The sequence below is a fragment of the Lepisosteus platostomus genome, chromosome 1 (assembly GCF_059453375.1).
Source record: "Lepisosteus platostomus isolate fLepPlt1 chromosome 1, fLepPlt1.hap1, whole genome shotgun sequence".
NCBI classification, from domain to species: domain Eukaryota; kingdom Metazoa; phylum Chordata; class Actinopteri; order Semionotiformes; family Lepisosteidae; genus Lepisosteus; species Lepisosteus platostomus.
In genome coordinates this window covers 170,284-242,372 of record NC_142611.1, presented here as the reverse complement: position 1 = coordinate 242,372, position 72,089 = coordinate 170,284, and the positions used below count along the sequence as shown (strand labels likewise).

At 38.9% G+C, this 72,089-nt stretch overlaps 1 protein-coding gene across 3 annotated transcripts; it reads right to left on the bottom strand.

Moving 5' to 3' along the window:
* Positions 1-13,577: 13,577 nt before the first annotated feature.
* kdr (kinase insert domain receptor (a type III receptor tyrosine kinase)) lies at positions 13,578-36,419 on the bottom strand. Of its 3 annotated transcripts, none has more exons than XM_088627151.1 (30): positions 36,095-36,419; positions 34,441-34,537; positions 33,016-33,230; positions 31,926-32,047; positions 31,441-31,609; positions 30,616-30,755; positions 30,037-30,205; positions 29,731-29,848; positions 29,450-29,622; positions 28,481-28,637; positions 26,930-27,041; positions 25,609-25,717; positions 24,294-24,635; positions 22,861-23,007; positions 22,636-22,767; positions 22,089-22,195; positions 20,962-21,097; positions 20,397-20,501; positions 20,200-20,313; positions 19,870-19,958; positions 19,261-19,417; positions 18,781-18,878; positions 18,194-18,316; positions 17,095-17,206; positions 16,901-17,000; positions 16,449-16,554; positions 16,166-16,308; positions 15,408-15,492; positions 14,874-14,959; positions 13,578-14,706 (listed from the first exon to the last, which is right to left on the bottom strand). In XM_088627151.1, the coding sequence occupies exons 1-30, from the start codon at positions 36,156-36,158 to the stop codon at positions 14,490-14,492; spliced, it is 4,044 nt and encodes a 1,347-aa protein (XP_088483277.1). In that variant the 5' UTR covers positions 36,159-36,419; the 3' UTR covers positions 13,578-14,489. The 3 variants fall into 3 exon arrangements, with proteins under 3 accessions (XP_088483277.1, XP_088483320.1, XP_088483363.1); XM_088627194.1 differs by having other exon boundaries at positions 15,459-15,492; XM_088627237.1 differs by lacking the exon at positions 34,441-34,537.
* Positions 36,420-72,089: the final 35,670 nt, after the last annotated feature.

Genomic DNA, 72,089 nt, shown 5'->3' with positions numbered 1-72,089 from the left:
TATAATGTGTTGTTATTGTCACAAAATATTTTGTCCTTTACACTCATTCAGTAAGCAAGCAGCCATATCACTCTGCAACTCACAACTGTCAGCCCACTGAAGCTAAGCAGGTGTGAGCCTGGTCAGTACCTGGATGAGAGAGCTCCTGGGAAAAACTGAGGTTGCTGCTGGAAGAGGTGTTAGTGGGGCCAACAGGGGGTGCACACCCTGCAGTCTGTGTGGGTCCTAATGCCCCAGTATAGTGACGGGGACACTATACTGTAAATGGGATCCGTCCTTTGAATGAGACATAAAACTGACGTCCTGACTCTCTGTGGTCATTAAAAATCCCAGGACGTTTCTCGAAAAGAGTAGGAGTGTAACCCTGGTGTCCTGGCCAAATTTCCCATTGGCCTTTACCAATCATGGCCTCCTAAAAATCACCATCTATGAACTAGCTTCATTACCCTGCTCTCCTCCCCACTGATATCTGATGTGTGGTGAGCGTTCTGGCGCACTATGGCTGCCGTCGCATCACCCAGGTGGGGGTACACATTGGTGGTGGTGGAGGGGAGTCCCCATTACCTGTAAAGAGCTTTACAGGTATTATTAGGTTAAGGTTATGCAGCCACAATAAGGACTTATCTTTTTGTAAATTATAAAATGATATCTTTAGAAATTCAGAAATTCAAAAAGAAATATTAATCTTAATTTTAATTTCAAAAGTTACTAAGAGATAGCTCTTATTCATTTTCAGTATTTTAACTCACATGTAATGAAAAGATCATTTCTTGAATACAATGGCTCTGCCAACAAAACAATGATGATTTTCACTTCACACAAACTGACACGCTTCCTTCCCCTCCACTGAACCAAAGACCAACAGAAAAGTGTTCTCTTCCTACTAGACAATAGATTGTCGGTTAAACATTTTAACTTTTTTTCATAACCCTGCTGTCAATCAAGATTTTTTTAAACCACATTTATTGAATTTGCATTGATATTCCTTTACAATACTGTTCAGCTATCAGATGATTTTTGTGTAAGAAACTAATTTGATTTTTGCTATTTGGAAGTATGGAAGTAATAGCTTTTCTAAAGTTTTAACCGCTATCACATTTAAGAGCCATAATGTCTCCTTGGTGAACAGTGCGAGTGTGTTTTTATGTGGAAGGTAAGATGCTATCAATTTCAGAATGTGATATTAGCAGGCGTCTGAATATCTGAAAGGCCAAAAATGAGAGGAGATCATCTGGTCCATCGTGTTAATTTGGATTTATTTCTCTCAAATGCTGTGATTAGTACTGTTTATATTGGGAATAACCCCTCTCCCCTTCCCAGAAATGGAATCCCTTCGAAAACACCTCATAGGACACCAAGGTGTGAGAGACAGGAGTTCTAACCCTAACCCTAGCATGTTATATGTAAGGCTCTGCAGTGGCATTAATGTCTTGAAGTTAAGAAAACCTTTCATTAATTATTTCCATTGTGAGTGTAGTGTTATTTTATATAAAAAGAATGGTTGATTATATCCTGATGGAACATATTTCAGAATACACGCTTGAACATTAAAATCCAAGGATCACTATAGAAATCTTAAGAAATTCTGATGTGATAAAGTATCTGAGAACATGTGACTATGATGGAATTCTATGATGTAGACTAATGGCAAACTGTTTTCCTAACCAGAGCAGTACAGCATTTACTGTTATGAATGTTTAACACAATATGTTGCTTGAGTATTGTCACAGCATTTACCATGCATATTCTGAACTTTTATTCCATATTTTATAGTTGCCTGTAGTTTTCATCATGCGTCACCAGGTTTCTGTGCACAACAGAGACTTGAAGCTGAGGCCTCAGTCTTGTAGCTGAACCCACTCACCACAGGATTGTTTAACCACTGCTCTGAGAAAGTTGCACACAGTCAAAATGGAAGTGCTAGACCTCAAAGAAACTTTACATTTTAAGCAAAACATTATTTGTATGGGTGTGCTTTTATTCAACAAAAGATTAAAAAATAAAGCAAATTTAACTGCATCAAAATCTAAACCAAAGATTTCAGCTTTCCTGTTCCTGTTCATACTTGGAGCAGCCAGATCAGCAAATATCCATTGTCTTAGCTCTCAAGTGTCCAGCTGCTTCTTACTCAGCTTTAATCTACTGCCAGTTTCACATCCGTAGACTGAGATGATGCAGGGTTCTTCACAATGGGAACGGTTTTCCAGAACTGAAGACATTTATCAATACAGTTGGATACAATTTCCAAATGTAGAGTTTGTTTTATACTTTTCAATTGTATTATCAAATAGTTTTGCCCAACAATTTATTCTCTGTTTCCATTTTTAAAACATTTTACATTTACTGTATTAACATTATTAAAAGATGTGGGGAGACATACAAAAGCAAACCTTTAAGGAACTGATGGAGTTGATAAACAATTTGTTGTACTAGGAATGTTAGACAACATATTGTATGTAATATCAAAAAAATAAGCACATTGAGGCAAAAGATGAGTAGAGAAAAGCATTCGGAACAAAACAAAAAATTTGACTTCAAATAAAATTTTAACCTGTTACTAAAACATGGTTGTTAGTGATTTTAGAATTAAAGTTATTTTTTTCTAAAACTTAAATTGTAATTTTATATATTTAGAGTAATTCAGTGCAGGATACATGCATCCATAGAATTCCCCATAAAAATGATTGACTCCCAGAAATTAAGGTAAAGTGAATAACAGCTATAAAGAAAAATACATATTTTAAAATCTTAATTAAAAGCATTGAGGCAACTCTGGGGGTCCAATACCTTTATAAGTGTACTTCCATGATCTGTTGAAAAAGTCCCTTAAGTGCTATAAATACTACATATAAATTCATCCTTAATACCAAAATTCACTTTCATGAATCTGTTCAAATTCATGTGGACATAGATGAACTCTCACCAACATTTGAAACTGACCAAATCATAAAATTGCTTATTTAGAAAAAAGTAGGACATGACCCTAAAGGCCTTTGCTTGTTTATATACTGTCTATAAAGCCACCTTGCTTTGTCAGCTTCAAATTATTTTTGTCCTACGAGCAGGCATAGCCCAAGAGAAATTCCTTCCCTGGTCTCGAGTGTTACACTGCACTTCCATCGACTTCCAGTTTCACATACTGTACAACCCTTCAATAAATGGTTCTGTTGAGGCGCCGAATGAGACATCCTGAAGGCAGGCATCTCCCACAAACAAACACATTCATAGAAAGTGTAAAGAAGAATTGTCAGCTTGGATTGTAAAAGGCATTGCCACTGTGGTTTTCATAGCTGGTGAACTGAACAACAATGGGTTTGTCTGTGTACCAGGGAATAAACAAGATAAGATCACTTTATTAGCCATACACAATTTCTTGCATTAGGAATTTGTCCTTTCTCATACCCCAGCTTGCTCTTCATTAGACACACAGACAGGGAGAAAAGCTTGGGGACAGAGCACAGGGTCAACAATTTATACAGCACCCCTGGAGCAGCTGGGATTAAGGGCCATGCTCAGGGGCCCAATGGGGTATGATTCCTCTGCCAGCCATGGGATTTGAACTGGCAACCTCCTAGCCACAGGTGCAGATCGTTAGGCACAGAGCCACTGTTCCACCCATGCAGAGAGGCACAAGAGGGACATTGAAGGTAGATTCACCAAGGCTGACAGACTTTAAAGGTTGTTGTAGATGCAATGGAAGAGAAATTTTATACTTCTATATTTTCTATATATAAGTTTCTCATTTTACATTTCTATAATGCTTCAAAACCAAAGAACATTTCTCTGTTTCTATAGGATGGATACAGAGGCCAAACATCAGGTGAGTGGTCAAAAGTGGAGATTCTTAAATTTCACCATGTTTTAGGCAACAATAAATGCAAGGAGTCATGGCGCAATTCGCTGAAGATTTGAAAGCATGTTTGTTTAGTAACGATATCAGATTGACAGTGATTCTTTCCCTGTCTGATCTGCTTACCACTGGCCATCTTTGAAACATCTCCTCCTTGCACCCAAGTTGGTATATGGAGAATCACATACTGTAATTCAGGACCAGTATACTTAAAGTTAACCTTTTGATCCTTCACATATATTATATATAAACTTTATATACAGATTTCTATATATGTGATTCATCTGTGTACTGTCAGTTCTTTTGTGAATACAAAAGGGAAGAAAGGTTACAAATAAAAGGAGGTCATTCTGCCCATTTAGCTCATTGGGTTTTCCAGTAGGTAATTGATCCAAATATCTTATCCAAACATTTTCCAAAAGAAGCCAGGATATCCTCTTTGAGGATGTCTGTACAAAGGGTTTACTGCACCTCATGCTCTTGGTTCTAAATGCATTATTCTTTAAGATCCATTGTTTCATATTTCAGTGTTGAGTCCAATACTGTAGGTTACCTTTGTCATTATCTTTGAGGATTTTGAATATCTGAATCAAGTGCAATCACTCCTGATGTACTTTACTTTCTTAAACACTATAAATAGTGCATGTGATCCCCTTCTATCCCTCGCAAACATCTTTTTGCATCCCTCCTCTTACCCATGTCCACCTCTGCATCACTCTGCATGGGGGTCCCAGTCTCCTCGTCCTCTGACCATGGGTCGGCCCTCAGTCTTTCAGTACACTTCATTCTTGGGTATTGTTATTCATAGTAAAGTCTAGACTAAATTCCTGTCTCTACCCTCTGTAAAAAGCCAAGTGATTTCTTAAAATACTTGGCAGAAAAGAGCACTGTATCATCATATACTGTCAGTTGAAAGTACCTGACAGAATGATTATCTAGCCTAGAACACGCTAAATGTACAACCCCACCTTCCCGGTCAGCACAATGTCCATTGGATACCTAGCTCAACTGACCTGTGCTTAATACCAAAAGATCAATCACTAAATTTTGTATTTTAGAGGCAGATAAAGACTTGTTTTAAAATTACAGACTCGGCTAACCTTCTGTACAGAATTAACAATGATATTAAAATTCTCTTTAACTAATTTCATTAACCAGAATGTTTACTTTGCCAATAAAGTATGTTTCTGTGTGACATTATAACTGAGAGGAAAAGATATAATTCAGCTCTCTTGGTTGATGAACACATAGAATTTTCCACTTAGAAGTTATAAGATTGAAAATGTGAAGCTTGCAGTAGCACCTTGATTTAGAAGAACTTAGTTAATGGTAGGAAGGGTCCACCTAGTGGAGAAGACCAGTACTAACAAACACATTGAGAGAGATAAACAGAAAAGGAATAACAAGTTATCTAGTTACTCATGAACATCAAACTGCACTGATTTTTGATGCATTACATATTTAAATGAAAAATGAATAACCATGTACTGAAACAAAAGAACAATTCCTAGTATTTTTCATCATCAAATAGCAAATAGCTGTGAAGCCACTACACCACCCATGAAGCAGAGCCCCTTATTGGTTTGGTACCATTTACAGCACACCTGATCACCATATTTGAAATTCTGCTCCATGAGAAGAGTGCCACTTACTTGTCACTAATATTAATTTCAGCATTTTATTAACTACTCATTTCCTACTAATTTCAAAGAAAACAAAATCAAAATTTCAACTTAGGTTGTGATAGGTATTAAATATCTAGTCTGAAGTTTTCTGTGCACTGAAATCTTGAATTTTATTGCAAAACACTGTTGCAGCCATATTTCTGCAAATAAAACTAGAGTTGTTTGAAAGGCATATTTGTTGAGTCCCTTTTTCTAAAATAAAAATGTATATTAGCAGTGAGGTGGTTGTTCACGCTTTTAACATATATAATCATTGTTTGTTGCTATCATCAAGTAACTACTATTATTACTATTGTAATTACTATTACTATTTTATTTATGTAGTTCAGGTGGGTAGATACGTCAGCATGGGAAGGCTGCAAAGGAACAAGTAATAGTTTTATTCCATACTGAAAAGAAAGGAAATAACATTTCGGCTGTGGAGCCTTCTTCAGGTGTGAAGTACCTGAAGAAGGCTTCACGGCCGAAACCTGTTTTCTTTCTTCTCTTTTCAGCATGGAATAAACCTATTACTTGTTCCTATTTTATTTATGAATCCTTAGAACTGCAATATACTACTGTACATATTTCAGCTTTACAAAATAGTGTACATTTAACTTGAGTTGCACCATCATAAAAATGTCCAAAGTAGAAATTGAAAATGAATTGGAATCAGTTGTCTGCTCAAATTATATACTGTTACGCACCAAAGCAACTTCCCCATTATTCATTTTAAAATTTCTCATAATGGCTACAATGCAACTTCTGCAATGCAAAATGTCATAATTGTTGCTACTCACCCACTTGTGAAAGTGGGTGAGTAGCAAGATGTGGCTGCATGTGCTTAGTGGCTGCATGTGGTTAGTGAGCATACCGCCTGTCCTGAACTGCACATGAAGCTGTTTGCAGTGTGGCTGACTTAGGAATGAAAGCTGAATCTTACACCGCCTTTTGAAAAGGTGATCACAAAAATATTTTTTCATAGATCTCAATGCACATATCCTGGCATGTTGTACTTACATTAGAAAGCAGCTGATTTTTGTATAATAATTATGTTTATTTCTACTAGCAAACAGATGAGATTGATGGGATGAATAGCTTCCTCATTTACTGTATAAACTTTATGTTCTTTTGACAGAAACATATTGTAATGGGAGCCAGTCCAGGCCTGGACTCAGACGGTCAGGAAGCCGTGAGGAAGCCTATGCTGTCGGGTCCCTCCTGGATCCGCTGGTAGGCGTGTGTCCATCTCCCAAAGTGTCCATCTCCCAATTGCCAGGCTTAAATAATGAGGCACAAAACAGGTGGCAGGTGCACATAATTAACTAAAATACAAAAGGGTCGGAGCGCCCTGAGGAGGGATCTTGATCGTGACCCATTTACAGTATAAAGTATATTGTTTAAGAAAGTGTTACAAGATTTTACACAATACACACTGTAGCATTTAAATAACTTCTCATGTTCTCCACACCATTCTGCTATTCTTTTATAGTTTTATTTTGACTACTTGTCTTTATTATTTGCTATTCTAAATTTCTCAGAAAAAAACTTTTGAAAATATTTTAAAATATATTCAGAAAGGAGTCAGAGCAGCAAATTTGGGGGATTAACTTTTGACTTTTGCCAATGATATTCAGAGCAAGGCTTTCCATAGAACTCTAGAGGATTTTTTTAAATAGAAAACCTGTAGCATCTGAAAAGGTAAATAATAGGTTAGTAGGAGAAATAAAATACATTGATGATATGAAGAACTTCTAACTAAAATATTAGGTGGCCTCTGCATTTATAAACAAAAACATGGAGAGGTAGATTTGTAAAATTAATAAACTATACATTTATAGTGACAACTGTTGGTTGGCTAAGTACAGAGCATTATTATCTTCATTAACGAGTGACAAAAATCTAACTATATTGTAAATTAAGTCTTGTTAGTGCATTATACCATTTTAACATAAATTTACTTAAATTGTATGCTTTAACTATTGTTTGCATGTTTATTTCCTCTCCACTGCATTCCAGATGTGAATGTCAACATACTGTAACACCTTTTACAACGCTGGCCTCCTAGCTCTGCTTCTCATTTGGTGTTTAAAGTTTGTGTTTCCTGCTTGCATGCAACTTGTATATGTGTGTTTAGTCTTGATTTTTTCTTACATTTAAATTTCATTTTCTGCTTCTAGACTGTTTGCCAATACTCCTAAGGTACTTAGTTATCCTAGTACAGATTCCTAAAGTACTCCACCAATGTCACCTACTGTACCGTACATTTCTAGAAACCATCAATTCAGATATGCATGTTTCTGAATGCTTATTGCCTATAATTTCATAATCTCATTAGTAACTTTTTGTGATTAACTAATTTAAATGATGCATTACCAGCAGCCATATCACCCTGCAACTCACAACTGGCAATCCACTGAAGCTAAGCAGGTGTGAGCCTGGTCAGTACCTGGATGGGAGACCTCCTGGGAAAAACTAAGGTTGCTGCTGGAAGAGGTGTTAGTGGGGCCAGCAGGGAGCGCACACCCTGTGGTCCATGTGGGTCCTAATGCCCCAGTATAGTGATGGGGACACTATACTGTAAACAGGCGCCGTCCTTCGGATGAGACGTAAAACCGAGGTCCTGACTCTCTGTGGTCATTAAAAATCCCAGGGCGCTTCTCGAAAAGAGTAGGGGTGTAACCCCGGTGTCCTGGCCAAATTTCCAATTGGCCCTTACCAATCATGGCCTCCTAATAATCCCCCTCTATGAATTGGCTACATCACTCTGCTCTCCTCCCCACTGATAGCTGATGTGTGGTGAGCGTTCTGGCGCATTATGGCTGCCGTCGCATCATCCAGGTGGATGCTACACATTGGTGGTGGTGGAGGGGAGTCCCCATTACCTGTAAAGCGCTTTGAGTGGAGTGTCCAGAAAAGCGCTATATAAGTGTAAGCAATTATTATTATTATTATTATTATTATTATTATTATAAATGATGAACAATAAATGAACATTGAAACAACAAAAAAAGAATGGAACCCCCCAGTCCCCTCTGAAACCAAATGCCTTTCTAGCCTCTCCCAAAACCAATCCTGTCTTTATTGATGGGTGCAACATCAACAAAGACAGGGGCCCACTGAGCTGGGGAAAAGAGTGAGGCAACTGCTAAATCATTCCTTGTTTGTTTTAATCCGGTGGCTTCTAAAAATAAAATTCAGTGGAACACCTTCCCATCTTGTCTGGGTTTCCAAGACCAGTCTCTTGCTGCATAGTAATGATCTCCTGATTTGAATGAGTTATGGTTTGCATAATGCAGCATCAGTGTATATGTCATATTTCAGTTAACAAAATCCTCAGTTATACAACAGCAGTACTCTTTACAGCCATCTAAAATTACAGCTTTTGAATGATATTTCAAATTAAAAGGGACATTCTTTTAGTCCTGTAGAAGACTACCATTATATACTGTACTGTACCAAGTCAATATACGAAACTACAAATGTGATTTCCATTCAGGTGTCTACTAGTGTGACCATTTGCTTTTGTCGTTTCATAAAACCTTTTGTTTAGCAGCCACTAGGAAGTGATTTAGAACATAAGCCCAAGATGCACAGAACACATTTCTTTCAGACAAAAAAAAAACGTTAAAATGCAAGATGTTAATGTTTAAACACAATTTTAACAGTTGTTAAAATTCAACACACCATAAATGTGGTGGTTGTGTTTTAAAAAGAGACCATTTTCTGCTTTCAAAGTTACAATAGCAAAAGTACTGCATTTTTTTGCACTGCATTTAATGCGGATAGTGTTTTGAGAAAAGCCTGCACCATTCATTCATTTGAGAAAATCAGGATGGATGGATATTAAATTTTGAAGTACCTGTAAATTGAGACATGTCTTTCATTGAACATCAAACTTATATATTATTTGTCTGAGAGAAAATAGGATTGATAGAATCAACTGAAAGTTACAGTACAACATGAAACTATAAACAAAAAGTATAAGCTGACAAATTAAGTGCCACATCTGCGATAATTAAGCACTGAAAGGTATTCCTACTAAGATCCTACAAAGCAAGAGACTGCTTTTTTTTTCCCAAAGTGGAAGATACCCTACTGGAGTAACATGTACAGTAGGAGTCTTCAGACACAAACTTCACCCTAACAAAAAATAATTCAAGGTTAAACTAATAATCCTGGGTGTATCTTGAAGTCATTGACAACTACCAAAACCCATAAAAGCAAGTCTAAACAGCTCTCAGACTCCTTTATATACTATAAAAGGATTTCTAAATTACACCACAGTGACACACCCCTATATACACAAAGCCCACTAATTAATCCCATCTGGGAATACCACATTTCCAAAACAATTAGCTGAACAACACAGGTGAAACTAAAAATTCCTATTTGTAAATAGTCTATTTGACTAATAGTCTAATAGTCTTTGACTATTTACAAAGTCTTTTGAAGCTATTTTTGGAGGCCTCTAGTGATGACTTCATTGCTATTGCAGTCCTCTCTGCGGGCAGCTTTAACACAGCTTTACATCAAGGTTTCAAAAGCATCACCCCAGGTGGTGTATGGTGTAGCTAAGATCTGATCACTTATAAAGTGTTCAGTGAAAACTGTCATTACTAACATGTAACTTCATGGTGGCTTACAGTGGACTCACTGTCACTATCCTTCAGGCTTTATTTGTGAAATAATGCTGGTGAAACCTGATTACGGCTATACCATACAAATCAACCAACTAAATGACAACAGTGTCTCTGCAGTGGATGATAGTCTTAGAAAATGGTTGTAAATCAATATATAAATTTCAATATAATCAGAACGTATATTCTTATTTGAAGAATTAGAAGATTTTGTTCCCAAGCAATAATTAAACAAGCGTATAGTGTTTATACAGTATATTGTATGTCTTTCTGAAAACATTGTGAATACCTTTCTTGCTTTATTGGTGCTACATTTGGTTTCCTGTGTTACTTTACACAATGCTGCCCCGGGGCAGTAATACCAAAGGAAATTAATGTGAAACTGCTTTGTTTTCAGAGTTATTTAAGGATGTACTTTTATCTAAACATACAGCATGATTAAAATTCCCAACAAAAAGGAGTTCTCTGTGATCATTTTGAAAAACTCTTAAACTTGTCATATAAAAGAATTTCCAAAACAATACGTTTTTTTCAAAATGTGAAGCATTTAGCAATCTGGGTGACAGAATACAAGAGTGAAGAACAGTAGCTGGACAGAAGGGTATTTAAAAAGAGAATTCATTGATCTGAGTTGGAGAACTGGAACATTTGCAAGAATTAGGGATGTGGTATTTCTAAATTAAACAGAACAGTTTAGTGTAATGAGCAATTCTAAAGAAATGTCACTGCATGTTTTTAGAAAAATAAACTATACATATTTTACATAGTAACTAAATGGTTTCGAAGTTATGATGATTAACAGATAGCTAGAATAAAATGGTTAAAAATTAAGAAGAAATGTTAAGATTTTTTTTTTCAAATTTAATTTAGTTGAATTACTTTTCTAATTACTAAAATTTTCACAAAAAGAAGTTTGTAAGTCCTCACATACTGTAGTATTGTCCTAGGGAGGCAACTGCAAGAAATGGAATACAATAGTATCAACGAACAGGTTGTTGGGAACAAAATGCAAGTACTGTACATCACTATACTCACTGCTTAATAATTGTTTCCATATAACCTCCCCTACTTAGACACAGGAAACTCCATCCTGCCTTGTCTCTGTTCTGCCTATATTTAGTCAATGAATGTGCATGTGAAGAAGGGAAACACATAGATTTTTTAAAACCTCAGCCTGTTTCCTTCAGTGGTCTATAATTAAAAAGTGTTGTCCTTGATCAAAACCACAGTACAATATAGTATGGGAAACATTTTGCACTGGAATAAACAAGTATGTAAAATGTTGCAGTGACCTGTCAAATATAGGAATAAATATTTTTGAAAATCAGTTTTGAAAAAATAAGAGTGTGACTTAAAACTGATTTTTCATTTATCTGGGCTTTGGAAACAACTTCTTTCAAAAGTTACCCTTAAGAAAGTATAAAAACAAAGTAGAGGAACCCGGAGGAAATGGATGAGGCAAGAAAAAAGGACAATCTTTTAAATTCAAGAAGGACAATTTCAGCTCTTTTATTTTTTAAAATTCATGCAAGATGCATTCCTTTCTGTTTTTCAAATAAGACAGTGTGCTTCCTTTAATGAGAAGAAGGAGGATAAACAGATTTAATTGAGCTGTTCAGGCAGATGCCAAGGGCTTCTTGGTACTACTGTATGCAAGCTCTCACAGCATATATCAGTAATGCAATACTTATGGAGGAGATAAGGTTTTGAATAGTTTCAGTGTGGAAAGTGAACTTAAGGATGTCTTTACAACCAAACTGCAACTGAAGAATACGATATAAACAGAGCTCTATCAAAGAAGTAATTCAAACACACATAAAACAGTGTAATGTCTTTGCTTAGAACCAGTTTCAGAACTTCCCCCAGGAGGTATCAAAGTATTTTTGGTAGGAGAGCAGAGGAAGAATTTTCCACAATGTGATGTAAGTGTAATATTTTTATAACAGTGTATAAATCTCAGTTGGAGCAAATTTTACCTGACTACTTTCTTTATACACTGTTTTCATAAATAAAAAAAAACATATTTTGCAATTTCTTATGTAAGTTCCTTGCTGCTATGTTTTAGTGTGGTCAGACAGGGGACAAGAAAATGAAGATGTGTTTTCATATACTGTAATAAAACTGCTATTGTTCTTTTATATATTCCTTATTTTAAAGAGACCAATATGCCCTTACCCTAACCCTTCATGTCTATTTTAGATATAAATTGTTAAATGATAATAAAAGGCATATAAACAAATCCCAACCTGTCGTGTTTCCTTTTGATTCCAGATTTAGGAAGAATCAATTTCACAATGCTGTAGTTGTAATTGTTAACCTCAATTGACAACAGAGCTGTGTAGGGAAGCATCCCATTTAATGTTCTATGCTTCCTCATCAGAAGTTTAGCAAGGACTTGTCCACAGAAGTTCTAATGCAATGTATCAATTTAAATCATGTTCACGTTTTCTTTTAAAATGCATCTTTAAATAATGAGTGACAAGTAACAAGTAATGAGTAATGATTAACATTAAGAACACTTCTTATTGTTGTAGAATATAAATGTGTAAGCTTAAATGTGTTTAAACAGGGCAGACAGACTAGATTCAGTTTGTTATTCCACTCTGTTACACCCGTTATATACAGTTGGTATCATAGTGTGAAAACCTCATACAGACAATTGTATTCCTCACTGAAAGTGTGTGTATTTTAATATAAATATTTAGACGAATTCCCATTCAATGATGATTTGAAAGAGAAATATATACATTTAAAATTTCACAGTTGTAACAGATAAGAGTCCCAGAACAGTGTCAGGAACCTTGTCTGTCCTGCCATCATTCACTCTCCATGATACTTGGTACTTGCTGACACATGCTACCCCGCTGGAATTAAAAATGATCCTGTTCTAAAACTAGATAGGTTCAGTCACACTTAAAGTCTTGGTTCAATCTCTGAACATCAAAAGATTTGTTTGGACATTTATTACATTTCTTTTGTGCTTTGCAGATGTCAATATGTTTTTCAGGACTGCATTTGTCACGGACGTCCAAAGGGACTAACCGTGGAGAGGCAGGAGAGCGGAAAAAGACCCATATGCGTAGCGGCGAGATGGGAAAAAGGCCCAGGTTCGTTAGTGCAAAGAGTTCAGGAGTGCCGTATAGAAACCTATGCCCTCAGGGAGCGGACGTGGGGCGCCCTGGTGCTAGGCGGGTCTTAGGACATCCGAACGTCAATGCTGAGCGAGGGCAGAGTGCAAGACCCGGAACTATATAGCCCAAGGGAAAGAGAGGGACCGGAAGGACGACAGGCAGGAAACTAGGGACAGGACAGAGTAGGAGCACCCTCTGGCTGCAGAGGGCGTGACAGCATTGACATTTTCTGTAGACATAATATTAAGTGTACAACACCTAATACAATACCTTTGATTTGAACAAAAATGCATTTATTTTATAAAACTAATTTTTTTATCATAATTCAGAATACAAAAAAAACTAATTAATATAACATTTAGCCTTTCTTCTCCCGCAGTACTCTCAGCCCACTGTACAAATTAATGTCTTATTTAGGAACGCCTTACATGATATTTCAAAAAGTAAGGAGTAGAGCAGTGATGGCTTATACACCTTAAGATAAAATAAAAAATTGATACTGTTTTCTGAATGCATGCTTTGCGTGTGAATATTTTATCTGCTTGGTTCCTTCACAGTTTTTATTTATTGTGAAATACAAACACAAACATTATTGCATATCTTATCACTTGAAAAATAAAGTCCTCATAAAGCAAATTGCATATATTTATTTTCTGCTGCATAATATATTACATTTCTTTTTATGAAAAAAAATATGCCCCACTGGTCCCAAGGCCTTAAACTCAAGCACACTTCATATGATAAACCAATAATAAAAAAAGCTTTAAACAAAATAACCCTATTTAAAGTACATTTTCCCTGGATGAAAAAAGACACAGAAACAAAACTAACAGGGCTGCTCTGAACATAGTGAACTTAGTGTGGTCTAATGCTTTTTAAACCAGATTCCATGATTCAAGAATCTGAAATAAACTATTTATTCTGCAATGTCACTAAAGATTACCCATTTTTTATGGCAACATAGTGCTCACAGGAGGTCATGGGGAATGTGCAAAACAAAGGAATATTGATTTTGCATATTAGCTCTCAAGTACTTTGGTCTTGATGTTTCATCGTGAACTTAATGCAGAAAAATAAGCACAAACCTGCATGGAGACACAGGTGGGCTCCCAAAGAACACAAGTAGTAACATCTTGTCTCTATCTACTAGTGTCTCTGTTTTGTCCTTCACAAACTTGTGTTTCCAAGGGCTAGAAGTGACCCACTACACTGGTGGAGCACTATAACGTACGATAGGGCTGTATTTTCCAGGAGACCCACAGCAGATGTGAGGATCTTCTTGCTTCTGAAACAGCTCTGTTTCCTCCTTCATGTACAATGGGGTGTCTGTGTCATCAGAATGGTATCCGGACTGGTAGCCACTGGTCTGATTGGATGTTTCCGAAGCCACAGATTCTTTGCTTTTGCAGTGAACCATAGGGCTGTGGAAAACATTATTTCATCGTTAAAGATTTAAATAAAAGATTATGCTTTTATCTGAAAATATTTCTTTCAGTGTTTTTTTGTATCATAATTCATACTGTATTTTATTCAGAATAATCATTGTACTGTTAATCAGTTATTCGAAATTTCGACACTGAAAGCTCACCTAAAAGGGGATGACTGAGTGGGCTGGGGTGCCAGGCTTTTCAGTTCTTCTGAAGGAAGAATCATCCCACTGTCTGTCTGACTGTCCTGTAGGATGAAGTAGTTGGGAAAAATGTAAGTCCAGAGGAGATCAACCTTTTGTAAACAAATCACGTGTCCAAGCATCAAAAGCTTGGACAGTAAGTCAGTAAATCCAAAAGGAGTAAACCTGGGATCCATTGCTCTGGAACTCATTGCATTGAAAGTTTGAATTTTGTGTCTACAAGTAAGAAACATGAATACTAGCATACACAAAAAAAATAGTTCAGAAGGGTGGCTGCGTCAGCATGTGTAGTCTGCAAAGGAACAAGTAATAGGTTTATTCCATGTTGAAAAGAGAAGAGAGAAAACACAATGTTTTTCGGCTGTGAAGCCTAACACAAAATAGAATTCGGGTACACATGCCAAGCAACGTGTGACGCAGCAAAACAGTATCTTTTGCACTTTTCATGTGTTTAAGGTACAGTTAAACTGGTAGAAATTAAGACATCCTTACAGATACAGGGTTTTTTTCTACAGGAACATCCTCAAATGTTTTCACACTCACTGGTCGACTTCTTCTGTTACATTGCTGGGTATACCTGCAACCAGAGCAAAGAGCAAAAAATGTAGATTTGTTTCCATTGAACTTTTAATATTCACAAAAAATAAACCCCTTCTTGTTTAGTTTTTCTCAAAGATAGTGCCTTAAGCAGCTTGTGCAGATCTCATTGTTTCCATGAACAGTGATGGAGCAACAGCTGGTGCAGCTAGTGCCATTAGTGCAGTTGCACAGGGATCTACACATTTTCATGGGGCAAATCACAAATCTCCTTGTAAATCTTAAATTTCTGTGTTCTGCCCCATTTCAGGAAGGCAATAACTTTTGACCCAGAAACTGTGCACTGGAACTCATTTTACTGTTTGTTTGTGACTGGAATTCTGATTTTCAACTATTATTTAAGATAAGAGGAAGAAGAGCTCTCAGCTACAGTTATCAGCGACAATGAAGAGTGATTTCTGTTACAAGACGTACTGTATGGATGCAGAATAGCATCTCCTGGTATCATGAAATTCTAGGAAGCCTATTAACATCACCTATTGATTATATTTGTTGAGATATGTTAATCACTTAACCATATTTCATAGGATATACGCAGTGAGGCCATGGTCAAGATCTGCATTCTTGTTCTTTCTTAAAAAATATGACTTTTTCAGGCTTATGGCAGTGTACCATAATTTATGTTACCAGCTGTGTCCAGCTATAATATTGACCTGAACCCTGGAGCGTTGTCATAGTGGAACACAGGGTCACTGCTGTCTTCCTCTGCTGTGCAGGAAACAGGTGATCTAGGCAGTGAGATACCAAAATCCTCCTCTGTATGGACTGATGTGAGCGGAATGTAATCCTTACCATCCTAGAGTTTTTAAAAAAACAATATATGTCAATGATGATTTGTCAATGATTTCTGTGAAACAAGGTAATAGAAAAGCATATATAAGCCATATTAAAAGATTTGTTACTGAAAGAATACAGAGGAGGGAGCTTTTCTTGTACCTGTTGCGCATTTGCTTGAAGTAAGTTTCCTAAATGTTCCACTAATTCAGTGAACGTGGGTCTGTCCTTTGGATTGTCAAGCCAACAGTCCAACATAGTCTGATATCTGATAAAAAAACATCCAAACTTAGTCAATGGTGTACAGTATACAGTATAGTATTATGTTGTCGTTAAGCTTCTTTCCCCATTTATTATAGCTGTTCTGTCATTATTGAATATATTACAGTAGTAGTGTTCATTGTAAGTACAATTCAGTCTTTTCCAGAATGACCAGATGTTTATGTTAATACATACTAGACAAATTCCACTCCTTCTTACAGGTGCTTTAACAAAACCCTTTCAAACACAGGAATAAATGAAGCTCTGCACCCTGGCATTATTACCACATCATGCCACAAGTTGGGGCTTTTTTACCTTGACACTCACTGGGTTCTGAATTAGAAAACACTTACATCTCAGGAGTGGCATAGTCAGGTGCTCTCATTCTAGTACCCTCTTTTAACCTAATGCAGAAAGTTTCATCGATGCTCACTCCAGGATATGGGGATGCTCCTATCACAATAAAATAAAAACATAAAATGAGATTAGAATGTTGCACTGATCCAAAAAACGAAAATCTTTAACTTTATAATTATAAAGAGCTCACCTAAAGAAAAGATTTCCCATAGAAGCACACCAAATGACCAGACATCACTTTGTGTCGTATAGACTCGGTCAAAGATTGTTTCTGGGGCCATCCACTTGAGAGGAAGCCGAGCCTTTTGAGGTAAAGAAATAACTGTTAGTCCACCGCAGTCCACATTTCTCAGACCAGTTATTACTGTAAATCTAGGTAATAGAATAAACTTCATTGATGTTATAGAAAAAAATACAAATTCTGGATAAAGCACAAAATAGTGAACTTTGTGAAAGTACTGTAAGTCCCCATGTTGTCGCAAACTAGCAGTCGAGTTCCCACAAACTGTGACACGATTAGTCCCTTCCTGCTCACTAGTCACTGTCATGACTAATGTAATGTGATGTACAAGTGAATAAATACATGTTGTGCAGTAGACACAGTTATGCAGAGTTAACAAGTAACTTTAATTTAACAAGTAAAGAGTTAACAAGTAAGTTAAACAAGTCTTTGTTTACAATGTGATTAGACTGCAACCAGTCACTGGACGTTTTGCTGCCTCGTTCTGAATCACAGAACATGGTGCTGCACATAATTGAAATTTTGCCTATTTTGTGATGTAAATTGGATGTTTTACAAGTTACGGTGTACTATTTACTTTTATTGTGGTTTGAAATGAACTTCTATCTTTCATAAATCTTTCTAACCCCGAAACATGAAAAAAAAAATGTTGCATTTCCCCTTTAATTTGCTTTATTAACCCAAATACCTATGCTCATATATCAAGCTTTATACATTTAAGTAAATACCCAGTTGACAAACACATAAGAGTTGTTTTGCAGAATTAAACAAGGTCATTTTTGTCTTCAATATTGCTGAAAGGACTGCCTGAATAATTAGTGAATGAAATAGACCTTTGCATATACTGTATAAGTTCTGTGTTACTTTCATTTTTCTCTGTGATATGTCATGCCATTTACTAATGTATTGAGTGACTAGACCTTTATTTTTAAAAATAAAATACCAAAAGTAGAAAATGCTTTACTCACTAAGAGGTACTGCACTACAAAATGATAATACTGTACTAAATAATAATAAGATGACACATTATCCACTGACAGTCACTTACATCTCCTTTCCGTACATAGTCGGGGTCTTTGTAGACATCCCGAGCCAGGCCAAAGTCACAGATTTTCACCACATTGTTTTCGGACAGGAGGATATTGCGAGCTGCGAGGTCCCTATGGATGCACTGCAAACAGGGGACAGGGGACAGGGGACATTTTTCGACTGCATTATCAAATGCCTAGCCACTTAATACAGATGGTAGAAATATTAGCGTATGTAGAGAAACTGGACATCTCACTTCACTTCCAGAGCAATGAAATAGCAACATTGTCCTTTAAGCATGCAGAGGAGCTGTATTTCTATTCCTGACACTGAAACAAAAAAAACTTTTACTTGCATTTTAAGTGCAAGTAAAACTTTATCCAGCACCTTGCACTGAGAAGAGTTGCGACCGAAAAGGGAAATTAATGTATTTCAATTTTAAAATAGTGGAAGTCAAGACTTTAATCATTATGTTGATAAAAATATTAAAATATTTGAAAAATCGAGACAGGTTTAATTATTTGACAGATAATACAATTACCAAACGATGCCACATCTATATTCTGGATCAGAAAATTGCCTATGTGGTATGAAAGTGTTTCTTACCTTGCGAGAGGACAAGAACTCCATCCCCTTGGCCACCTGGAAACTATAGCTGATCAGGTCCTCCATAGTCAGGAATGTCTTGTCAGTCTTCTCAGTTGCTGTAGTGAGAAAATCATTGGATATGAGAATGATGTTTCATATTTAAAGGGAAAACACCTATAAAAAAATCTAAATTATTTTCCCCAGGTCTGTATCATGAGTTTTATACATATAAAAAAAGGGCTGGCTAAATGCCTTATGAAACACTTTGGCTTTTTACCAGTGTGTTGAATATAAAAAACACAACATTGATAGAATTATGTGATTAATATACAAGTTCAATTAAATTATACACAGTCTTCCTTATACTAGAAATTCTGTACATCTCACATTAGAAGTGGTAGTTCTGTGCAACATTTGGTTAATCTTGTGTAAGAAAACAGAGTAATGTTGACTTTGAAACATGCTGCCACAGATGATAATAACATAATAATACTACACCTTCATCCTCTTCTACTTCACCAAGGAATCTTTCTTCTGCAAGTCCACATCTGACAGATCTCCCTCTGCTGGTGACTGTGTCCACATGATGCTTCATCTCTGAATCCAGTTCAACCAAAGCCCTTTCTCTTGACTGCTTTGATTTCAAAGTCTTCTTCTGGTGAAGTAAGGTATCAGTATGAATAAATGCTGCACCATGTGTATAACTAAGTGATCAATACCTCTTTCCACAGTCCAATATCTGCATCAGAATAAAACTTTACAAAATCTTACAGGTTGTATGTATGTCTCCAATTTATACAACAGCAATAATAAGAAACAAATATATACTACAGGAAATTTAAAAGTTATGGACCAGGAAAGAAATTCAGAAATATGGAGTTACACATTTTAAATCAGTGAACATCTAAAAGAGTTCAGATATGTTCATCAAATCAAACATAAAAAACAACAGCATTTAAAGCATACATTTTCAAAGAAAAGTAGAGAAAAAACAGCACCTACAAATAAACTGCACAAATTTATGAGAAGATCAATAAATTATGAAGTACTCTACATCACTAAAATAACTGTCTCATTAGCTAGAAGAATGCAAAATGACTTATTAACCTTGCAAGGACTGTACTCTCCTCTTCGGCTTTTTAAGTAGCTGGAGAGGTTTCCATGCTTGCAGTATTCCACAATAACCATCAAAGGACCTGGAAAAAAACCTCTGGTGTAAGGAGATGTTTGCCACATTGACAATCACTTCTATGTCTTTTAACAGGTGTTTAATTAAATGTGAGTATGCTTTCTAGGTATATAAATATATACCTTCATTAAACAGCACAAAAACACATTCCCCAAAAATCTACAGTACATAGTAGGATCTTCTTTTAGAAAATTGTTTGATTTTACAGTGAGTGCCATGGGAGAGGGAAAGAAAGGGCAGATACTCACCACCTGGTTTGGTACAAGCCCCAAGTAAGTTAACTACATTGAGGTGATGGCCGATATGGATCAGAATCTTTAACTCTGACATTAAGGCCCTGTATTCACTAGAAGTAGCACCCTCTGTAAAAAAAGAAAGTTACATTATTGTAAATTTCAAATACAATAATAGGCATCTCCTTTATTGAGCTGCTAAACAATCTCACCTTTCAGCATCTTCACAGCAACTGTTGTGCAGGTGGTGGCTTTTTCAATGCCAAAGGCAGCCGCCTCCACTACTTGACCAAAAGCACCACGGCCCAGATGTACTCCTAACAGCGCAAGACAGCACAAGACAAATAGCCAACTTTATGTTCTCTAATAAATAGTGCAAGTTTCTGTTCCTGTGCACAACTATTAAAAATAATAATTTCATAATTATTTATGTGAAACTAGTAGGCCCCCACTTACTCACAAGGGGCAGTTTGTTCTCCCAATGGTTTAGTTGCAAAATGAATCTGAACAGCCAGTTCTATTAGAACTACATCACAGATCTATCTGCATAATTAAGATAATCCTAAAATTATCAGACATTAAAACAATTAAAACAATTACTCACATTCAATTTAATGTTCTTGTGAGAGAGAACCTTTAATTTCCCCAAGGGGCAATTTGTTTTATATCAGCAGACAAAATAAATAACACACATATATTATACATGCACAAAATAATAATTTGTTAAGCAAGGTTATAGCCACAGGTAAAAATGAGAATACGTAGTAATCAGCTCACCTAGTTTAAGCCTATCACGTGGGAATTCCCACTTGCTGGCGTCATAAGTTAATCTTTCACACTGCTCGTCCATTGGCACTTCATCTGGATCAACTATAATTGACAGGTAGCCTGCTTTTAGATCCCCTCTACTAGGCTGAAAAACAATTAAACATCCAGATATGTGAACTGTATGTTTTGGGATGTTGATAGAAGTGAGGGTCACTACAATTCAACAAGCTTTTCATTCCACGTCCCAGAATTAAACAAACTTTGCCATTGTCTCATTATTTTAAACATGCATGTGTGCATTGCACAATTACAGTATTTTATTTGTGTTTTTTAAAGAAAACTAAAGAAACATTAATTAATACCAGTTCCTTAAACTTCTATAGTGTAACTACTGTATATAAAAGTGTAACTTACACATTATTTGACACTCCACTCAAAGCGATTTACAGGTAATAGGAACTCCCCTCCACCCCCAGTGTGCAGCCCCACCTGGATGATATGCCAGCAGCCATAGTGCACCAGTCTGCTCAACACACATCAGCTCTCAGTGAGGAGGAGAGCAGAGGATGTAACCAAATCAGGGATGGGGATTATCAGGAGGCCATGACTGGTAAAGGCCAGGGGGAAATGTGGCCAGGACACCAGGGCTATCACCCCTGTTCTTTTTGAGAAGTGCCCGGGGATTTGTAAAGACCACGGAGAATCAGTTTTACATCTCATCTGAAGGATGGTGCCTTTTTACAGTATAGTGTCCCCGTCACTATAATGGGGCATTAGGACCCAACAGACCACAAAGGGGGGCGCCCCCTACTTGTCCCACTAACACCTCTTTCAGCAGCAACCTTGGCTTTTCCTAGGAGGTCTCCCATCCAGGTACTGAATACCTGGCTCAAACCTGCTGATCTTCAGTGGCTTCCCATTTGTGAGTTGCAGGTTGATACAGTTGCTGACAATAATTGGTAATGTCTTAAAGAGCGATTTAATTAAGAGTAAATTATATTGTTCTTAGAATGCAGGTTCTTTTAAAAAGAGAAATGTGTCTATTGGTTTAGACAAAGAAGAGTTTCAATACAAAAGAAGTCTGGTCAGTTTGCAAGGTACTCATGCAGTCTAGCAATAAAGGCAAAGTTTCATACCCTCTTTCTGGTTCTGAAGACGAAGACTAGAAGCAACCAGAAGAACATGGCAATCACCACAAAGCCAATAGTGACAATGAGTTCCACATTAGTCTTCTCTTCAGCTCCTGCTCAACCCAGAATAGCGACATATTAATGATCAAGGTTATACTTGTCATACATTTACTATAATAAATCATAAAAGTCTTGACCAATTTCATAGTGATTTCATAGTGAGTGCGACATATACTGGTATGTGATGGATGTTTCTGGGATTTTATTTGAGATTATCTCATAATTTTGCTACTCAGTAAATCTGTTTATGTAAATACATTTTCAGGACCACACTTTATTTTTTAATGGAGTGGAGAAACACAAAAACACATCATAGAAAATGACTGAAAAAAGAAAGTAATAAAAAATTAAATGACAATGTTGGACTTTGGAATCCACAATCCATGCTTCACAAACAACTTAAAATGGTAAAGCCGTTACCATTATTATGATACATCGAAAGAGTTTTGTGATTTTTGTCTCTGATATTTAGAAGATGTTAATCCACATTTACCTACTACAAAAAGAGAAGCCACTGTGGAGTCACACCCTTGGTCATTGCAAGCCATGCAGGTATAAATGCCACTATCTTCCTTCTTCACTCTCTGGATGGTGACAATGCTATTCTCCTGAGCAAGAACAATGCCTGGAAGAAATAATTTAAACTGTATGGGAGCAAGAAAAGGAATGGTACATCTTGCTTTAAACAAATTCAAAAAACAAAAAAAGTGTTCTTTACCAGAGCGCTCTTGTAGTTCCTTGTTGTCTTTAAACCATGACACGTTCGGCTTAGGTGATCCACTAACCAGACACTTCAGTTCAATAGTTTCACTGATATTCACAATATGGTCAGTCAAATTTGTTAAAATCTTTGGGGCCTGAAGAGCTGCAAGATAAGCAAGGAGTCAAACTTATTTGCTGCTTCATAAACTCCTGAATACAACAACATGTAATCTTAGATCAGTCTTCCAAGAGGAGAATAAAGTACTCCCTTGCCATAAATTCCATAAATGTAAATAAGAGTAACAGTCATCCAGATTCCACTGAAATCTGCTGTATTTAAACTTTAATGATGCAGGGCTTTTTTGTCACTATACATAAGAAAGCATCTATTTTTTCAGCGTGTTCTCCTAATTAACTATGGTAAATCCTAATTCCATATATTCTAGATTTTAATGTATTACTTATATCACTCTACTGTGTTTGCATTCACTCGATGGTGGGTTGTACATTCAAAAATACTTCACATTAAATCTTCATAGCAAGCAATAGGGCTTTATGTTTTGAACGTTGAGTCCTACTTAAACACATAAACACTGAAGACATATCTAAAGTGTAAACCAGAAGAAGAATAAGAGTGAAAGGCAGCATAGTTTATTTGGATAAAACTATGGATAATATGGATAAAATACTCCATATTATGCAAATAAAGGAAAGGAGTGGACTAACTCTTTGGCACAAACATGTTCTCACTTCCTTCCTTCCTAAATCATACAACTCTAACTGTATCCTGCAACTTAGTCTCATTTACAAAGAAAAATTCTAGCTGTTCATGTGCAGGATCTAGAAAATAGTTTGTCAATTCAGTGCACTCTAAAAAAAACATAAAGGCACACAACACTCTTATTCAAGTATGTAGGCTTGACAAAAGACCTGTACATTTTCAGGCCACACTATTACTTGTGCTCTATGGCAATACCCTTCTTGTGTGCATCAGTTCAACTTGTAAACCAGCAGCATCAGGGAAACCTAATTACCTGTACTTTTTCAGTTGAATGTCCTCAAGTAACTGGCTAGGCATTTAAAACAACAAACAGTATGAGTAAACATTGTGTTTATTTCATGTTAATGTTTGTTTTGTCATTTTTCAGTCAAACCCTAAGAGGCATAATTTGAATAATGAGGATAAATGGGGGAAATCAACAGACTGACACCCTGTCCATAGGATTGGGGCCATTTGGCCTGCTGTTTTTCAAAGAAGGATGAGACAGGGTGTCGTGTAAAACTACATATACTGTATTGCAATCTTAAAAAAAAGTTGTAAGCTTTAAGCATCACAATGTTGTGTTTAAGAAAGCAAGATAAAAACCTGCATATCCAAGTTGTATTAGTCTGAACGATATGTGATTCTACCTGCTGAAAATATCAAATATACTATATAAACAGTCTCACCTTTCAGGAAGAGGTGTTTAATGAGACAGGTCTTCTCCTTAGTTTTTGTGTTCTCCACCTGACATACATATAGTCCCTGATCCTTATGGGACACGTTGCGCAAGTCCAGCTCCAGAGTGACTTTCGCTCCGCCTGGCTCAGATAGAGTCCCTTTGAGATGGGATTGCTCAGAAAGGTTAAGGCGCTGGCAAGGTTGCATAGATGGACCTCTTTGGAAGTTGTTGCTTTTCATCTTGAACCACTTCAGGTTCCCATAGATCAGCCTGTCAGCTTTGCACTGCAGAGCCACATTGTCCCTCTCTATGGGCTCACTTGTAGGTAATAGGTTCAGCTCCAGTCCCCCTGCAAATGGACAATGAAATTGTTCTCAGGAAGGTGACTCTGGAATGGCTCTTGCGTGAGCTATCATATTCATACCTTACGAGTAAATAAAGTTAGGAAGTAAAAACCTTAGAATGGAAAACAAAGTCATCCAACGCCAAGGCATTTTTTATACACATGAAATTAACAATATATATTGTATAAAACCAGTATCTCAAAAACAGCTAGAATACATTTAAGCTTTAATACAGCACATAAGTATGAAACCAAGAAAGTATGGTGGCAGATAAAGTACTGATTTCTGCAGACCAGTACTTTTACAGTGTTCAATAGTATGCAGCAAAAGCCTGTGTGGAATAAATGTATTTTTATTCAGCACACTGTTATCTCAAGTCAAAATTGAGATGTGTATAATCAAAATCATTAACAAACAAAAATCTAGACATGATCAGTATGACTATAGACCAAAATTCTGTTACAAAATTAACCCTAACCCTAAACTTGAGGCAGAAACAGATATTAAATAACATGAATACAGATTAATAAGATCCAAAAGTACTCTAAACTTTCAGCATTTCTTTTGTTGTTGAATATCTTTGTTGCTTCATTAACCAGAAAGAGAAGTTTCTAGTATTGTATATATATAAAAACAACACTGAATCATTGAAGGTTAAAGATGCTTTACCTCCTTAGTGAGGTTAATTTTGGTAATGAATTTTGCTGATGAGAATAACCACCATTGGTAAAGATGGAGATGTTGGAACACCCCCTCCCTCCTTTAATGGGGAATGAGACAGGGAGCTGCTGCAAAGGTATTGCTGGCTGGTGGCAACAAAAATGGAGCCCACATAATTTTTGTATTTTCCAGTTTCTCTTTGCTAGTAATGGTTGTATAATTTTTAATACTTTGAACAAGGATTTAATCATTCATCAATCGTGTGCATTAAGAAGTGATTATTTTAATGAGATAATGCTGGGAAGATGGGGTACTCACTTGTTACATGAAAGACAATCACTCTCTCATCTTGACCAACTTTATTAGAGGCCCGACATCTGTACATGGCTGGAACATGTGCTGTCTGAATCTTGAGGGTGCTCACAGTCTGTGTGCAACAAACAGAACCAGACCTTAACCATATTGAGACTGTAAAGAAACCGTTCATATGCAATATGCATACAGAGATGTAATGTACCTCAACAGAAAGGGAATAGGGGATCACAGAGATTAAAAGCAGCATGACAGCAGCACCATCAAACACTGATGGAGTCAGTATCTTCTTTTTATCTTTTGATTTGAACTTCCAATTAAACTGTTAGAGCTAATTATTACCTCAGGCTGAGGGGTGATAGCAGAGCATGGAAATAAACATTGAATCGGTGCTCAGGGGCCCAGTGTCTCTGTCTGGTCTCAGTATTCTGTGGACAACCTGGAATGTGGTGACCTAGAGTGCAAACTGATTCCAGGTGCTTCGAGTCACCAGGTGACTATATTCTGTGGTGCCGGCAAAGGGAGAGAGATTGACAATTATGTCACTGGCTGCCTCCCCACACCAGGGCACGGTTGTCATCATTCAGTTCTATTTATTAATATATTTTTAAAAACTTGATCTGTCTTTAAACAGAAACATTTAGATGAAGAGTGTATATTTATCATCAGACCATAGACCACTTGGAGGTCATTGAAACCTGGCTTCTTGTAATGTGAATTCATAACTGAAAGCTAAACATTCAGTGTAAAGTGAGTGTTGCACTGAAGCATGGTAACTTCATAGGAGACATACAGTATATTTGTTTTTTTTATTTTCCAGATTACACTGCTTCATGCAAATGTGAGCAAAAATATGATTCAGTATGATTAGATAATATGGACTGGATCAGAATAATTCTTTAGATTATATTAAAACACAATTTTGCAAATTTGAAAAACTTCTACAATGTTATTTTGCATTTTATTAACTAGAAAAATGGTCATTTCATTACACTGGTTCCTCATTACACAGCTCTGCAGAGATGAAGACAGGCAGAAACTATGTGTTCAATAAATGTAATCTTGAAGGGTACCCACATGCAAAAAATACCTAAATTACAGTATATTGTAATTATTAAAGCATTATACAAAAATCTGCTCATCTACCTCTTCGTGGATATTTTTTTATGTTTGTCAGATTTTTTACTATTTTTGTCTAGTTGACAAATGCATGAACATTACACATATATCTTTAAATATATGTGCAATATGTCCTCAATAGTAAAGTATCATAGCAGACATTTTGAACAAAGTGATTAGTGTAGTTTCCCTTAAAAAACAAACTTGCCTTAATCACCCCATCAGTGTCAGTCTTTATGTCAATCCTGTCAATGGGATTCATGCCTGTGTTGTTGGTGATGTCTCTCCACTCTTTACATTCATGCAGCTTGTAATCGTGACTGTGAATCAAATAATAGAGTTATCAGAGTTATGTGCTTTATTTTACTTTAAAAAATAATTCAAAATCAAATTTCCTTGAGACAAACATGGTATCCTAATTTTAGATACATTTTATTCTCCCACTGTTATTTTTGGAATAGATCATATTTACAGTACTTGCAACTTAAAAATATTTCAATAAACATTGCTAAAGGAAGAATGAGAGACATCATTGACATCTCTATTTCTTAAAACTCTTTCCGAGGGAAACTGGGCGCACACTCCAGCTGAGAAAGAACAGGACAGGAAGAAACTAGCACTTGAAGTCAATAGATAAAAACAACAACAGGAAAGCAGAATGCTCTGGACTGTCACAAAGGAAGCCGCGCCAAGTGTTGGGCCAAGATAAGGCTCTCCTCATGGGCCTTCTGCAAAGGATCTGTCTTTCAATAAGTGCATTAATCAGAGCCTTTCCGCTGGGATGGCCACAGAGATAACCACTACACTGTGTAGTCAATCAGTGTGCAAGCAAAACAAAGAATATCGTCTGATGCTAACACAATATGATGAATATTTAAGCTTACATATATCATTTTTTCTTTTAATAATAATAATAATGTTTCTTTATTAGCCCTATACAATTTCTTGCATTAGGAATGCGTCTTTTCGCATACCCCAGCTTTTTTCTCCAGGGAGACACAGACACAGAGACAGGGAGAGAAGCTTGGGGTCAGAGTGCAGGGTCTGCCATTGTACGGCGCCCCTGGAGCAGTTGGGGTTAAGGGCCTTGCTCAGGGGCCCAACGGAGTAGGATTCCTCTGCCAGCCGCGGGATTTGAACCGGCAACCTTCCGGTCACTTTTTATTTAATGTGAAGGAAAACTACTGTTTTTTGGGGGGTTTATTTGACATTTACTCTTTTTCTTGCTAATATTTTTCTAATAATTACAGATTGTTTTGTATCACAGACAGAATAGGGTCATAGTGCAGTAATATTACAGTAAAAACAAAGAATGTATTACAACATGTTTTAGTTTGTTATTAGGATGGAGAGTACTTTTTTACTATTTTATTTCATTAATAATACAAAGAAATTATTAAAATTAGTAGTCTCCATGAAAACAATCATATTATTTTTTAGAAAAAATCTAGAATGGGGAATACACTTCCGAAACCAGTGCATTAATCAGAAATTATTATAATGCTTATTTAACCACAAAATTCAAACACTGCAAAGACAAAAAACAGTCTTTTGTAGACTCACATCACTTATACACTTTAGGGCAAAACTGACAATTATGTGTATGAAGTAATGTGACAGCACTGGGTGGTTTTGCTGCCAGGTTTGCCTGGGCAAACACTGCAATGTCTAGGGATCTCCTTGTGGCACATATCAGCTAAGAATACAGATTGAGACCGTGAGTGTTTTGTGACATGTGACTAGCTCATGCATTACTCACGTATAGTTTAAGGGACAGTCCCCCTGCAGTGCCCATTGCCACTGAATCTCTATGGGTGGGGGGTACCCACGGACTGTGCACCTAAGAGCTGGGCTGCTGCCATACATGTAGATGTCACTGCCGTGGGCCACCTCCTTCTCGTAAATCTGTGGAGGAACTGAGATGGACATGAGGTCAATGTTACTGTGTTATCATATCCTTTTCAGCCAAGGTGCTTCATGTAATCTTCAGGTTCACACAGTTTTTAGTTATATTGAGTCACTACGGGGTTGTCTTTTCTCTTTTATTGTACATTTTAAAGCAGTGATTGTTAGAGCAAACACAGAAAGACTTCTCATGATTGCTGATGACAGCTTTGGTAAGTTTATTAAATAGCACAGCCTCATTGTAAACTAAATGTTAACAAAAAAGCTCTTTGTTAATTTTAGGAAAAATGCTGTCCCCTTCCAACCCACTGCAATAAGACTGTCAGACTGTAGAGGTTAACAATAATTACATGTATTTGGAATTGGTCATAGATAAAAATTAAAATGTGCCAAATATGGTGAGAGCATTTATTAAAAAGGCCAGCAGAGATCTTTGTAAGGAAGCGGAACTTATAACAATTTCTACAAATTATCTATTGAAAGTATCTTAAGGTCTTATCTGTTGGTATGGTAACATCACTATTGCAACAGATTCAGGAACATAGTGAGAGGGGAGAGATAGTGAGGTGACAACTCCCTAGAGGATAAAGAATTTCACTCTCAACGTTCTTACCTAGTGGGTGTAAATCTCTCTTATGTTCATTTGTAAAAGAAGTAGTGTGTAGCTTTGTTTTGTATATCACATGAGATTATATTGTATTTAAATTTTTGGCTGCAGCACTAGAAATGTTATACACAAAAATGACAAATTAATCTCTCTCTCAAATTGTTCAATATCTTACCAATCATGTTCACCTACAAGGACACTGATCAGAGCACATACCATTCACCAGCAGCTGGTATATATGTCTCTGCTGCTCCTTCGTTGTTGGATTTCTCAGTACAACAGTGTAATTGCCAGCATCCCTTTCAGATACATCATGAATAGTCAGTGTGTTACCAGCTTTAATTCTGTATCGAGACTCATCTCTGTTAACTGGCACTCCATTCTTGAACCTAAGGCATAAAAAAGGACATTTTAAAAAAAGTATGCATAGAAATATGGAGAAGATATTTTATTTTTTTCTTAATTTTATATTGAAATTTTATATAATAGCTTCTTACCATTTCACTTCTGGTTGGGGATATGCTTGAAAGTTGACAGGAATATTAGTAAATCGATCTCCTAAATTTGCTTCGAAGACAGAACGTGAATTCTCATCAATGGAAATAAAAGGTTTTTCTAGAGTAAAAATAGCAAAACAAACAACTAAATATTATTGTTCCATATTTAGTATTTAATCATTGTTAATTTCACATTTTTAATCATTACGTTTTTTTTCTTGTGGGTTGTTGTATTTAGAATGCACACAAACCCCAACAGTTTACATGGGACAATAAGGTAAATTTGAATCGTTCTCTAATACTTACCATAAACAATCAGACTAACTCTTTCTGTTTTTTTCATAGCTCCACTGGAAGCTGTACAAATATATTCGCCTGTATCATTCAGTGTTACATGTTCAATAATCAAAGTACTTGAAAGTTCCAGGCAATCCCTGAGTTTTTTCTTGTAGGGCTTTATTTCTGAACGGTTTTCCTGTAATACAGAGTAGTTTATAGGATATAGGTTATCCATTCCTAAGATCCAGCAGAAAATACACAAACTTTTCATTTTTAATCTGGGAAAATCAGAAACATATACTGTATATTCAAATTATGGTTCAAACAGATCTCAGAATTAAGCAGAAGAAATGTTCAAGACACACCTCCATTGTGGTTACTTATTTTTTAAATTGGATATTTGATAATAACCAACAGACATTTCAGATGGTTTTGTTCCTTTAATATTTTTTCACTTTTTGTCTTGCACCAACACTCTTTTATTATATTGTTATATTGTTATTATATATTTTTATTATATTGTTATCCTAAAAACTTTGATCTGTTTGCATTTTGTTTCAGTTTTTTAAAATGTGCCTCAGTAAGATGTCAACATTCAGTACGTACCTTCCAAGCTGGGTATTTCCACTGAAAGTCAATCCCTACGTTTAGCTCTGTTGTAGCAGTGCAATTTAGCAAAAGCTTTTCTCCCACTGCTAGCTTTACTTGATACTTAGGGGTCAGAGAGAGCTCATGAATTCTGTATCCTGCAGGAAGGGAAGGGAGCACACAATAGGATACTTTGGCACACTATTTTCTTCAGTCCTTAAATAAATAATATTTGGAAGCTGTGACTATAGATTGCTCCTGTCTTGTCATTTGTAAAAGGTCATTTGGTACAATGTGATTTCCCAGTGTTTTTCCCAACTAAAACAGTTTAATTTAAAAATTAAACAAAACAATAAAGTAAGACATATATAATATGAAAAAAAGGAATATACCATACTTTATACAATTACGTAAAATATACAAATATATATTTGAAATCTTTAATAGAAAAATATGTATTATTTAAAATAACAACGAATTAAAATAGTCAGTTTGAGACTAATTAAATGCCATTAGTTAAAAATTATTTTTTTATTTGCAACTAACTGAAAACTTTAAAAAGCAGATATTCTTATTGAACAACTAGAGAAATATTGACTAGTATATATTTATTTGGTTATTTTGTTGGTGGGTTTAACTTTGTGGGTCCAAAGTTAGGAATTCACTAGTATGGGCTTTAATGGGAAAACAGCTGATCTCCAAATTATATTTGTAACAGTTTTCAGTTCATTCTAAAGCTCACTTTTCTTCCACAAAATGCCACCTTTGCACTAGAGAGAAGCCCAACGTTAATGTTGGTTCCAGCAGTCAAGGATTCATAAAAGTAAATAAGGCAAAACTTACCAACAACAGCAAATATATATAATGAGGACTGGAATGTTTCATTTTGAATGATTGTCTGGCAAAAAGCAACACCGGCAGAGCTAATAAATCGGCTGGGAATACTGAATCCTTGTCGACTATCCCAGTAAATAGTTTTCCCATCAGGAAAAAACTCTTTTCTTGGATAGTTCTAAAAAGAAAAAAATATGAGAAATTGCAGGTTTATAAAGCAAGGTTTCGGGATAACATTTAATGACATGTTTTTGTTTGCTGTTAGTGTTCTGTAAAAAATAATAATTAAATATTTCAGAACAGCTTTGTTGTAATTCAAACAAGGAGTTGTGAAGTTCTGCCCTCTTCCCATCATAATATCCAAATGTTATTTACTTTAATGTTGCTTTGCTTCAATTACATAATATAATATTTTAATATCAAACAAAAAATGTGGAGAATTTATTTAAGTGTTTTTTACTCAATGGGAAGAACACAATTAAAGAGATTCTTACTGTATAAAGAGTCACACTGAGATCCTCTATTGATCCTAAGCAGGGAATGACAACAGGTGAGGCCTCCCTTATAAACACAAATTCAAAATTGGGAGAAGAGCTGACAAATGGAGATCTGTAGTCTGCAATGAATATTTGAAAAAAAATCAGAAGAAAAACCTTATCTTTAATGTTCCTAAAACATGACAATATCTATGTCCCTGTGCCTTGAGAAGTGATTACTTACATATCAATTGAAGTAGTTTTATGGGATTCATGCTACAGTATTCATATGCAAAAGTAATATTTACTAAAATATTGAAATGGCTACTCTGCAAATAAATCAGGAAATTCTCATTTTTTCAATTTCCTTTTTCTAAAATAAAAGGAAGTGCTCCAGGCTTGGAAGGTTTTTGCTGTGTTCAGTTGGAAGGAAAAAAGGAGAGACTCTGCTGAGAATGAGCCCAGCATGATGTATCACTTTCATGTGGATGTCATGCTTTGCTGACCAGCTTAAGGTGTCAATTGATGTCTCCCTTAGGTCAGGCTAGATAATATTGTAATATATCAAATAAGACTCTATGGTCTTTGCAGATTATTTAACAATTTTTGAAAAATGGTTAAAACACTATATGGAACAAACTACATATGTTGTGTAATTTTGTTAACTAGCTGCCGATTGTTGTGCAAAAAGTTGGTTTGAATTTAAAATAATTTGCTTATTTTCTTTAGATAATGCATTACTCAAGGCAACAAAATCAGACCTTTATGGCTAAATTGACCAGGTATGGCTTATTCCTAGTATTTCTTTCCAAAAACACTTTTTTTCCAACATGGGAACTCAGTTTCAAAACAACAAATACACTTTTTTAAAGCAAAAATTTCTTTTTGGACATCAAACTGGGAAGGAAAAAGTGCTAACAATAACCAATTAGTTAACGTTTACATCTGAACGTTCCTTGTACAGGCCATTCATGACATTATCATGCAGTTAGGCATTTGGAAGAAAACCCCAAATAACACAGCTGAATTTAAAAAAATACAGTGTAGAACAGTACTACTGTTGGTACATGTCACAGTCACACACTACATTTAAAATGTAAAGTATTACCTTGTACAAAGACATAAATACTGGCAGATGTTTTTCCCTGATTGACAGGTAAGCTCCTGTAGGAGCACCTGTACTCTCCAGTGTCATTGGCAGTTGCCTTTACTAGCACCAGGGTCTTACAGAAAAGTCCAGAACCACTGCAATCCACCACTGATAGTCCCTGTTCTGTCCCACTCTCATTGCGAGGCCATGTCCATTCTAAATGGTGCTGTCCCCTTAAAAAGCAAAAAATACAACTCAGAACCCACATTCAGCTGAACAATCTGGTACTGAATGTTAACACTATACATGACCACATTCAGCATCGAAATTATAAAGACCAACTTTATTCAAAAATATGATAACTGGTGAATCATTTGTTTTCACTATCAACAGTGACAGTGGTATGTAAACTGCCAACTTAAAATTAACTTCATTATTTTAAAAAAATCACATTATTGTTTTCATAAAACCACAAAACCTAAAAAGGTAAAACCTAAGAAGAACTTTCATAAGCAATTGAAAAGGAACCCTAAAAGGTTCAACTTCATAACTGATGCCTGAAGCACATTTTCATGTTCAATTTGGATGATTAAATAATATTGATGGTAAATTATCCATCCACCCGAATTCTAACCTCTTTCTTGAATTTAGGGTTGCAGGGGAGCCAGAGCCCTTTTAAGAAAGCAACTGTGAAAGGTGGGGTACACACTGGACAGGATGCCAGTCCATCACAGTGCACACACTCACAACACAGCCAGTTTTCCCAGAAGCCAATTAACTTGCCAGGAAACTGGAGTACTCGGAGGAAACCCATGTGAACATGGAGAGAACATACATATTCCACACAGACAGCACCCCAGGTCTGGAATTGAACCCAGGGACACAGTGATGCAAAGCAGCAATGCTTCGATGAATTAATTGTAATTTATTTATTAATTTTCTCTGTTGATTAATTTAAACTCCAATAATAAGAACTGCATAACTATTTGATAATCAATATTGACATATCTGAAAAGTGTTTTTGGAGTCCAATGATGGATTATTTAATAACTAAGTAATTAAGGATAACCTGAAAAGCATAAAGGGAAATCAACACATGAGAAACAATTCTAAAACTTTAAGGAATTAGTTATTTATCAATGTACCATACGGCAGCATATCATAAAACATAAAATGTGCAGGTGGTTTTTGGATCAGTTAAGTACTCAAACACTAGGCTATCCAAGTCATCCTAACATCAGCAGGATTCAGTGAGTAGAATGTTGCTAGTAAATCTGCAGAGTTAATGGCCATTCTAGAACTTTCCAAGTATTTTGAAATGGATTGAAAAAGTTGATCACACATTTTAAATTAATCAATTTGTTAAATCCAAACATCATGAGAATAATGTATGATACATTTCTTTACATTAAATAGCCATTCTTGGTATAGTTTGTGTCTTACCTGCATGTTAGTTCCAAAGTGTCTGTAGCATTTATTTTGTATACCTTATCTGAGATGCTAAGTTTTGGTGGATCAGGCATATACTTCAAGGTACTTGCTGAAAACAAAAGTGATTATACAACAGGTGCTGTTAGGAATATGAAGAACATTTTAAATTATTTTGCACAGAAAGTGAATGCTACATACAGTAATGAAGCATTACAACATGCAATGTATATTTTAAAGACATTTACTTAAAAAATATACCATTGATAACATTCAACTTTATAAAATCTCACCGAGACTTAAAATTACAAATTTTGTATAATTTGTGTGAAGTTCAGTTCATTGTATTTTTTGTGTAACAGCAAGTCAGAATTCTGTCAAAACAGGAAAAGCAGGCAGATGGCCTCCAGTTAACTCAATGGCTTTATATTTTCTGAAATTAAGGTGGAGTTCCTGTTTCTGGTGTTGCTGTGAAACAGACCAGGGGAAAGGATATAGTGTATTGAGAAAGGAGACCTTCAACTGATGCTTTTATCCTTAAGGGAATACTTAACATTTCACTGAATACGTTTGCATGTTTTCTGCTGACCTAATATTTCTAGTGTCAGCTTTATTTAATAGTCTATATACTGTACTACCAATATCATACATTTATATACTATCTAAATAATTGGTATGTACTATCAATTGATATTAATACAAGAGTGCCTTGCAGTCCAGAAGTAGGATTCTAGACAGAAAAAGAAACACTTACTATAGATTTTCAGTTAACAGATAAAGTCATCTGTTTTCATATCAGCTGCTAATAAATTTGGATATTTAGTTTCTACCAAAGCCTGTAGCTGCAAGGTAGTTGCAGCTGAAGGATTAAGAATGTAATCCAAGTGTATTTTAATTTTAAAATTGATCACACATGGAATTTTCCACCAAAAGTAAGAATCAGGGCAGTTTGTCCTGCAAGCTGTTTACTATAAAATGTTTTTTTTCCCAGGCATAGTAATCACCAACTTCTAGCACAGATAAAACTAAAGAGAAACTCATAGTTACAAGCATACGTCAATGTCTAATACATTTTGCTATAGTTATTACTTTAAATTATTTTGTTTGTAATAATTACAGTTACAGTAAGCAACAATTATTAAGCAAGTGTGTATCAACCAAATATAACTTTTCATTCAGAAAATGATCAGGACAATAGAGTAAACATAATATATTTTCTGTTGCTGTGTTTTTTATTATAAAAAAATAGGGTTGCCCATTCAGTACGTGACGGTAAGAAAATTGTCTCAAATTCAGTTATTTTGCAGTATTTTCTTTTTTTCCCCTCCATTTATAATAAGCATTTGAACTGTCCAAACTCTACAAGCGAATTTCATTCATAACAATAAGATGTAATAACACATGTAAGAATGTGTTATATATTTGCTGGGTCTTTATAAACCTTCAGTACTTTGTTGTCGTTCTATGCATATATGAACTTCTGCAAAAGGAATTTGACCGTCATTTATTATTTCTATAATTCGTTTTATGACTACAGTACATGTGTTTTCACCAAAGCCCACTTCAGAAAGTTAGCGTGCAATCTAGTATTTGGCTTATGAAGATGACGTAATATTTAATGATTAAACTGTTACTTCACTATATTTAGCAGAAACGAAGGATTTCTTACCTGTCAACCAGTTTGCTTGAAAAACAAATCCCATAAATGTAATGACAATACATGAATATGACATTTCCGAGCACAAATGAGGTGAAATCCCGGCATTAAGATGCAATTACCTTCTGCAAGCAATCATTACACGCATATATTCCAATAATTAACCTGTTTCAGAAATGTAAAACCTTGTCTTTAGTATTGATAAAAAAGGATAAAAAGTATAATATTTTAAGTGTTTCCCGGAATGAGCGTCAGTTCATCCTTTCGAATCTGTGTATTTTCTCTCCCGATTCAGTAATACAGTACATTCAGGACAAGCTGGTGGGCACTGTTAGGGTGGAAATTCCTTTAGGAGGGAGGAGGAGTTTCCTACATTCGCTTGACAACACCCAAATGAGCTCTAACTTCAAATATCCGACTATACTGTAGTATCCGTCACTTTGATGATGAATGGACGGCAGGGTATTCTATCGTGTAAGATGTGTAAAGATGTAAAAAAGGTAGATTCAGAGGGATTTCTCCGAGATAGCTGTCGTTAGTATTGTCCAGCCAGAGGATGTTCAGAAGTGGAAAATGATCTAGAGATTCATTTATCGTTAAACGCCTGATTATTTTTGATACCCGAAGTTTCAGATGTCAATAACATTGCGATTACAACATACAGAGCCTTCAAGCCACCAGCATAAAGATCTCGAATTGTCAATTTTTTACAACTTTTTGTTTTACAACTAATACCTTCTGTAATTGCATTCTGTTAGTTTATGCAATTGCGCACCGCGTAAAGTTAGCTTGAAGTTCGAAAATGATTTTGGCATGCCTGTAGCGTTTTCACGAAACGTAGTTACGAAAACACTTGCTGTGTGTACAAAGTACATTGTGAATTTTTTTCACATTTTCACAGCCTTCACTATGTCGTTTTTACGCCATTTTTTTTTATCACGCACGAATACTCTTACGTCCATATCTTCGCAAGGGAAACACAGAAAGCCTTCAAACCAAACGCATTTTGAAGATCTCTACTTGTGAAACTTTTCACAGCCCCTACATAAAACAATCAGTGAGTTTATTCCTTCTCATAGTTTTTTTTAATCATTTAATAATGGGTGCTCCTACAGTTGAGAGATCTGCATAAAGGACCCAAAGAATCTAAAAGCTTCACAGCTCAAGGGCAAAGTATCCAATCAAAAGGCTTTTTTATTCCTTTTTAGGAACATATTTGTAGCAAACAAATTATGCATAGGGACATTTTTTTTCTGTCTGTATAACTGAAACACACCTTGGAGTACTTTCACAATGGTTTTCTGTTTTAATTAATCCAAACATTTCTGTCTCCAGCATGCCAAAACAATAACGTCTTTAACATCATCCCTGAAGACATGGTCTTCCCCCCTTTGTTTTAATATGACTGGATATAACACAGAATTGCATACATATTTTATCATCAAATCTGTTGCATCTGATTCTATCATTGCAATGGTTGTGCATGCATGTAATAAGGAATACAACAATTAAAAAAAGATTTATCGATAAACACTTCTGTGTTTCCTGTTTGTACTGTATGGTGTTGGATTCCTAGTCCCTAGTTTACAGAACCAATACTCCTGCAGATAAACTTAGTCCTTCCACTGAACTATGCTTTGCTCCTTTCAAATCTATCACTACATTTCCTGCTTGCAAAACCTACCACTGTGACATTGTGCATACCATACCCTCATCAGACCAGGGTTTGCAAAATGTACATATCCAGGTATCTGAAAAAAGAGCCAGGTATCTGAAAGAAAGGTTTCACATATCAAAGCAAGGTTGTAATGGGTCAGTGGGCATGCCTAGTGTGTAAAACCCTTGGTTACAGTATAATGAGTATGGTTGTGCAAAAGCTATTGACTTGTGAAGAGCACCCCCATCCCCATGTACTGCCTCTCTAATGGTGCCATATTGAAAAAATCCTAAAAAAAAATCAGAAAAGTTTCACATCCCAAAGCAAGGTTGTATAAGGTGAGGGGACCTTCAAAGTGTGTAAAAGTATTACCTGTAGTGTGATCTTCAAAAAATCATTAAGAAATAAAGAAAAGTTTCACAACCCAAAACAAAGCTGGGAAAGGTCGGAGGATCTGCTTAGTGTGTGAAACACTTAGTTGCAGCTTTGTGGGTGCTGTGGTTTTAATGCTATTGGCTCGTGAACAGCACCCCCTATCCCAGTGCAGGGTGCCACATTCAATAAAACCATGAGAAAAAGAGATTCACAACCCAAAGCTGTGTCAGTCTTCTGTGTAAAAAAAGTCATGGACATTATTATTTGAACATCATGGGTGCTGTTTTGAAAAAGCTGTTGAGTAAAGATTAGGAATTTTCCTGCTGAATGAAAACAGGAAATAAAGAAAGGATTTCAGAAATAAAACAAAGCTTTATTCCTGTGCTTACAGTCTGGGTAATTGGAGACTGTGCAGTTCTGCTTCCTATGGTGATATACAGTACAGGTTTTTCACATGAAACTCTCTAGAGCAGTATTTCTCGGGTTGTGAACGCATGTATGTATACAGCGGTCCCCCAGTGTTCCAGATGGTGCGTAATTGCACATCATTGAAAACCCAGAGTGTCCCTGAGTGTCAGAAAAAAAGAATTAGGTAACTGATATGTTTATGTAGGGGGTGTGAAAAGTTTCACAAGTAGAGGTCTTTAAAATGCAAATAGTTTGAAGGCTTTCTGTGTTTCCCTTGCGAAGATATGAACATAAGAATATTCCTGCATGGTAAAAAAAAATGGCAAAAAAACGACAAAATGAAGACTGTGAAAACATTCAAAGTGTTCTCCCAACTCTAGAAGGTTTTGTGAAAAAGCTACAAGTGTGCCAAAATCGTTTTTGAACTTCAAGCTAACTTTACCCCGGTCTGTTTAGTGTGTAAAACACCTAGTTGGAGTGTCTGATTGTAAAAGAACATCGCCCTATTCCAGTGCATTCCATGGCAAACCGTGACATATCCCCCCCCCAAAAAAAAACAACAACAAATGACCAAAATGTTTCACAAAAAATCAAAGTTGCGAAAAGTTAAAGGTCTTGTTTACTGTGGAAAACACTTGGTTTGATTTTTGAATAAACATGTAATACACTGGGATAGGGAGATATTTTTCCACAGTTAGTAGATTTTTTATAACAGCACCTATTCTCATCCACTTCCACCTGACCAATATCTATATATATAACTGGCTTGCAGATTTTGTTTTCACATCTCTTCCTCCAACCCATCTTCACCCTTGAAGTAGCTCCCTGGATAATCCTTCATGAAAAGGAGGAGGTGGGTCTGAAAGTCCCATCCTTATGGACAGGTTGTCACACTCCTCAACCAGGCAAATTAATAAAAAAACTCACTATTTGAATCATGTCTCTTCTCAACAGTGTTTAGGGTTTTGAGTGAACTACTGAGATGACTAAAAGACAAGGACAAAACAGTAATAACTGTACGTTTTAGTGAATAAGGGAAAGTACATTTTGAGGAAATAACATATTTTTCTCCTTTGATTAGTCATGTCCTTCCTCTTAACTCATCAGAGACCTGCCTTAGAAAAACAAAGGGAGATGGGTGTTGGCTGTAAAGATACACAACACTGTTCAAAATGGGAAAATTCTGTGTTGCTTACTATGAATGAATAAGATCAGTGAGCTGTGTCAGCATGTACTATAAGCACACCTCAACACTGCTGCTGGCCACTGTCATCTTTGCTAGTGCTGGTGCATGAAGCATGGGTCCAAAATTGCACTGTAAAACAAATAGTTCTTTTTATCAAAATACATTTGAGAATTTAAAACCTTTTAGCTACATAAACACTTAAAATCGACTTAATTAGGCCAAATACTGGTACACCTATATGCACATTGAGGTGTTGAAGATGTCTGCAATATATCCCAATCTGTTTGAGGTAATATGTCTGACAATAATTTAATATTTTTTACACACTGATAAAACATAAATTCTGAATAGATGTTGGCATTTGTCTTAATGTCTTTCAGTATTGTTTATTATAGCCTTTGGTCTGTCTTGACCAGGTATTAATCCAACAGTATTTTCACCTGCATGTATCTGTGATACTGGTTAGGTAGTATATAAAGTATTATATTTGCTATCAAGTAAATAGCATATTTCAAGCATCAGGTTTCAAGGTCACTGTTCTACCTCAGACAGAGTAAAAAAATCATAACCACTTTAGTTCAGTTTGTCAGATGCACAAGCACATTGAAAGGCCTATTTACATGTGTGCTCTGATACATTACACTGTACATTATACATACACTGACTACCAGGACAGTGTGGTAAATGGCGCTGTAATTGTACCTCAACACTGTCGGTCAGATCTAAAGTTGTAATGAATCATTAATGAATCTGTTTCACTTGCCAGAGCTTTGATCAATAGTCTTGATTGTTTGGCAATCATAATTTTTCTTTGGGGAACATGTCAAAATCCTATGCACAGAGAAGATTCCATAGAGATTGCGAAAATGCTCAGTTGACACCCAAGGTAGGGTTTGGGTTATTATTCACACTCTAATTAGACAAGTTTTAAGTTCAGCGCTGGATATTGCGACCCAAGTTGGGTTTAGGATGGGTCGGGTCGGGTTTTTGCACTTATGTTAATTTTTGGGGGGGAAACTCTCTGGGGCCTGGATAGTGGTGTACGGCATGTTAATTGTATCCCAAAACTGAATCAGTTGGATCTAAAGTTGTAACCAAGAATTATTGAATCTCTCTCATTTGGAAGAGCTTTGATTTATGGTCTTGATTGTTTCCCACTCATACATTTTGGTTTGGAGAACATGTCAAAATCCCATGCACAGAGAACGTCAGATATAGTTAGCGGAAATGCTAGTGGACAACCCATCTTACCTCTATCAGTCCGGATCACTTAGAAGTCTGATCCGGTCTGGGTTTTACTCTACCAGTCCAGATCCCAAGGTAGTTTGATCTACTCCAAGTTTAACTCTATGATTCTGGTTCTCATGGAAGTCTGATCCGTTTCAGGATTTAATCTACCAGTATTGATCCCATGGAAGTCTGATCCGCTCTTGGTTTTACACTAAGTTTCCAGATCCCTTGGAATTCTGATCCTTTCCGGGATTTACTCTACCAGTCAGGATCCCGTGAAAGTCTGATCCGCTCTGATTTTCACTATACCAGTCCGGATCCCTTGAAAGTCTTATGCGTTCCAAGTTTTAGGCTAAGAGTCAGGATCCCGTGGAAGTCTGTTCTTTTTCAAGTTTTACTCTGTGAGTTCGGATCCCATGGAAGTCTGATCTGCTCTGGGTTTTACTCTACAATTCCGGATCCCTTGATATCTGATCTGCTCTGGGCTTTAGTCTAACAGTCTGGATCCCTTTGAAGTCTGATACGCTCTGGGACTTACTCTTCCTGGCTGGATCACCTGGAAATCTGATCCACTCAGGGTTTTCCCTGTGCGTTTGGAGCCCATGAGTGTGTGATCTGCTCCGGGTTTTACTCTAGGAATCTGGATCCCATGGAAATATAATTCGCTCTGGTTCCACTCTACCATTCCTGATTCCTTGGGAGTCTGATACACTTCTGTTTTAACTCTACCATTAAGAAGTGTGTAAATGCTGATCCTTACCCTACCTGGGGTGTCCACTGAGCATTTCCGCGAACTCTAGTTGAAGTTCTCTGGGCATGGGATTTTGACATGTTACCCAAACCAAAAGGAATGAGTGGGAAACAATCAAGACAACAGATAGAAACATTTGCATTTGAATGAGTTTCAAGCATCCTTGGGTACTCGTGTGATCTGAGTGACTCAGTTTTGGAATACAACTGTTGCACGGTGCACCGCGACATCCAGGCACCCCGGAGTTTCTGAAAAAAAACTTTCTGCGATTTTCACGAAACCACTTTTCTTCAACTTGAATTGGGCTAAAAACCCATCCCTGAAAATAAAAATTCTCTGAGTAGTGTGTAAATGCTGATCCTTACACTGCCTGGGTTGTACACTGAGCATTTCCGCGAACTCTACTTGAAGTTCTCTGGGCATGGGATTTTGACACGTTCCCCAAACCAAAAGGAATGAGTGGGAAACAATCAAGACAACAGATAGAAGCACTTGCATTTGAATGAGTTTCAAGCATGCTTGGGTACTCATGTGATCTGAGTGACTCAGTTTTGGAGTACAACTGTCGCGTGGTGCACCGCGACCTCCAGGCACCCCGGAGTTTCTGAAAAAAAAATTTCTGCGATTTTCACTAAACCACTTTTCTTCAACTTGAATTGGGCTAAAAATCCATCCCTGAAAATAAAAATTCTCTGAGTAGTGTGGAAATGCTGATCCTTACCCTACCTGGGGTGTCCACTGAGAATTTCCGCGAACTCTACCTGAAGTTCTCTGGGCATGGGATTTTGACATGTTCCCCAAACCAAAAGGAATGAGTGGGAAACAATCAAGAAAACAGATAGAAGCACTTGCATTTGAATGAGTTTCAAGCATGCTTGGGTACTCGTGTGATCTGAGTGACTCAGTTTTAGAATACAACTGTCGCGTGGTGCACCGCAACCTCCAGGCACCCCGGAGTTTCTGAAAAAACATTTTCTGCGATTTTCACGAAACCACTTTTCTTCAACTTGAATTGGGCTAAAAATCCATCCCTGAAAATAAAAATTCTCTGAGTAGTGTGGAAATGCTGATCCTTACCCTACCTGGGGTGTCCACTGAGCATTTCCGCGAACTCTAGTAGAAGTTCTCTGGGCATTGGATTTTGACATGTTACCCAAACCAAAAGGAATGAGTGGGAAACAATCAAGACAACAGATAGAAGCACTTGCATTTGAATGAGTTTCAAGTATGCTTGGGTACTCGTGTGATCTGAGTGACTCAGTTTTGGAATACAACTGTCGCGTGGTGCACCACGACATCCAGGCACCCCGGAGTTTTTGAAAAAAAATTTTCTGCAATTTTCAATAAACCACTTTTCTTCAACTTGAATTTGGCTAAAAATCCATCCCTGAAAATAAAAATTCTCTGAGTAGTATGGAAATGCTGATCCTTACCCTACCTGGGGTGCCTACAGAGCATTTCCGCGAACTCTACTTGAAAATATCTGGGCATGGGATTTTGACATGTTCCCCAAACAAAAAAGGAATGAGTGGGAAACAATCAAGAAAACAGATAGAAGCACTTGCATTTGAATGAGTTTCAAGCATGCTTGGGTACTCGTGTGATCTGAGTGACTCAGTTTTGGAATATAAGTGTCGCGTGGTGCACCGCGACCTCCAGGCACCCCGGAGTTTCTGAAAAAAAATTTTCTGCGATTTTCACGAAACCACTTTTCTTCAACTTGAATTTGGCTAAAAATCCATCCCTGAAAATAAAAATTCTCTGAGTAGTATGGAAATGCTGATCCTTACCCTACCTGGGGTGTCTACAGAGCATTTCCGCGAACTCTACTTGAAAATATCTGGGCATGGGATTTTGACATGTTATCCAAACCAAAAGGAATGAGTGGGAAACAATCAAGACAACATATAGAAGCACTTGCATTTGAATGAGTTTCAAGCATGCTTGGGTACTCGTGTGATCTGAGTGACTCAGTTTTGGAATACAAGTGTCGCGTGGTGCACCGCGACCTCCAGGCACCCCGGAGTTTCTGAAAAAAAATTTCTGCGATTTTCACGAAACAACTTTTCTTCAACTTGAATTGGGCTAAAAATCCATCCCTGAAAATAAAAATTCTCTGAGTAGTGTGGAAATGCTGATCCTTACCCTGCCTGGTTTGTCCACTGAGCATTTCCCCGAACTCTACCTGAAGTTCTCTGGGCATGGGATTTTGATATATTCCCCATACCAAAAGGAATGATTGGGAAACAATCAAGACAACAGATAGAAGCACTTGCATTGAATGAGTTTCAAGTATGCTTGGGCACTCGTGTGATCTGAGTGACTCAGTTTTGGAATACAACTGTCACGTGGTGCACCGCGACCTCCAGGCACCCCGGAGTTTCTGAAAAAAAATTTTCTGCGATTTTCACGAAACCACTTTTCTTCAACTTGAATTGGGCTAAAAATCCATCCCTGAAAATAAAAATTCTCTGAGTAGTGTGGAAATGCTGATCCTTACCCTACCTGGGGTGTCCACTGAGCATTTCCGCGAACTCTATTAGAAGTTCTCTGGGCATGGGATTTTGACATGTTACCCAAACAAAAAGGAATGAGTGGGAAACAATCAAGACAACAGATAGAAGCCCTTGCATTTGAATGAGTTTCAAGCATGCTTGGGTACTCGTGTGATCTGAGTGACTCAGTTTTGGAATACAACTGTCGCGTGGTGCACCGCGACATCCAGGCACCCCGGAGTTTCTGAAAAAAAAAATTTCTGCAATTTTCACGAAACCACTTTTCTTCAACTTGAATTTGGCTAAAAATCCATCCCTGAAAATAAAAATTCTCTGAGTAGTGTGGAAATGCTGATCCTTACCCTACCTGGGGTGTCCACTGAGCATTTCCGCGAACTCTAGTTGAAGTTCTCTGGGCATGGGATTTTGACATGTTACCCAAACCAAAAGGAATGAGTGGGAATCAATCAAGACAACAGATAGAAGCACTTGCATTTGAATGAGTTTCAAGCATGCTTGGGTACTCGTGTGATCTGAGTGACTCAGTTTTAGAATACAACTGTCGCGTGGTGCACCGCAACCTCCAGGCACCCCGGAGTTTCTGAAAAAAAATTTTCTGCGATTTTCACGAAACCACTTTGCTTCAACTTGAATTGGGCTAAAAATCCATCCCTGAAAATAAAAATTCTCTGAGTAGTGTGGAAATGCTAATCCTTACCCTACCTGGGGTGTCCACTGAGCATTTCCGCGAACTCTACTTGAAGTTCTCTGGGCATGGGATTTTGACATGTTCCCCAAACAAAAAAGGAATGAGTGGGAAACAATCAAGAAAACAGATAGAAGCACTTGCATTTGAATGAGTTTCAAGCATGCTTGGGTACTCGTGTGATCTGAGTGACTCAGTTTTGGAATACAACTGTCGCGTGGTGCACCGCGACCTCCAGGCACCCCGGAGTTTCTGAAAAAAAATTTTCTGCGATTTTCACGAAACCACTTTTCTTCAACTTGAATTGGGCTAAAAATCCATCCCTGAAAATAAAAATTCTCTGAGTAGTGTGTAAATGCTGATCCTTACACTGCCTGGGTTGTACACTGAGCATTTCTGCGAACTCTACTTGAAGTTCTCTGGGCATGGGATTTTGACATGTTCCCCAAACCAAAAGGAATGAGTGGGAAACAATCAAGAAAACCGATAGAAGCACTTGCATTTGAATGAGTTTCAAGCATGCTTGGGTACTAGTGTGATCTGAGTGACTCAGTTTTGGAATACAACTGTCGCACAATGCACGGCGACATCCAGGCACCCCGGAGTTTCTGAAAAAAAATTTTCTGCGATTTTCACGAAACCACTTTTCTTCAACTTGAATTGGGCTAAAAACCCATCCCTGAAAATAAAAATTCTCTGAGTAGTGTGTAAATGCTGATCCTTACACTGCCTGGGTTGTACACTGAGCATTTCTGCGAACTCTACTTGAAGTTCTCTGGGCATGGGATTTTGACACGTTCCCCAAACCAAAAGGAATGAGTGGGAAACAATCAAGAAAACCGATAGAAGCACTTGCATTTGAATGAGTTTCAAGCATGCTTGGGTACTCGTGTGATCTGAGTGACTCAGTTTTAGAATACAACTGTCGCGTGGTGCACCGCGACCTCCAGGCACCCCGGAGTTTCTGAAAAAAACATTTCTGCAATTTTCACGAAACCACTTTTCTTCAACTTGAATTTGGCTAAAAATCCATCCCTGAAAATAAAAATTCTCTGAGTAGTGTGGAAATGCTGATCCTTACCCTACCTGGGGTGTCCACTGAGCATTTCCGCGAACTCTAGTTGACGTTCTCTGGGCATGGGATTTTGACATGTTACCCAAACCAAAAGGAATGAGTGGGAATACATCAAGACAAGAGATAGAAGCACTTGCATTTGAATGAGTTTCAAGCATGCTTGGGTACTCGTGTGATCTGAGTGACTCAGTTTTAGAATACAACTATCGCGTGGTGCACCGCAACCTCCAGGCACCCCGGAGTTTCTGAAAAAAAAATTTCTGCGATTTTCACGAAACCACTTTTCTTCAACTTGAATTGGGCTAAAAATCCATCCCTGAAAATAAAAATTCTCTGAGTAGTGTGGAAATGCTGATCCTTACCCTACCTGGGGTGTCCACTGAGCATTTCCGCGAACTCTACTTGAAAATCTCTGGGCATGCGATTTTGACATGTTATCCAAAACAAAAGGAATGAGTGGGAAACAATCAAGACAACAGATAGAAGCACTTGCATTTGAATGAGTTTCAAGCATGCTTGGGTACTCGTGTGATCTGAGTGACTCAGTTTAGGAATACAAGTGACGCGTGGTGCACCGCGACCTCCAGGCACCCCGGAGTTTCTGAAAAAAAATTTTCTGCGATTTTCACGAAACCACTTTTCTTCAACTTGAATTGGGCTAAAAATCCATCCCTGAAAATAAAAATTCCCTGAGTAGTGTGGAAATGCTGATCCTTACCCTACCTGGGGTGTCCACTGAGCATTTCCGCGAACTCTACTTGAAAATCTCTGGGCATGGGATTTTGACATGTTATCCAAACCAAAAGGAATGAGTGGGAAACAATCAAGACAACAGATAGAAGCACTTGCATTTGAATGAGTTTCAAGCATGCTTGGGTACTCGTGTGATCTGAGTGACTCAGTTTTGGAATACAACTGTCACGTGGTGCACCGCGACCTCCAGGCACCCCGGAGTTTCTGAAAAAAAAATTTCTGCAATTTTCACGAAACACTTTTCTTCAACTTGAATTGGGCTAAAAATCCATCCCTGAAAATAAAAATTCTCTGAGTAGTGTGGAAATGCTGATCCATACCCTACCTGGGGAGTCCTCTGAGCATTTCCGCGAACTCTATTAGAAGTTCTCTGGGCATGGGATTTTGACATGTTACCCAAACCAAAAGGAATGAGTGGGAAACAATCAAGACAACAGATAGAAGCCCTTGCATTTGAATGAGTTTCAAGCATGCTTGGGTACTCGTGTGATCTGAGTGACTCAGTTTTGGAATACAACTGTCGCACGGTTCACCGCGACATCCAGGCACCCCGGAGTTTCTGAAAAAAAATTTTCTGCGATTCTCGCGAAACCACTTTTCTTCAACTTGAATTGGGCTAAAAATCCATCCCTGAAAATAAAAATTCTCTGAGTAGTGTGGAAATGCTGATCCATACCCTACCTGGGGTGTCCACTGAGCATTTCTGCGAACTCTCCTTGAAGTACTCTGGGCATGGGATTTTGACATGTTACCCAAACCAAAAGGAATGAGTGGGAAACAATCAAGACAACAGATAGAAGCACTTGCATTTGAATTAGTTTCAAGCATGCTTGGGTACTCGTGTGATCTGAGTGACTCAGTTTTGGAATACAACTGTCGCACGGTTCACCGCGACATCCAGGCACCCCGGAGTTTCTGAAAAAAAATTTTCTGCGATTCTCGCGAAACCACTTTTCTTCAACTTGAATTGGGCTAAAAATCCATCCCTGAAAATAAAAATTCTCTGAGTAGTGTGGAAATGCTGATCCATACCCTACCTGGGGTGTCCACTGAGCATTTCCGCGAACTCTCCTTGAAGAACTCTGGGCATGGGATTTTGACATGTTACCCAAACCAAAAGGAATGAGTGGGAAACAATCAAGACAACAGATAGAAGCACTTGCATTTGAATTAGTTTCAAGTATGCTTGGGTACTCGTGTGATCTGAGTGACTCAGTTTTGGAATACAACTGTCGCGTGCTGTACCGCGACATCCAGGCACCCCGGAGTTTCTGAAAAACAATTTTCTGCGATTTTCACGAAACCACTTTTCTTCAACTTGAATTGGGCTAAAAATCCATCCCTGAAAATAAAAATTCTCTTAGTAGTGTGGAAATGCTGATCCTTACCCTACCTGGGGTGTCCACTGAGCATTTCCGCGAACTCTAGTAGAAGTTCTCTGTGCATTGGATTTTGACATGTTACCCAAACCAAAAGGAATGAGTGGGAAACAATCAAGACAACAGATAGAAGCACTTGCATTTGAATTAGTTTCAAGTATGCTTGGGTACTCGTGTGATCTGAGTGACTCAGTTTTGGAATACAACTGTCGCGTGGTGTACCGCAACATCCAGGCACCCCGGAGTTTCTGAAAAAAAATTTTCTGCAATTTTCACGAAACCACTTTTCTTCAACTTGAATTTGGCTAAAAATCCATCCCTGAAAATAAGAATTCTCTGAGTAGTGTGGAAATGCTGATCCTTACCCTACCTGGGGTGTCCACTGAGCATTTCCACGAACTCTACTTGAAGTTCTCTGGGCATGGGATTTGGACATGTTCCCCAAACAAAAAAGGAATGAGTGGGAAACAATCAAGAAAACAGATAGAAGCACTTGCTTTTGAATGAGTTTCAAGAATGCTTGGGTACTCGTGTGATCTGAGTGACTCAGTTTTGGAATACAACTGTCGCGTGGTGCACCGCGACCTCCAGGCACCCCGGAGTTTCTGAAAAAAAATTTTCTGCGATTTTCACGAAACCACTTTTCTTCAACTTGAATTGGGCTAAAAATCCATCCCTGAAAATAAAAATTCTCTGAGTAGTGTGGAAATGCTGATCCATACCCTACCTGGGGAGTCCTCTGAGCATTTCCGCGAACTCTATTAGAAGTTCTCTGGGCATGGGATTTTGACATGTTACCCAAACCAAAAGGAATGAGTGGGAAACAATCAAGACAACAGATATAAGCCCTTGCATTTGAATGAGATTCAAGCATGCTTGGGTACTCGTGTGATCTGAGTGACTCAGTTTAAGAATACAACTGTCGCACGGTGCAAGGCGACATCCAGGCACCCCGGAGTTTCTGAAAAAAAATTTTCTGCGATTCTCGCGAAACCACTTTTCTTCAACTTGAATTGGGCTAAAAATCCATCCCTGAAAATAAAAATTCTCTGAGTAGTATGGAAATGCTGATCCTTACCCTACCTGGGGTGTCTACAGAGCATTTCCGCGAACTCTACTTGAAAATATCTGGGCATGGGATTTTGACATGTTATCCAAACCAAAAGGAATGAGTGGGAAACAATCAAGACAACATATAGAAGCACTTGCATTTGAATGAGTTTCAAGCATGCTTGGGTACTCGTGTGATCTGAGTGACTCAGTTTTGGAATACAACTGTCGCGTGCTGTACCGCGACATCCAGGCACCCCGGAGTTTCTGAAAAAAAATTTTCTGCGATTTTCACGAAACCACTTTTCTTCAACTTGAATTGGGCTAAAAATCCATCCCTGAAAATAAAAATTCTCTGAGTAGTGTGGAAATGCTGATCCTTACCCTGCCTGGGTTGTCCTCTGAGTATTTCCGCGAACTCTAGTTGAAGTTCTCTGGGCATGGGATTTTGACATGTTACCCAAACCAAAAGGAATGAGTGGGAAACAATCAAGACAACAGATAGAAGCACTTGCATTTGAATGAGTTTCAAGTATGCTTGGGTACTCGTGTGATCTGAGTGACTCAGTTTTGGAATACAACTGTCGCGTCGTGCACTGCGACCTCCAGGCACCCCGGAGTTTCTGAAAAAAAAAATTCTGCGATTTTCACGAAACCACTTTTCTTCAACTTGAATTGGGCTAAAAATCCATCCCTGAAAATAAAAATTCTCTGAGTAGTGTGGAAATGCTGATCCTTACCCTACCTGGGGTGTCCACTGAGCATTTCCGCGAACTCTAGTAGAAGTTCTCTGGGCATTGGATTTTGACATGTTACCCAAACCAAAAGGAATGAGTGGGAAACAATCAAGACAACAGATAGAAGCACTTGCATTTGAATTAGTTTCAAGTATGCTTGGGTACTCGTGTGATCTGAGTGACTCAGTTTTGGAATACAACTGTCACGTGGTGCACCGCGACCTCCAGGCACCCCGGAGTTTCTGAAAAAAAATTTTCTGCGATTTTCACGAAACCACTTTTCTTCAATTTGAATTGGGCTAAAAATCCATCCCTGAAAATAAAAATTCTGTGAGTAGTGTGGAAATGCTGATCCTTACCCTACCTGGGGTGTCCACTGAGCATTTCCGCGAACTCTATTAGAAGTTCTCTGGGCATGGGATTTTGACATGTTACCCAAACCAAAAGGAATGATTGGGAAACAATCAAGACAACAGATAGAAGCACTTGCATTTGAATGAGTTTCAAGCATGCTTGGGTACTCGTGTGATCTGAGTGACTCAGTTTTGGAATACAACTGTCGCGTGGTGCACCGCGACATCCAGGCACCCCGGAGTTTCTGAAAAAAAAATTTCTGCAAATTTCACGAAACCACTTTTCTTCAACTTGAATTTGGCTAAAAATCCATCCCTGAAAATAAAAATTCTCTGAGTAGTGTGGAAATGCTGATCCTTACCCTGCCTGGGTTGTCCTCTGAGTATTTCCGCAAACTCTAGTTGAAGTTTTCTGGGCATGGGATTTTGACATGTTACCCAAACCAAAAGGAATGAGTGGGAAACAATCAAGACAACAGATAGAAGCACTTGCATTTGAATTAGTTTCAAGTATGCTTGGGTACTCGTGTGATCTGAGTGACTCAGTTTTGGAATACAACTGTCGCGTGCTGTACCGCGACATCCAGGCACCCCGGAGTTTCTGAAAAACAATTTTCTGCGATTTTCACTAAACCACTTTTCTTCAACTTGAATTGGGCTAAAAATCCATCCCTGAAAATAAAAATTCTCTTAGTAGTGTGGAAATGCTGATCCTTACCCTACCTGGGGTGTCCACTGAGCATTTCCGCGAACTCTAGTAGAAGTTCTCTGGGCATTGGATTTTGACATGTTACCCAAACCAAAAGGAATGAGTGGGAAACAATCAAGACAACAGATAGAAGCACTTGCATTTGAATTAGTTTCAAGTATGCTTGGGTACTCGTGTGATCTGAGTGACTCAGTTTTGGAATACAACTGTCGCGTGGTGTACCGCAACATCCAGGCACCCCGGAGTTTCTGAAAAAAAATTTTCTGCAATTTTCACGAAACCACTTTTCTTCAACTTGAATTTGGCTAAAAATCCATCCCTGAAAATAAGAATTCTCTGAGTAGTGTGGAAATGCTGATCCTTACCCTACCTGGGGTGTCCACTGAGCATTTCCACGAACTCTACTTGAAGTTCTCTGGGCATGGGATTTGGACATGTTCCCCAAACAAAAAAGGAATGAGTGGGAAACAATCAAGAAAACAGATAGAAGCACTTGCTTTTGAATGAGTTTCAAGAATGCTTGGGTACTCGTGTGATCTGAGTAACTCAGTTTTGGAATACAACTGTCGCGTGGTGCACCGCGACCTCAAGGCACCCCGGAGTTTCTGAAAAAAATTTTTCTGCGATTTTCACGAAACCACTTTTCTTCAACTTGAATTGGGCTAAAAATCCATCCCTGAAAATAAAAATTCTCTGAGTAGTGTGGAAATGCTGATCCTTACCCTGCCTGGGTTGTCCTCTGAGTATTTCCGCAAACTCTACTTGAAGTTCTCTGGGCATGGGATTTTGACATGTTACCCAAACCAAAAGGAATGAGTGGGAAACAATCAAGACAACAGATAGAAGCACTTGCATTTGAATGATTTTCAAGCATGCTTGGGTACTCGTGTGATCTGAGTGACTCAGTTTTAGAATACAACTGTCGCGTGGTGCACCGCAACCTCCAAACATCCCGGAGTTTCTGAAAAAAAAAATTTCTGCGATTTTCACGAAACCACTTTTCTTCAACTTGAATTGGGCTAAAAATCCATCCCTGAAAATAAAAATTCTCTGAGTAGTGTGGAAATGCTGATCCTTACACTACCTGGGGTGTCCACTGAGCATTTCCGCGAACTCTAGTAGAAGTTCTCTGGGCATGGGATTTTGACATTTTACCCAAACCAGAAGATATGATTGGGAAACAATCAAGACAACAGATAGAAGCACTTGCATTGAATGAGTTTCAAGTATGCTTGGGTACTCGTGTGATCTGAGTGACTCAGTTTTGGAATACAACTGTCACGTGGTGCACCGCGACCTCCAGGCACCCCGGAGTTTCTGAAAAAAAAATTTCTGCGATTTTCACGAAACCACTTTTCTTCAACTTGAATTGGGCTAAAAATCCATCCCTGAAAATAAAAATTCTCTGAGTAGTGTGGAAATGCTGATCCTTACCCTGCCTGGGTTGTCCTCTGAGTATTTCCGCGAACTCTAGTTGAAGTTCTCTGGGCATGGGATTTTGACATGTTACCCAAACCAAAAGGAATGAGTGGGAAACAATCAAGACAACAGATAGAAGCACTTGCATTTGAATGAGTTTCAAGCATGCTTGGGTACTCGTGTGATCTGAGTGACTCAGTTTTGGAATACAACTGTCGCGTCGTGCACTGCGACCTCCAGGCACCCCGGAGTTTCTGAAAAAAAAAATTCTGCGATTTTCACGAAACCACTTTTCTTCAACTTGAATTGGGCTAAAAATCCATCCCTGAAAATAAAAATTCTCTGAGTAGTGTGGAAATGCTGATCCTTACCCTACCTGTGGTGTCCACTGAGCATTTCCGCAAACTCTACTTGAAGTTCTCTGGGCATGGGATTTTGACATGTTCCCCAAACAAAAAAGGAATGAGTGGGAAACAATCAAGAAAACAGATAGAAGCACTTGCATTTGAATGATTTTCAAGCATGCTTGGGTACTCGTGTGATCTGAGTGACTCAGTTTTAGAATACAACTGTCGCGTGGTGCACCGCGACCTCCAAACATCCCGGAGTTTCTGAAAAAAAAAATTTTCTCGATTTTCACGAAACCACTTTTCTTCAACTTGAATTGGGCTAAAAATCCATCCCTGAAAATAAAAATTCTCTGAGTAGTGTGGAAATGCTAATCCTTACACTACCTGGGGTGTCCACTGAGCATTTCCGCGAACTCTAGTAGAAGTTCTCTGGGCATGGGATTTTGACATTTTACCCTGACCAAAAGGAATGATTGGGAAACAATCAAGACAACAGATAGAAGCACTTGCATTGAATGAGTTTCAAGTATGCTTGGGTACTCGTGTGATCTGAGTGACTCAGTTTTGGAATACAACTGTCACGTGGTGCACCGCGACCTCCAGGCACCCCGGAGTTTCTGAAAAAAAATTTTCTGCGATTTTCACGAAACCACTTTTCTTCAACTTGAATTGGGCTAAAAACCCATCCGTGAAATAAAAAATTCTCTGAGTAGTGTGGAAATGCTGATCCTTACCTTGCCTGGGTTGTCCACTGAGCATTTCCCTGAACTCTACCTGAAGTTCTCTGGTCATGGGATTTTGATATATTCCCCATACCAAAAGGAATGATTGGGAAACAATCAAGACAACAGATGGAAGCACTTGCATTGAATGAGTTTCAAGTATGCTTGGGTACTCGTGTGATCTGAGTGACTCAGTTTTAGAATACAACTGTCACGTGGTGCACCGCGACCTCCAGGCACCCCGGAGTTTCTGAAAAAAAATGTTCTGCGATTTTCACGAAACCACTTTTCTTCAACTTGAATTGGGCTAAAAATCCAATCCTGAAAATAAAAATTCTCTGAGTAGTGTGGAAATGCTGATCCTTACCCTACCTGGGGTGTCCACTGAGCATTTCCGCGAACTCTAGTAGAAGTTCTCTGGGCATTGGATTTTGACATGTTACCCAAACCAAAAGGAATGAGTGGGAAACAATCAAGACAACAGATAGAAGCACTTGCATTTGAATTAGTTTCAAGTATGCTTGGGTACTCGTGTGATCTGAGTGACTCAGTTTTGGAATACAACTGTCGCGTGGTGTACCGCAACATCCAGGCACCCCGGAGTTTCTGAAAAAAAATTTTCTGCAATTTTCACGAAACCACTTTTCTTCAACTTGAATTTGGCTAAAAATCCATCCCTGAAAATAAGAATTCTCTGAGTAGTGTGGAAATGCTGATCCTTACCCTACCTGGGGTGTCCACTGAGCATTTCCACGAACTCTACTTGAAGTTCTCTGGGCATGGGATTTGGACATGTTCCCCAAACAAAAAAGGAATGAGTGGGAAACAATCAAGAAAACAGATAGAAGCACTTGCTTTTGAATGAGTTTCAAGAATGCTTGGGTACTCGTGTGATCTGAGTGACTCAGTTTTGGAATACAACTGTCGCGTGGTGCACCGCGACCTCCAGGCACCCCGGAGTTTCTGAAAAAAAATTTTCTGCGATTTTCACGAAACCACTTTTCTTCAACTTGAATTGGGCTAAAAATCCATCCCTGAAAATAAAAATTCTCTGAGTAGTGTGGAAATGCTGATCCATACCCTACCTGGGGAGTCCTCTGAGCATTTCCGCGAACTCTATTAGAAGTTCTCTGGGCATGGGATTTTGACATGTTACCCAAACCAAAAGGAATGAGTGGGAAACAATCAAGACAACAGATATAAGCCCTTGCATTTGAATGAGATTCAAGCATGCTTGGGTACTCGTGTGATCTGAGTGACTCAGTTTAAGAATACAACTGTCGCACGGTGCAAGGCGACATCCAGGCACCCCGGAGTTTCTGAAAAAAAATTTTCTGCGATTCTCGCGAAACCACTTTTCTTCAACTTGAATTGGGCTAAAAATCCATCCCTGAAAATAAAAATTCTCTGAGTAGTGTGGAAATGCTGATCCATACCCTACCTGGGGTGTCCACTGAGCATTTCCGCGAACTCTCCTTGAAGTACTCTGGGCATGGGATTTTGACATGTTACCCAAACAAAAAGGAATGAGTGGGAAACAATCAAGAAAACAGATAGAAGCACTTGCATTTGAATGAGTTTCAAGAATGCTTGGGTACACGTGTGATCTGAGTAACTCAGTTTTGGAATACAACTGTCGCGTGGTGCACCGCGACCTCAAGGCACCCCGGAGTTTCTGAAAAAAAATTTTCTGCGATTTTCACGAAACCACTTTTCTTCAACTTGAATTGGGCTAAAAATCCATCCCTGAAAATAAAAATTCTCTGAGTAGTGTGGAAATGCTGATCCTTACCCTGCCTGGGTTGTCCTCTGAGTATTTCCGCAAACTCTAGTTGAAGTTCTCTGGGCATGGGATTTTGACATGTTACCCAAACCAAAAGGAATGAGTGGGAAACAATCAAGACAACAGATAGAAGCACTTGCATTTGAATGATTTTCAAGCATGCTTGGGTACTCGTGTGATCTGAGTGACTCAGTTTTAGAATACAACTGTCGCGTGGTGCACCGCAACCTCCAAACATCCCGGAGTTTCTGAAAAAAAAAATTTCTGCGATTTTCACGAAACCACTTTTCTTCAACTTGAATTGGGCTAAAAATCCATCCTTGAAAATAAAAATTCTCTGAGTAGTGTGGAAATGCTGATCCTTACACTACCAGGGGTGTCCACTGAGCATTTCCGCGAACTCTAGTAGAAGTTCTCTGGGCATGGGATTTTGACATTTTACCCAAACCAAAAGATATGATTGGGAAACAATCAAGACAACAGATAGAAGCACTTGCATTGAATGAGTTTCAAGTATGCTTGGGTACTCGTGTGATCTGAGTGACTCAGTTTTGGAATACAACTGTCACGTGGTGCACCGCGACCTCCAGGCACCCCGGAGTTTCTGAAAAAAAAATTTCTGCGATTTTCACGAAACCACTTTTCTTCAACTTGAATTTGGCTAAAAATCCATCCCTGAAAATAAAAATTCTCTGAGTAGTGTGGAAATGCTGATCCTTACCCTGCCTGGGTTGTCCAATGAGCATTTCCCCGAAATCTACCTGAAGTTCTCTGGGAATGGGATTTTGATATATTCCCCATACCAAAAGGAATGATTGGGAAACAATCAAGACAACAGATAGAAGCACTTGCATTGAATGAGTTTCAAGTATGCTTGGGTACTCGTGTGATCTCAGTGACTCAGTTTTGGAATACAACTGTCGCGTGGTGCACCGCGACCTCCAGGCACCCCGGAGTTTCTGAAAAAAAATTTTCTGCGATTTTCACGAAACCACTTTTCTTCAACTTGAATTGGGCTAAAAATCCATCCCTGAAAATAAAAATTCTCTGAGTAGTGTGGAAATGCTGATCCATACCATACCTGGGGAGTCCTCTGAGCATTTCCGCGAACTCTATTAGAAGTTCTCTGGGCATTGGATTTTGACATGTTACCCAAACCAAAAGGAATGAGTGGGAAACAATCAAGACAACATATAGAAGCACTTGCATTTGAATGAGTTTCAAGCATGCTTGGGTACTCGTGTGATCTGAGTGACTCAGTTTTGGAATACAAGTGTCGCGTGGTGCACCGCGACCTCCAGGCACCCCGGAGTTTCTGAAAAAAAATTTCTGCGATTTTCACGAAACAACTTTTCTTCAACTTGAATTGGGCTAAAAATCCATCCCTGAAAATAAAAATTCTCTGAGTAGTGTGGAAATGCTGATCCATACCCTACCTGGGGTGTCTACAGAGCATTTCCGCGAACTCTACTTGAAAATATCTGGGCATGGGATTTTGACATGTTATCCAAACCAAAAGGAATGAGTGGGAAACAATCAAGACAACATATAGAAGCACTTGCATTTGAATGAGTTTCAAGCATGCTTGGGTACTCGTGTGATCTGAGTGACTCAGTTTTGGAATACAAGTGTCGCGTGGTGCACCGCGACCTCCAGGCACCCCGGAGTTTCTGAAAAAAAATTTCTGCGATTTTCACGAAACAACTTTTCTTCAACTTGAATTGGGCTAAAAATCCATCCCTGAAAATAAAAATTCTCTGAGTAGTGTGGAAATGCTGATCCATACCCTACCTGGGGTGTCCACTGAGCATTTCCGCGAACTGTACTTGAAGTTCTCTGGGCATGGGATTTTGATATATTCCCCATACCAAAAGGAATGATTGGGAAACAATCAAGAAAACAGATAGAAGCACTTGCATTTGAATGAGTTTCAAGAATGCTTGGGTACACGTGTGATCTGAGTAACTCAGTTTTGTAATACAACTGTCGCGTGGTGCACCGCGACCTCAAGGCACCCCGGAGTTTCTGAAAAAAAATTTTCTGCGATTTTCACGAAACCACTTTTCTTCAACTTGAATTGGGCTAAAAATCCATCCCTGAAAATAAAAATTCTCTGAGTAGTGTGGAAATGCTGATCCTTACCCTGCCTGGGTTGTCCTCTGAGTATTTCCGCGAACTCTAGTTGAAGTTCTCTGGGCATGGGATTTTGACATGTTACCCAAACCAAAAGGAATGAGTGGGAAACAATCAAGACAACAGATAGAAGCACTTGCATTTGAATGAGTTTCAAGCATGCTTGGGTACTCGTGTGATCTGAGTGACTCAGTTTTGGAATACAACTGTCGCGTCGTGCACTGCGACCTCCAGGCACCCCGGAGTTTCTGAAAAAAAAAATTCTGCGATTTTCACGAAACCACTTTTCTTCAACTTGAATTGGGCTAAAAATCCATCCCTGAAAATAAAAATTCTCTGAGTAGTGTGGAAATGCTGATCCTTACCCTACCTGTGGTGTCCACTGAGCATTTCCGCAAACTCTACTTGAAGTTCTCTGGGCATGGGATTTTGACATGTTCCCCAAACAAAAAAGGAATGAGTGGGAAACAATCAAGAAAACAGATAGAAGCACTTGCATTTGAATGATTTTCAAGCATGCTTGGGTACTCGTGTGATCTGAGTGACTCAGTTTTAGAATACAACTGTCGCGTGGTGCACCGCGACCTCCAAACATCCCGGAGTTTCTGAAAAAAAAAATTTTCTCGATTTTCACGAAACCACTTTTCTTCAACTTGAATTGGGCTAAAAATCCATCCCTGAAAATAAAAATTCTCTGAGTAGTGTGGAAATGCTGATCCTTACACTACCTGGGGTGTCCACTGAGCATTTCCGCGAACTCTAGTAGAAGTTCTCTGGGCATGGGATTTTGACATTTTACCCAAACCAAAAGGAATGATTGGGAAACAATCAAGACAACAGATAGAAGCACTTGCATTGAATGAGTTTCAAGTATGCTTGGGTACTCGTGTGATCTGAGTGACTCAGTTTTGGAATACAACTGTCACGTGGTGCACCGCGACCTCCAGGCACCCCGGAGTTTCTGAAAAAAAATTTTCTGCGATTTTCACGAAACCACTTTTCTTCAACTTGAATTGGGCTAAAAATCCATCCCTGAAAATAAAAATTCTCTGAGTAGTGTGGAAATGCTGATCCATACCCTACCTGGGGAGTCCTCTGAGCATTTCCGCGAACTCTATTAGAAGTTCTCTGGGCATGGGATTTTGACATGTTACCCAAACCAAAAGGAATGAGTGGGAAACAATCAAGACAACAGATATAAGCCCTTGCATTTGAATGAGATTCTAGCATGCTTGGGTACTCGTGTGATCTGAGTGACTCAGTTTAAGAATACAACTGTCGCACGGTGCAAGGCGACATCCAGGCACCCCGGAGTTTCTGAAAAAAAATTTTCTGCGATTCTCGCGAAACCACTTTTCTTCAACTTGAATTGGGCTAAAAATCCATCCCTGAAAATAAAAATTCTCTGAGTAGTGTGGAAATGCTGATCCATACCCTACCTGGGGTGTCCACTGAGCATTTCCGCGAACTCTCCTTGAAGTACTCTGGGCATGGGATTTTGACATGTTACCCAAACAAAAAGGAATGAGTGGGAAACAATCAAGAAAACAGATAGAAGCACTTGCATTTGAATGAGTTTCAAGAATGCTTGGGTACACGTGTGATCTGAGTAACTCAGTTTTGGAATACAACTGTCGCGTGGTGCACCGCGACCTCAAGGCACCCCGGAGTTTCTGAAAAAAAATTTTCTGCGATTTTCACGAAACCACTTTTCTTCAACTTGAATTGGGCTAAAAATCCATCCCTGAAAATAAAAATTCTCTGAGTAGTGTGGAAATGCTGATCCTTACCCTGCCTGGGTTGTCCTCTGAGTATTTCCGCAAACTCTAGTTGAAGTTCTCTGGGCATGGGATTTTGACATGTTACCCAAACCAAAAGGAATGAGTGGGAAACAATCAAGACAACAGATAGAAGCACTTGCATTTGAATGATTTTCAAGCATGCTTGGGTACTCGTGTGATCTGAGTGACTCAGTTTTAGAATACAACTGTCGCGTGGTGCACCGCAACCTCCAAACATCCCGGAGTTTCTGAAAAAAAAAATTTCTGCGATTTTCACGAAACCACTTTTCTTCAACTTGAATTGGGCTAAAAATCCATCCTTGAAAATAAAAATTCTCTGAGTAGTGTGGAAATGCTGATCCTTACACTACCAGGGGTGTCCACTGAGCATTTCCGCGAACTCTAGTAGAAGTTCTCTGGGCATGGGATTTTGACATTTTACCCAAACCAAAAGATATGATTGGGAAACAATCAAGACAACAGATAGAAGCACTTGCATTGAATGAGTTTCAAGTATGCTTGGGTACTCGTGTGATCTGAGTGACTCAGTTTTGGAATACAACTGTCACGTGGTGCACCGCGACCTCCAGGCACCCCGGAGTTTCTGAAAAAAAAATTTCTGCGATTTTCACGAAACCACTTTTCTTCAACTTGAATTTGGCTAAAAATCCATCCCTGAAAATAAAAATTCTCTGAGTAGTGTGGAAATGCTGATCCTTACCCTGCCTGGGTTGTCCAATGAGCATTTCCCCGAAATCTACCTGAAGTTCTCTGGGAATGGGATTTTGATATATTCCCCATACCAAAAGGAATGATTGGGAAACAATCAAGACAACAGATAGAAGCACTTGCATTGAATGAGTTTCAAGTATGCTTGGGTACTCGTGTGATCTCAGTGACTCAGTTTTGGAATACAACTGTCGCGTGGTGCACCGCGACCTCCAGGCACCCCGGAGTTTCTGAAAAAAAATTTTCTGCGATTTTCACGAAACCACTTTTCTTCAACTTGAATTGGGCTAAAAATCCATCCCTGAAAATAAAAATTCTCTGAGTAGTGTGGAAATGCTGATCCATACCATACCTGGGGAGTCCTCTGAGCATTTCCGCGAACTCTATTAGAAGTTCTCTGGGCATTGGATTTTGACATGTTACCCAAACCAAAAGGAATGAGTGGGAAACAATCAAGACAACATATAGAAGCACTTGCATTTGAATGAGTTTCAAGCATGCTTGGGTACTCGTGTGATCTGAGTGACTCAGTTTTGGAATACAAGTGTCGCGTGGTGCACCGCGACCTCCAGGCACCCCGGAGTTTCTGAAAAAAAATTTCTGCGATTTTCACGAAACAACTTTTCTTCAACTTGAATTGGGCTAAAAATCCATCCCTGAAAATAAAAATTCTCTGAGTAGTGTGGAAATGCTGATCCATACCCTACCTGGGGTGTCTACAGAGCATTTCCGCGAACTCTACTTGAAAATATCTGGGCATGGGATTTTGACATGTTATCCAAACCAAAAGGAATGAGTGGGAAACAATCAAGACAACATATAGAAGCACTTGCATTTGAATGAGTTTCAAGCATGCTTGGGTACTCGTGTGATCTGAGTGACTCAGTTTTGGAATACAAGTGTCGCGTGGTGCACCGCGACCTCCAGGCACCCCGGAGTTTCTGAAAAAAAATTTCTGCGATTTTCACGAAACAACTTTTCTTCAACTTGAATTGGGCTAAAAATCCATCCCTGAAAATAAAAATTCTCTGAGTAGTGTGGAAATGCTGATCCATACCCTACCTGGGGTGTCCACTGAGCATTTCCGCGAACTGTACTTGAAGTTCTCTGGGCATGGGATTTTGATATATTCCCCATACCAAAAGGAATGATTGGGAAACAATCAAGAAAACAGATAGAAGCACTTGCATTTGAATGAGTTTCAAGAATGCTTGGGTACACGTGTGATCTGAGTAACTCAGTTTTGTAATAACACTGTCGCGTGGTGCACCGCGACCTCAAGGCACCCCGGAGTTTCTGAAAAAAATTTTTCTGCGATTTTCACGAAACCACTTTTCTTCAACTTGAATTGGGCTAAAAATCCATCCCTGAAAATAAAAATTCTCTGAGTAGTGTGGAAATGCTGATCCTTACCCTGCCTGGGTTGTCCTCTGAGTATTTCCGCGAACTCTAGTTGAAGTTCTCTGGGCATGGGATTTTGACATGTTACCCAAACCAAAAGGAATGAGTGGGAAACAATCAAGACAACAGATAGAAGCACTTGCATTTGAATGAGTTTCAAGCATGCTTGGGTACTCGTGTGATCTGAGTGACTCAGTTTTGGAATACAACTGTCGCGTCGTGCACTGCGACCTCCAGGCACCCCGGAGTTTCTGAAAAAAAAAATTCTGCGATTTTCACGAAACCACTTTTCTTCAACTTGAATTGGGCTAAAAATCCATCCCTGAAAATAAAAATTCTCTGAGTAGTGTGGAAATGCTGATCCTTACCCTACCTGTGGTGTCCACTGAGCATTTCCGCAAACTCTACTTGAAGTTCTCTGGGCATGGGATTTTGACATGTTCCCCAAACAAAAAAGGAATGAGTGGGAAACAATCAAGAAAACAGATAGAAGCACTTGCATTTGAATGATTTTCAAGCATGCTTGGGTACTCGTGTGATCTGAGTGACTCAGTTTTAGAATACAACTGTCGCGTGGTGCACCGCGACCTCCAAACATCCCGGAGTTTCTGAAAAAAAAAATTTTCTCGATTTTCACGAAACCACTTTTCTTCAACTTGAATTGGGCTAAAAATCCATCCCTGAAAATAAAAATTCTCTGAGTAGTGTGGAAATGCTGATCCTTACACTACGTGGGGTGTCCACTGAGCATTTCCGCGAACTCTAGTAGAAGTTCTCTGGGCATGGGATTTTGACATTTTACCCAAACCAAAAGGAATGATTGGGAAACAATCAAGACAACAGATAGAAGCACTTGCATTGAATGAGTTTCAAGTATGCTTGGGTACTCGTGTGATCTGAGTGACTCAGTTTTGGAATACAACTGTCACGTGGTGCACCGCGACCTCCAGGCACCCCGGAGTTTCTGAAAAAAAATTTTCTGCGATTTTCACGAAACCACTTTTCTTCAACTTGAATTGGGCTAAAAACCCATCCGTGAAATAAAAAATTCTCTGAGTAGTGTGGAAATGCTGATCCTTACCTTGCCTGGGTTGTCCACTGAGCATTTCCCCGAACTCTACCTGAAGTTCTCTGGGCATGGGATTTTGATATATTCCCCATACCAAAAGGAATGATTGGGAAACAATCAAGACAACAGATGGAAGCACTTGCATTGAATGAGTTTCAAGTATGCTTGGGTACTCGTGTGATCTGAGTGACTCAGTTTTAGAATACAACTGTCACGTGGTGCACCGCGACCTCCAGGCACCCCGGAGTTTCTGAAAAAAAATGTTCTGCGATTTTCACGAAACCACTTTTCTTCAACTTGAATTGGGCTAAAAATCCATCCCTGAAAATAAAAATTCTCTGAGTAGTGTGGAAATGCTGATCCTTACCCTACCTGGGGTGTCCACTGAGCATTTCCGCGAACTCTAGTAGAAGTTCTCTGGGCATTGGATTTTGACATGTTACCCAAACCAAAAGGAATGAGTGGGAAACAATCAAGACAACAGATAGAAGCACTTGCTTTTGAATGAGTTTCAAGAATGCTTGGGTACTCGTGTGATCTGAGTGACTCAGTTTTGGAATACAACTGTCGCGTGGTGCACCGCGACCTCCAGGCACCCCGGAGTTTCTGAAAAAAAATTTTCTGCGATTTTCACGAAACCACTATTCTTCTACTTGAATTTGGCTAAAAATCCATCCCTGAAAATAAGAATTCTCTGAGTAGTGTGGAAATTCTGATCCTTACCCTACCTGGGGTGTCCACTGAGCATTTCCACAAACTCTACTTGAAGTTCTCTGGGCATGGGATTTGGACATGTTCCCCAAACAAAAAAGGAATGAGTGGGAAACAATCAAGAAAACAGATAGAAGCACTTGCTTTTGAATGAGTTTCAAGAATGCTTGGGTACTCGTGTGATCTGAGTGACTCAGTTTTGGAATACAACTGTCGCGTGGTGCACCGCGACCTCCAGGCACCCCGGAGTTTCTGATAAAAAATTTTCTGCGATTTTCACGAAACCACTTTTCTTCAACTTGAATTGGGCTAAAAATCCATCCCTGAAAATAAAAATTCTCTGAGTAGTGTGGAAATGCTGATCCATACCCTACCTGGGGAGTCCTCTGAGCATTTCCGCGAACTCTATTAGAAGTTCTCTGGGCATGGGATTTTGACATGTTACCCAAACCAAAAGGAATGAGTGGGAAACAATCAAGACAACAGATATAAGCCCTTGCATTTGAATGAGATTCAAGCATGCTTGGGTACTCGTGTGATCTGAGTGACTCAGTTTAAGAATACAACTGTCGCACGGTGCAAGGCGACATCCAGGCACCCCGGAGTTTCTGAAAAAAAATTTTCTGCGATTCTCGCGAAACCACTTTTTTTCAACTTGAATTGGGCTAAAAATCCATCCCTGAAAATAAAAATTCTCTGAGTAGTGTGGAAATGCTGATCCATACCCTACCTGGGGTGTCCACTGAGCATTTCCGCGAACTCTCCTTGAAGTACTCTGGGCATGGGATTTTGACATGTTACCCAAACAAAAAGGAATGAGTGGGAAACAATCAAGAAAACAGATAGAAGCACTTGCATTTGAATGAGTTTCAAGAATGCTTGGGTACACGTGTGATCTGAGTAACTCAGTTTTGGAATACAACTGTCGCGTGGTGCACCGCGACCTCAAGGCACCCCGGAGTTTCTGAAAAAAATTTTTCTGCGATTTTCACGAAACCACTTTTCTTCAACTTGAATTGGGCTAAAAATCCATCCCTGAAAATAAAAATTCTCTGAGTAGTGTGGAAATGCTGATCCTTACCCTGCCTGGGTTGTCCTCTGAGTATTTCCGCAAACTCTACTTGAAGTTCTCTGGGCATGGGATTTTGACATTTTACCCAAACCAAAAGATATGATTGGGAAACAATCAAGACAACAGATAGAAGCACTTGCATTGAATGAGTTTCAAGTATGCTTGGGTACTCGTGTGATCTGAGTGACTCAGTTTTGGAATACAACTGTCACGTGGTGCACCGCGACCTCCAGGCACCCCGGAGTTTCTGAAAAAAAATTTTCTGCGATTTTCACGAAACCACTTTTCTTCAACTTGAATTTGGCTAAAAATCCATCCCTGAAAATAAAAATTCTCTGAGTAGTGTGGAAATGCTGATCCTTACCCTGCCTGGGTTGTCCAATGAGCATTTCCCCGAAATCTACCTGAAGTTCTCTGGGAATGGGATTTTGATATATTCCCCATACCAAAAGGAATGATTGGGAAACAATCAAGACAACAGATAGAAGCACTTGCATTGAATGAGTTTCAAGTATGCTTGGGTACTCGTGTGATCTCAGTGACTCAGTTTTGGAATACAACTGTCGCGTGGTGCACCGCGACCTCCAGGCACCCCGGAGTTTCTGAAAAAAAATTTTCTGCGATTTTCACGAAACCACTTTTCTTCAACTTGAATTGGGCTAAAAATCCATCCCTGAAAATAAAAATTCTCTGAGTAGTGTGGAAATGCTGATCCATACCCTACCTGGGGAGTTCTCTGAGCATTTCCGCGAACTCTATTAGAAGTTCTCTGGGCATGGGATTTTGACATGTTACCCAAACCAAAAGGAATGAGTGGGAAACAATCAAGACAACAGATAGAAGCCCTTGCATTTGAATGAGTTTCAAGCATGCTTGGGTACTCGTGTGATCTGAGTGACTCAGTTTTGGAATACAACTGTCGCACGGTGCACCGCGACATCCAGGCACCCCGGAGTTTCTGAAAAAAATTTTCTGCGATTCTCGCGAAACCACTTTTCTTCAACTTGAATTGGGCTAAAAATCCATCCCTGAAAATAAAAATTCTCTGAGTAGTATGGAAATGCTGATCCTTACCCTACCTGGGGTGTCTACAGAGCATTTCCGCGAACTCTACTTGAAAATATCTGGGCATGGGATTTTGACATGTTATCCAAACCAAAAGGAATGAGTGGGAAACAATCAAGACAACATATAGAAGCACTTGCATTTGAATGAGTTTCAAGCATGCTTGGGTACTCGTGTGATCTGAGTGACTCAGTTTTGGAATACAAGTGTCGCGTGGTGCACCGCGACCTCCAGGCACCCCGGAGTTTCTGAAAAAAAATTTCTGCGATTTTCACGAAACAACTTTTCTTCAACTTGAATTGGGCTAAAAATCCATCCCTGAAAATAAAAATTCTCTGAGTAGTGTGGAAATGCTGATCCATACCCTACCTGGGGTGTCCACTGAGCATTTCCGCGAACTGTACTTGAAGTTCTCTGGGCATGGGATTTTGACATGTTACCCAAACCAAAAGGAATGAGTGGGAAACAATCAAGACAACAGATAGAAGCACTTGCATTTGAATGAGTTTCAAGCATGCTTGGGTACTCGTGTGATCTGAGTGACTCAGTTTTGGAATACAACTGTCGCGTCGTGCACTGCGACCTCCAGGCACCCCGGAGTTTCTGAAAAAAAAAATTCTGCGATTTTCACGAAACCACTTTTCTTCAACTTGAATTGGGCTAAAAATCCATCCCTGAAAATAAAAATTCTCTGAGTAGTGTGGAAATGCTGATCCTTACCCTACCTGTGGTGTCCACTGAGCATTTCCGCAAACTCTACTTGATGTTCTCTGGGCATGGGATTTTGACATGTTCCCCAAACAAAAAAGGAATGAGTGGGAAACAATCAAGAAAACAGATAGAAGCACTTGCATTTGAATGATTTTCAAGCATGCTTGGGTACTCGTGTGATCTGAGTGACTCAGTTTTAGAATACAACTGTCGCGTGGTGCACCGCGACCTCCAAACATCCCGGAGTTTCTGAAAAAAAAAATTTTCTCGATTTTCACGAAACCACTTTTCTTCAACTTGAATTGGGCTAAAAATCCATCCCTGAAAATAAAAATTCTCTGAGTAGTGTGGAAATGCTGATCCATACACTACCTGGGGTGTCCACTGAGCATTTCCGCGAACTCTAGTAGAAGTTCTCTGGGCATGGGATTTTGACATTTTACCCAAACCAAAAGGAATGATTGGGAAACAATCAAGACAACAGATAGAAGCACTTGCATTGAATGAGTTTCAAGTATGCTTGGGTACTCGTGTGATCTGAGTGACTCAGTTTTGGAATACAACTGTCACGTGGTGCACCGCGACCTCCAGGCACCCCGGAGTTTCTGAAAAAAAAATTTCTGCGATTTTCACGAAACCACTTTTCTTCAACTTGAATTGGGCTAAAAACCCATCCGTGAAATAAAAAATTCTCTGAGTAGTGTGGAAATGCTGATCCTTACCTTGCCTGGGTTGTCCACTGAGCATTTCCCCGAACTCTACCTGAAGTTCTCTGGGCATGGGATTTTGATATATTCCCCATACCAAAAGGAATGATTGGGAAACAATCAAGACAACAGATGGAAGCACTTGCATTGAATGAGTTTCAAGTATGCTTGGGTACTCGTGTGATCTGAGTGACTCAGTTTTAGAATACAACTGTCACGTGGTGCACCGTGACCTCCAGGCACCCCGGAGTTTCTGAAAAAAAATGTTCTGCGATTTTCACGAAACCACTTTTCTTCAACTTGAATTGGGCTAAAAATCCATCCCTGAAAATAAAAATTCTCTAAGTAGTGTGGAAATGCTGATCCTTACCCTACCTGGGGTGTCCACTGAGCATTTCCGCGAACTCTAGTAGAAGTTCTCTGGGCATTGGATTTTGACATGTTACCCAAACCAAAAGGAATGAGTGGGAAACAATCAAGACAACAGATAGAAGCACTTGCATTTGAATTAGTTTCAAGTATGCTTGGGTACTCGTGTGATCTGAGTGACTCAGTTTTGGAATACAACTGTCGCGTGGTGTACCGCAACATCCAGGCACCCCGGAGTTTCTGAAAAAAAATTTTCTGCAATTTTCACGAAACCACTTTTCTTCAACTTGAATTTGGCTAAAGATCCATCCCTGAAAATAAAAATTCTCTGAGTAGTGTGGAAATTTTGATCCTTACCCTACCTGGGGTGTCCACTGAGCATTTCCACGAACTCTACTTGAAGTTCTCTGGGCATGGGATTTTGACATGTTCCCCAAACAAAAAAGGAATGAGTGGGAAACAATCAAGAAAACAGATAGAAGCACATGCATTTGAATGAGTTTTAAGCATGCTTGGGTACTCGTGTGATCTGAGTGACTCAGTTTTGGAATACAACTGTCGCACGGTACACCGCGACCTCCAGGCACCCCGGAGTTTCTGAAAAAAAATTTTCTGCGATTTTCACGAAACCACTTTTCTTCAACTTGAATTGGGCTAAAAATCCATCCGTGAAAATAAAAATTATCTGAGTAGTGTGGAAATGCTGATCCTTACCCTCCCTCTGTTGTCCACTGAGCATTTCCCCGAACTCTACCTGAAGTTCTCTGGGCATGGGATTTTGATTTGTTCCCCAAACCAAAAGGAATGATTGGGAAAGAATCAAGACAACAGATAGAATCACTTGCATTGAATGAGTTTCAAGCATGCTTGGGTACTCGTGTGATCTGAGTGACTCAGTTTTAGAATACAACTGTCGCGTGGTGCACCGCGACCTCCAGGCACCCCGGAGTTTCTGAAAAAAAATTTTCTGCGATTTTCACGAAACCACTTTTCTTCAACTTGAATTGGGCTAAAAACCCAGCAGTGAAATAAAAAATTCTCTGAGTAGTGTGGAAATGCTGATCCTTACCTTGCCTGGGTTGTCCACTGAGCATTTCCCCGAACTCTACCTGAAGTTCTCTGGGCATGGGATTTTGATATATTCCCCATACCAAAAGGAATGATTGGGAAACAATCAAGACAACAGATAGAAGCACTTGCATTGAATGAGTTTCAAGTATGCTTGGGTACTTGTGTGATCTGAGTGACTCAGTTTTGGAATACAACTGTCACGTGGTGCACCGCGACCTCCAGGCACCCCGGAGTTTCTGAAAAAAAATTTTCTGCGATTTTCACGAAACCACTTTTCTTCAACTTGAATTGGGCTAAAAATCCATCCCTGAAAATAAAAATTCTCTGAGTAGTGTGGAAATGCTGATCCTTACCCTACCTGGGGTGTCCACTGAGCATTTCCGCGAACTGGATTAGAAGTTCTCTGGGCATGGGATTTTGACATGTTACCCAAACCAAAAGGAATGAGTGGGAAACAATCAAGACAACAGATAGAAGCAATTGCATTTGAATGAGTTTCAAGCATGCCTGGGTACTCGTGTGATCTGAGTGACTCAGTTTTGGAATACAAGTGTCGCGTGGTGCACCGCGACCTCCAGGCACCCCGGAGTTTCTGAAAAAAAATTTTCTGCGATTTTCACTAAACCACCTTTCTTCAACTTGAATTGGGCTAAAAATCCATCCCTGAAAATAAAAATTCTCTGAGTAGTGTGGAAATGCTGATCCTTACCCTACCTGGGGTGTCCACTGAGCATTTCCGCGAACTCGATTAGAAGTTCTCTGGGCATGGGATTTTGACATGTTACCCAAACCAAAAGGAATGAGTGGGAAACAATCAAGACAACAGATAGAAGCACTTGCATTTGAATGAGTTTCAAGCATGCTTGGGTACTCGTGTGATCTGAGTGACTCAGTTTTGGAATAGAACTGTCGCACGGTGCACAGCGACATCCAGGCACCCCGGAGTTTCTGAAAAAAAATTTTCTGAGATTCTCGCGAAACCACTTTTCTTCAACTTGAATTGGGCTAAAAATCCATCCCTGAAAATAAAAATTCTCTGAGTAGTGTGGAAATGCTGATCCTTACCCTACCTGGGGTGTCTACAGAGCATTTCCGCGAACTCTACTTGAAGTTCTCTGGGCATGGGATTTTGACATGTTACCCAAACTAAAAGGAATGAGTGGGAAACAATCAAGACAACAGATAGAAGCACTTGCATTTGAATGAGTTTCAAGCATGCTTGGGTACTCGTGTGATCTGAGTGACTCAGTTTTGGAATACAACTGTCGCACGGTGCACCGCGACATCCAGGCACCCCAGAGTTTCTGAAAAAAAATTTTCTGCGATTCTCGCGAAACCACTTTTCTTCAACTTGAATTGGGCTAAAAATCCATCCCTGAAAATAAAAATTCTCTGAGTAGTGTGGAAATGCTGATCCATACCCTACCTGGGGTGTCCACTGAGCATTTCCGCGAACTCTACTTGAAGTACTCTGGGCATGGGATTTTGACATGTTACCCAAACCAAAAGGAATGAGTGGGAAACAATCAAGAAAACAGATAGAAGCACTTGCATTTGAATGAGTTTCAAGCATGCTTGGGTACACGTGTGATCTGAGTGACTCAGTTTTAGAATACAACTGTCGCGTGGTGCACCGCGACCTCCAGGCACCCCGGAGTTTCTGAAAAAAAATTTTCTGCGATTTTCACGAAACCACTTTTCTTCAACTTGAATTGGGCTAAAAACCCATCCGTGAAATAAAAAATTCTCTGAGTAGTGTGGAAATGCTGATCCTTACCTTGCCTGGGTTGTCCACTGAGCATTTCCCCGAACTCTACCTGAAGTTCTCTGGGCATGGGATTTTGACATGTTATCCAAACCAAAAGGAATGAGTGGGAAACAATCAAGACAACAGATAGAAGCACTTGCATTTGAATGAGTTTCAAGCATGCTTGGGTACTCGTGTGATCTGAGTGACTCAGTTTTGGAATACAAGTGTCGCGTGGTGCACCGCGACCTCCAGGCACCCCGGAGTTTCTGAAAAAAAATTTTCTGCAATTTTCACGAAACCACTTTTCTTCAACTTGAATTTGGCTAAAAATCCATCCCTGAAAATAAAAATTCTCTGAGTAGTGTGGAAATGCTGATCCTTACCCTACCTGGGGTGTCCACTGAGCATTTCCGCGAACTCTAGTAGAAGTTCTCTGGGCATTGGATTTTGACATGTTACCCAAACCAAAAGGAATGAGTGGGAAACAATCAAGACAACAGATAGAAGCAATTGCATTTGAATGAGTTTCAAGCATGCCTGGGTACTCGTGTGATCTGAGTGACTCAGTTTTGGAATACAAGTGTCGCGTGGTGCACCGCGACCTCCAGGCACCCCGGAGTTTCTGAAAAAAAATTTTCTGCGATTTTCACTAAACCACCTTTCTTCAACTTGAATTGGGCTAAAAATCCATCCCTGAAAATAAAAATTCTCTGAGTAGTGTGGAAATGCTGATCCTTACCCTACCTGGGGTGTCCACTGAGCATTTCCGCGAACTCGATTAGAAGTTCTCTGGGCATGGGATTTTGACATGTTACCCAAACCAAAAGGAATGAGTGGGAAACAATCAAGACAACAGATAGAAGCACTTGTATTTGAATGAGTTTCAAGCATGCTTGGGTACTCGTGTGATCTGAGTGACTCAGTTTTGGAATACAACTGTCGCACGGTGCACAGCGACATCCAGGCACCCCGGAGTTTCTGAAAAAAATTTTTCTGAGATTCTCGCGAAATCACTTTTCTTCAACTTGAATTGGGCTAAAAATCCATCCCTGAAAATAAAAATTCTCTGAGTAGTGTGGAAATGCTGATCCTTACCCTACCTGGGGTGTCTACAGAGCATTTCCGCGAACTCTACTTGAAGTTCTCTGGGCATGGGATTTTGACATGTTACCCAAACCAAAAGGAATGAGTGGGAATCAATCAAGACAACAGATAGAAGCACTTGCATTTGAATGAGTTTCAAGCATGCTTGTGTACTCGTGTGATCTGAGTGACTCAGTTTTAGAATACAACTGTCGCGTGGTGCACCGCAACCTCCAGGCACCCCGGAGTTTCTGAAAAAAAATTTTCTGCGATTTTCACGAAACCACTTTTCTTCAACTTGAATTGGGCTAAAAATCCATCCCTGAAAATAAAAATTCTCTAAGTAGTGTGGAAATGCTGATCCTTACCCTACCTGGGGTGTCCACTGAGCATTTCCGCGAACTCTAGTAGAAGTTCTCTGGGCATTGGATTTTGACATGTTACCCAAACCAAAAGGAATGAGTGGGAAACAATCAAGACAACAGATAGAAGCACTTGCATTTGAATTAGTTTCAAGTATGCTTGGGTACTCGTGTGATCTGAGTGACTCAGTTTTGGAATACAACTGTCGCGTGGTGTACCGCAACATCCAGGCACCCCGGAGTTTCTGAAAAAAAATTTTCTGCAATTTTCACGAAACCACTTTTCTTCAACTTGAATTTGGCTAAAGATCCATCCCTGAAAATAAAAATTCTCTGAGTAGTGTGGAAATTTTGATCCTTACCCTACCTGGGGTGTCCACTGAGCATTTCCACGAACTCTACTTGAAGTTCTCTGGGCATGGGATTTTGACATGTTCCCCAAACAAAAAAGGAATGAGTGGGAAACAATCAAGAAAACAGATAGAAGCACATGCATTTGAATGAGTTTTAAGCATGCTTGGGTACTCGTGTGATCTGAGTGACTCAGTTTTGGAATACAACTGTCGCACGGTACACCGCGACCTCCAGGCACCCCGGAGTTTCTGAAAAAAAATTTTCTGCGATTTTCACGAAACCACTTTTCTTCAACTTGAATTGGGCTAAAAATCCATCCGTGAAAATAAAAATTATCTGAGTAGTGTGGAAATGCTGATCCTTACCCTCCCTCTGTTGTCCACTGAGCATTTCCCCGAACTCTACCTGAAGTTCTCTGGGCATGGGATTTTGATTTGTTCCCCAAACCAAAAGGAATGATTGGGAAAGAATCAAGACAACAGATAGAATCACTTGCATTGA

What these genes read in the sequence shown, in the direction of transcription:
- kdr (XM_088627151.1), bottom strand. Translation starts at nt 36,158, where the DNA reads ATGTCATATTCATGTATTGTCATTACATTTATGGGATTTGTTTTTCAA. An exon ending in CCCCAACCAGAAGTGAAATG is followed by an intron (nt 29,623 to 29,730) that starts GTAAGAAGCTAT and finishes TTTATGCCTTAG; the next exon opens with GTTCAAGAATGGAGTGCCAG. An exon ending in AGTTCTTGTCCTCTCGCAAG is followed by an intron (nt 18,317 to 18,780) that starts GTAAGAAACACT and finishes CCCTGTTTGCAG; the next exon opens with TGCATCCATAGGGACCTCGC.